The sequence below is a fragment of the Dendropsophus ebraccatus genome, chromosome 13, assembly GCF_027789765.1.
Source record: "Dendropsophus ebraccatus isolate aDenEbr1 chromosome 13, aDenEbr1.pat, whole genome shotgun sequence".
In the NCBI taxonomy this organism is placed as follows: Eukaryota; Metazoa; Chordata; class Amphibia; order Anura; family Hylidae; genus Dendropsophus; species Dendropsophus ebraccatus.
In genome coordinates this window covers 29,639,937-29,712,025 of record NC_091466.1, presented here as the reverse complement: position 1 = coordinate 29,712,025, position 72,089 = coordinate 29,639,937, and the positions used below count along the sequence as shown (strand labels likewise).

At 41.2% G+C, this 72,089-nt stretch overlaps 1 protein-coding gene across 1 annotated transcript; it reads right to left on the bottom strand.

Moving 5' to 3' along the window:
* Window positions 1-33,659: 33,659 nt before the first annotated feature.
* LOC138771150 (hepatocyte nuclear factor 6-like) lies at window positions 33,660-48,273 on the bottom strand. Its single transcript, XM_069950654.1, has 2 exons — window positions 47,331-48,273; window positions 33,660-33,976 (listed from the first exon to the last, which is right to left on the bottom strand). Exons 1-2 carry the CDS (start codon window positions 48,271-48,273, stop codon window positions 33,660-33,662), a joined length of 1,260 nt encoding a protein of 419 aa, XP_069806755.1.
* Window positions 48,274-72,089: the final 23,816 nt, after the last annotated feature.

Below are 72,089 nucleotides of genomic sequence, written 5' to 3'. Positions count from 1 at the left end.
CTCCCTAGGACGGTGCTCCCCAACCTGTGGCTGCTCAGCTGCTGCAAAGCTACAACTCCCATTATGCACTCTATCAAATTATGATGGGGAGTTGTAGTTCTGCAACAGGTTATACTCAAATCAGCTGCTGCAGAACCTCATAATGCACCTCAGCTGCAGCAGAACCTCATAATATACCTCAGCTGCTGCAGAACCTCATAATATACCTCAGCTGCTGCAGAACCTCATAATTTACCTCAGCTGCTGCAGAACCTCATAATGCACCTCAGCTGCTGCAGAACCTCATAATTTACCTCAGCTGCTGCAGAACCTCATAATACACCTCAGCTGCTGCAGAACCTCATAATACACCTCAGCTGCTGCAAAATCTTATAATACACCTCAGCTGCTGCAAAATCTTATAATACACCTCAACTGCTGCAGAACCTCATAATATACCTCAGCTGCTGCAGAACCTCCATAATACACCTCAGCTGCTGCAGAACCTCATAATACACCTCAGCTGCTGCAAAACCTCCATAATACACCTCAGCTGCTGCAGAACCTCATAATATACCTCAGCTGCTGCAAAACCTCAGTAATACACCTCAGCTGCTGCAGAACCTCATAATACACCTCAGCTGCTGCAGAACCTCATAATACTCCTCAGCTGCTGCAGAACCTCATAATACACCTCAGCTGCTGCAGAACCTCATAATACACCTCAGCTGCTGCAAAACCTTATACTACACCTCAGCTGCTGCAGAACCTCATAATATACCTCAGCTGCTGCCCAACCTCCATACTACACCTCAGCTGCTGCAGAACCTCCATACTACACCTCAGCTGCTGCAGAACCTCCATACTACACCTCAGCTGCTGCAAAACCTTATAATACACCTCAGCTGCTGCAGAACCTCATAATACACCTAAGCTGCTGCAGAACCTCATAATACACCTCAGCTGCTGCAGAACCTTATAATACACCTCAGCTGCTGCAGAACCTCCATAATACACCGCAGCTGCTGCAAAACATTATAATAAACCTCAGTTGCTGCAGAACCTCCATAATACACCCCAGCTGCTGCAGAACCTCATAATATACCTCAGCTACTGCAGAACCTTATAATATACCTCAGCTGCTGCAGAACCTCCATAATACACCCCAGCTGCTGCAGAACCTCATAATATACCTCAGCTGCTGCAAAACCTCCATAATACACCTCAGCTGCTGCAGAACCTCATAATATACCTCAGCTACTGCAGAACCTTATAATATACCTCAGCTGCTGCAGAACCTCCATAATACACCCCAGCTGCTGCAGAACCTCATAATATACCTCAGCTGCTGCAAAACCTCCATAATACACCTCAGCTGCTGCAGAACCTCCATAATACACCTCAGCTGCTACAGAACCTCATAATATACCTCAGCTGCTGCAAAACCTCCATAATACACCTCAGCTGCTGCAAAACCTCCATAATACACCCCAGCTGCTGCAGAACCTCCATAATACACCTCAGCTGCTGCAGAACCTCATAATACACCTCAGCTGCTGCAGAACCTCCATAATACACCTCAGCTGCTGCAGAACCTCATAATACACCTCAGCTGCTGCAAAACCTCCATAATACACCTCAGCTGCTGCAGAACCTCCATAATACACCTCAGCTGCTGCAGAACTTCATAATACACCTCAGCTGCTGCAGAACCTCCATAATACACCGCAGCTGCTGCAAAACCTCATAATATACCTCAGCTGCTGCAGAACCTTCATAATACACCTCAGCTGCTGCAAAACCTCATAATATACCTCAGCTGCTGCAAAACCTCCATAATACACCTCAGCTGCTGCAGAACCTCATAATACACCTCAGCTGCTGCAGAACCTCCATAATACACCTCAGCTGCTGCAGAACCTCATAATACACCTCAGCTGCTGCAAAACCTCATAATATACCTCAGCTGCTGCAAAACCTCCATAATACACCTCAGCTGCTGCAGAACCTCATAATACACCTCAGCTGCTGCAGAACCTCCATAATACACCTCAGCTGCTGCAGAACCTCATAATACACTTCAGCTGCTGCAGAACCTCATAATACACCTCAGCTGCTGCAGAACATCATAATATACCTCAGCTGCTGCAGAACCTCCATAATACACCTCAGCTGCTGCAGAACCTCATAATATACCTCAGCTGCTGCAGAACCTCCATAATACACCTCAGCTGCTGCAGAACCTCCATAATACACCTCAGCTGCTGTAGAACCTCATAATATACCTCAGCTGCTGCAAAACCTTATACTACACCTCAGCTGCTGCAGAACCTCCATACTACAACTCAGCTGCTGCAGAACCTCATAATATACCTCAGCTGCTGCAGAACCTCCATACTACACCTCAGCTGCTGCAGAACCTCCATACTACACCTCAGCTGCTGCAGAACCTCATAATATACCTCAGCTGCTGCAAAACCTTATAATACACCTCAGCTGCTGCAGAACCTCCATAATACACCCCAGCTGCTGCAGAACCTCCATAATACACCCCAGCTGCTGCAGAACCTCATAATATACCTCAGCTGCTGCAGAACCTTATAATACACCTCAGCTGCTGCAGAACCTCCATAATACACCCCAGCTGCTGCAGAACCTCATAATATACCTCAGCTGCTGCAGAACCTCATAATATACCTCAACTGCTGCAGAACCTCCATAATACACCCCAGCTGCTGCAGAACCTCCATAATACACCCCAGCTGCTGCAGAACCTCATAATGCACCTCAGCTGCTGCAAAACCTCATAATATACCTCATCTGCTGCAGAACCTCCATAATACACCACAGCTGCTGCAGAACCTCCATAATACACCACAGCTGCTGCAGAACCTCATAATATACCTCAGCTGCTGCAGAACCTTATAATACACCTCAGCTGCTGCAGAACCTCCATAATACACCCCAGCTGCTGCAGAACCTCATAATATACCTCAGCTGCTGCAGAACCTCATAATACACCTCAGCTGCTGCAGAACCTCCATAATACACCGCAGCTGCTGCAGAACCTCATAATACACCTCAGCTGCTGCAGAACCTCCATAATACACCCCAGCTGCTGCAGAACCTCATAATATACCTCAGCTGCGGCAGAACCTTATAATACACCTCAGCTGCTGCAAAACCTTATAATACACCTCAGCTGCTGCAGAACCTCCATAATACACCCCAGCTGCTGCAGAACCTCATAATATACCTCAGCTGCTGCAGAACCTTATAATACACCTCAGCTGCTGCAGAACCTCCATAATACACCGCAGCTGCTGCAAAACATTATAATAAACCTCAGTTGCTGCAGAACCTCCAAAATACACCCCAGCTGCTACAGAACCTCATAATATACCTAAGCTACTGCAGAACCTTATAATATACCTCAGCTGCTGCAGAACCTCCATAATGCACCCCAGCTGCTGCAGAACCTCATAATATACCTCAGCTGCTGCAAAACCTTATGATACACCTCAGCTGCTGCAGAACCTCCATAATACACCCCAGCTGCTGCAGAACCTCATAATATACCTCAGCTGCTGCAGAACCTTATAATACACCTCAGCTGCTGCAGAACCTCCATAATACACCGCAGCTGCTGCAGAACCTCATAATACACCTCAGCTGCTGCAGAACCTCCATAATACACCGCAGCTGCTGCAGAACCTCATAATACACCTCAGCCGTGAAGAACATCATAATACACCTCAGCTGCTGCAGAACCTCATAATATACCTCAGCTGCTGCAAAACCTCATAATACACCTCAGCTGCTGAAAAACCTCCATAATATACCTCAGCTGCTGCAGAACATCATAATATACCTCAGCTGCTGCAGAACCTCCATAATACACCTCAGCTGCTGCAGAACCTCATAATATACCTCAGCTGCTGCAGAACCTCATAATATACCTCAGCTGCTGCAAAACCTTATACTACACCTCAGCTGCTGCAAAACCTCCATAATACACCTCAGCTGCTGCAAAACCTTACACTACACCTCAGCTGCTGCAGAACCTCATAATATACCTCAGCTGCTGCCCAACCTCCATAATACACCTCAGCTGCTGCAGAACCTCATAATATACCTCAGCTGCTGCAGAACCTTATAATACACACCTCAGATGCTGCAGAACCTCATAATACACCTCAGCTGCTGCAGAACCTCATAATATACCTCAGCTGCTGCAAAACCTTATACTACACCTCAGCTGCTGCAGAACCTCCATACTACACCTCAGCTGCTGCAGAACCTCATAATATACCTCAGCTGCTGCAAAACCTTATACTACACCTCAGCTGCTGCAGAACCTCCATACTACAACTCAGCTGCTGCAGAACCTCATAATATACCTCAGCTGCTGCAGAACCTCCATACTACACCTCAGCTGCTGCAGAACCTCCATACTACACCTCAGCTGCTGCAGAACCTCATAATATACCTCAGCTGCTGCAAAACCTCATAATATACCTCATCTGCTGCAGAACCTCCATAATACACCCCAGCTAATGCAGAACCTCATAATATACCTCAGCTGCTGCAGAACCTTATAATACACCTCAGCTGCTGCAGAACCTCCATAATACACCCCAGCTGCTGCAGAACCTCATAATATACCTCAGCTGCTGCAGAACCTCATAATACACCTCAGCTGCTGCAGAACCTCCATAATACACCGCAGCTGCTGCAGAACCTCATAATACACCTCAGCTGCTGCAGAACCTCCATACTACACCTCAGCTGCTGCAGAACCTCCATACTACACCTCAGCTGCGGCAGAACCTTATAATACACCTCAGCTTCTGCAAAACCTTATAATACACCTCAGCTGCTGCAGAACCTCCATAATACACCCCAGCTGCTGCAGAACCTCATAATATACCTCAGCTGCTGCAGAACCTTATAATACACCTCAGCTGCTGCAGAACCTCCATAATACACCGCAGCTGCTGCAAAACATTATAATAAACCTCAGTTGCAGCAGAACCTCCATAATACACCCCAGCTGCTGCAGAACCTCACAATATACCTCAGCTACTGCAGAACCTTATAATATACCTCAGCTGCTGCAGAACCTCCATAATACACCCTAGCTGCTGCAGAACCTCATAATATACCTCAGCTGCTGCAAAACCTTATGATACACCTCAGCTGCTGCAGAACCTCATAATACACCCCAGCTGCTGCAGAACCTCATAATATACCTCAGCTGCTGCAGAACCTTATAATACACCTCAGCTGCTGCAGAACCTCCATAATACACCACAGCTGCTGCAGAACCTCATAATACACCTCAGCTGCTGCAGAACCTCCATAATACACCGCAGCTGCTGCAGAACCTCATAATACACCTCAGCCGCTGAAGAACATCATAATACACCTCAGCTGCTGCAGAACCTCCATACTACACCGCAGCTGCTGCAGAACCTCCATACTACACATCAGCTGCTGTAGAACCTCATAATACACCTCAGCTGCTGCAGAACCTCATAATACACATCAGCTGTTGCAGAACCTCATAATACACCTCAGCTGCAGAACCTCCATACTACACCTCAGCTGCTGCAGAACCTCATACTACACCTCAACTGCTGCAGAACCTCATAATACACTACAGCTGCTGCAGAACCTCATAATACACCTCAGCTACTGCAGAACCTCATAATGCACCTCAACTGCTGCAGAACCTCATAATGCACCTCAGCTGCTGCAGAACCTCAATATACCTCAGCTGCTGCAAAACCTCATAATGCACCTCAGCTGCTGCAGAACCTCATAGTACACCTCAGCTGCTGCAGAACCTCATAATACACTTCAGCTGCTGCAGAACCTCATAATTTACACCTCAGCTGCTGCAGAACCTCATACTACACCTCAGCTGCTGCAGAACCTCATACTACACCTCAGCTGCTGCAGAACCCCACAATACACCGCAGCTGCTGCAGAACTTCATAATACACCTCAACTGCTGCAGAACCTCATACTACACCTCAGCTGCTGCAGAACCCCACAATGCACCGCAGCTGCTGCAGAACTTCATAATACACCTCAGCTGCTGCAGAACCTCATAATACACTTCAGCTGCTGCAGAACCCCAAAATACACCGCAGCTGCTGCAGAACTTCATAATACACCTCAGCTGCTGCAGAACCTCCATAATACACCCCAGCTGCTGCAGAACCTCCATAATACACCCCAGCTGCTGCAGAACCTCATAATATACCTCAGCTGCTGCAGAACCTTATAATACACCTCAGCTGCTGCAGAACCTCCATAATACACCGCAGCTGCTGCAGAACCTCATAATACACCTCAGCTGCTGCAGAACCTCCATAATACACCGCAGCTGCTGCAAAACCTTATAATACACCTCAGCTGCTGCAGAACCTCCATAATACACCCCAGCTGCTGCAGAACCTCATAACATACCTCAGCTGCTGCAGAACCTTATAATACACCTCAGCTGCTGCAGAACCTCCATAATACACCCCAGCTGCTGCAGAACCTCATAATCTACCTCAGCTGCTGCAGAACCTTATAATACACCTCAGCTGCTGCAGAACCTCCATAATACACTGCAGCTGCCTCAAAACCTTATAATACACCTCAGCTGCTGCAGAACCTCCATAATACACCCCAGCTGCTGCAGAACCTCCATAATACACCCCAGCTGCTGCAGAACCTCATAATATACCTCAGCTGCTGCAAAACCTTATGATACACCTCAGCTGCTGCAGAACCTCCATAATACACCCCAGCTGCTGCAGAACCTCATAATATACCTCAGCTGCTGCAGAACCTCCATAATACACCGCAGCTGCTGCAGAACCTCATAATACACCTCAGCTGCTGCAGAACCTCATAATACACCCCAGCTGCTGCAGAACCTCATAATATACCTAAGCTGCTGCAGAACCTCATAATACACCTCAGCTGCTGCAGAACCTTATAATACACCTCAGCTGCTGCAGAACCTCCATAATACACCGCAGCTGCTGCAGAACCTCATAATACACCTCAGCTGCTGCAGAACCTCCATAGTACACCTCAGCTGCTGAAGAACATCATAATACACCTCAGCTGCTGCAGAACCTCCATACTACACCGCAGCTGCTGCAGAACCTCATAATGCACCTCAACTGCTGCAGATCTTCATAATGCACCTCAGCTGCTGCAGAACCTCATAATACACCTCAGCTGCTGCAGAACCTCATAATGCACCTCAGCTGCTGCAGAACCTCATAATACACCTCAGCTGCTGCAGAACCTCATAATGCACCTCAACTGCTGCAGAACCTCAAAATGCACCTCAGCTGCTGCAGAACCTCATAATACACCTCAGCTGCTGCAGAACCTCATAATGCACCTCAGCTGCTGCAGAACCTCATAATACACCTCAGCTGCTGCAGAACCTCATAATACACTTCAGCTGCTGCAGAACCTCATAATATACACCTCAGCTGCTGCAGAACCTCATAATACACCTCAGCTGCTGCAGAACCTCATAATACACCTCAGCTGCTGCAGAACCTCATACTAAACCTCAGCTGCTGCAGAACCCCACAATACACCGCAGCTGTTGCAGAACATCGTAATATACCTCAGCTGCTGCAGAACCTCATAATACACCTCAGCTGCTGCAGAACCCCAAAATACACCGCAGCTGCTGCAGAACTTCATAATACACCTCAGCTGCTGCAGAACCTCATACAACACCTCAGCTGTGGCAGAACCTCATAATACACCTCAGCTGCTGCAGAACCTCATAATACACCACAGCTGCTGCAGAACCCCAAAATACACCGCAGCTGCTGCAGAACTTCATAATACACCTCAGCTGCTGCAGAACCTCATACAACACCTCAGCTGTCGCAGAACATCGTAATATACCTCAGCTGCTGCAGAACCTCATAATACACCTCAGCTGCTGCAGAACATCGTAATATACCTCAGCTGCTGCAGAACCTCATAATACATCGCAGCTGCTGCAGAACCTCATAATGCACCTCAGCTGCTGCAGAACCTCATAATGCACCTCAGCTGCTGCAGAACCTCATACTACCTCAGCTGCTGCAGAACCTCATAATGCACCTCAGCTGCTGCAGAACATCATACTACACCTCAGCTGCTGCAGAACCTCATACTACACCTCAGCTGTGGCAGAACATCATAATATACCTCAGCTGCTGCAGAACCTCACACTACACCTCAGCTGCTGCTGAACCTCACACTACACCTCAGCTGCTGCAGAACCTCATAATACACCTCAGCTGCTGCAGAACCTCATAATACACCTCAGCTGCTGCAGAACATCGTAATATACCTCAGCTGCTGCAGAACCTCATAATACACCACAGCTGCTGCAAAACCTCATAATACACCTCAGCTGCTGCAGAACCTCATAATGCACCTCAGCTGCTGCAGAACCTCATTATGCACCTCAGCTGCTGCAGAACCTCATAATACACCTCAGCTGCTGCAGAACCTCATAATACACCTCAGCTGCTGCAGAACCTCCATACTACACATCAGCTGCTGCAGAACCTCATAATGCACCTCAGCTGCTGCAGAACCTCATAATACACCACAGCTGCTGCAGAACCTCATAATACACCTCAGCTGCTTCAGAACCTCATACTACACCTCAGCTGCTGCTGAACCCCATAATACACCGCAGCTGCTGCAGAACTTCATAATACACCTCAGCTGCTGCAGAACCTCATACTACCTCAGCTGCTGCAGAACCTCATAATGCACCTCAGCTGCTGCAGAACATCATACTACACCTCATCTGCTGCAGAACCTCATACTACACCTCAGCTGCTGCAGAACCTCATAATACACCACAGCTGCTGCAGAACCTCATAATACACCTCAGCTGCTGCAGCGCCTTATAATAAACAATTCGGCTGCTGCAGAACATTATAGTACACACCCTTATTCTTTGGAGAAAGAACAGACATGGCCGCACATCCATATACTTATGACTGATCTCTCTGCTTCTCAGCACTATATACTACTAACATCAGGAGTTTTGATCAAAGTACATAAGCCCACACGCCACGTCAAGGTTCTTATGTGTGGGCACCTAACTAAAAAATGGCGCAGCCCCACGTGGTGACCACCACCGCAACAACAACAGCTCCAGAGTGGGGAGTGACCCAGACCCAGCGGCTGCAGAACCTCATAATACACCCCAGCTGCTGCCGAACCTTATAAGACATCCCAGCTGCTGCAGAACCTTATAATACACCTCGGCTGCTGCAGAACATCATAATACACCTCTGCTACTGCAGAACCTCATAATACATCCCAGCTGCTGCAGAACCTCATAATACACCTCAGCTGCTGCAGAACCTCATAATACACCTCAGCTGCTGCAGAACCTCATAATACACCTCAGCTGCTGCAGAACCTCATAATACACTTCAGCGGCTGCAGAACATCATAATACACCTCTGCTACTGCAGAACCTCATTATACACCTCAGCTGCTGCAGAACCTCATAATATACCTCAGCTGCTGCAGAACATCATAATACACCTCTGCTACTGCAGAACCTCATAATACATCCCAGCTGCTGCAGAACCTCATAATACATCCCAGCTGCTGCAGAACCTCATAATACACCTCAGCTGCTGCAGAACCTCATAATACACTTCTGCTACTGCAGAACCTCATAATACATCCCAGCTGCTGCAGAACCTCATAATACACTTCAGCGGCTGCAGAACATCATAATACACCTCTGCTACTGCAGAACCTCATAATACATCCCAGCTGCTGCAGAACCTCATAATACATCCCAGCTGCTGCAGAACCTCATAATACACCTCAGCTGCTGCAGAACCTCATAATACACTTCTGCTACTGCAGAACCTCATAATACACCCCAGCTGCTGCAGAACCTCATAATACACCTCAGCTGCTGCAGAACCTCATAATACACCTCAGCTGCTGCAGAACCTAATAATACACATCAGTTGCTGCAGAACCTTATTATACACCGAAGCTGCTGCAGAACCTAATAATACACCTCAGCTGCTGCAGAACCTCATAATTTACTTCTCAGCTGCTGCAGAACCTCATAATACACCTCATCTGCTGCAGAACCTCATAATACACATCAGTTGCTGCAGAACTTCATTATTCACCTCAGCTGCGGCATAACCTCATAATACACCTCAGCTGCTGCAGAACCTCATAACACACAGCTTAGCTGCTGCAGCACACTATAATGCACACTATAGCTACTGCAGAACCTCATAAAACAACTCAGCTGCTGCAGAACATCATACTATACCTCAGCTGCTGCAGAACATCATAATACACTATATGGGGAAATATATCATTTGGTATTTTATCAAGTACCCCCAGCCCAAGGCCAGGATCACACTGTGTTTTTCCATCGGTTTCACTTGAGGTTCTGCATCAGCTGAGTTCTGTATTATAGGAAATAAGTTCTGGCTTGCACCAATCCTTTCCTTCCTGCCTGGACTAGCAAGCAAGGTTCTTCTGCTGTAAAGTGAATGTTGTTGCCACCTAGTGGCTACTTTATGTTAAGACCACTTAGATACCTGCACTGGAATGGAAAGCCCTGGACAGTTGGGGGGTCCTGGATCAACTGAATCTCCCTGGGCTGAGAGAGAATATTAGGTGTATAAGAAGTCTGGTGTGATGTAGTCTGGTGATGGCAGAGTTTAGAGAAGAAAAGCTTAAATCCTAGCCTTCTGAGACCACCCTGGGTGACATGGGACCGCACTTTACAAAGGAGCCCTTAAAGAAAGTGTCACTGTCGTTATAACCTTCAAAATGTAAATCAACAGTAGATGTGATATAAAATTTATATTCATTATCATTTTTCTTTAGTTATCATGGAAAACACAGCACTTCCTGTTTTTTGACTTTTTTTTCTCAAAAAAACAAGAAACAGTCGGAAATCAGAAAGTCCTGTGTTTCCCAGGCCATCTGAGCGCTCACAGAGAGAAGGCAGTCATGTGACTGATGGACACATTGAGCTGTGACTCTCTGTACTGACCGCAATTCCTGTGTTTAGTCTGTTTTTCTCAACCAGCACAAGTCAGGAAATCTTCCTTCAGGAGACTGGACCTGGATTTGTGGTAAGTTCAGCCTTGTTTTACAGCATAACAACAAAAAATAATGAATGTATATTGCAAACTTGCTTTTTTTCACATCTACTGTTGATTTAGATTTTGAAAGTTATAACGACAGTGACACTGTCACTAGGTTCAAGCTTCCTATGGGCTTCTTGGAAGTATACCTTCAGAGACAATAAGGGGATGGGTGCATATTGTCAGCATTGTGGGTAAGAAAGGAGGTAGAGATAAGCAAATTTCCTGAAATTTGGGGTTTGCAGAAACCCAATTCATCAGCATTTGAATTCCGCTGCCTGTAGAAGGTAGATGCAGCCCGAGGACTGCCTGGAAAGCATGGATACAGCGATTTCAGTAGGTTTGCTCATCTCTACTGAACACCAGGTCCCTATTTTTGAAATCTGAGTTATTATGTGGTAATAACTTTATTATATATATATCAGAGATTTTTGGAATACATTGTATTTGATGTTATTAAAAAAAAAAAAATTTTTACTCAAAATTTTAAAGGGGAACTATCAGCAAGTTAGACAAAGCTAACCTGCTGATAGCTCCCTATAGCACACAGGGCGCTGAGGAGGAAGGTATGTCTTTTACCTTAATCCTCAATGCCACTAAAGCTGATGAAGGTATGTATAACACAGTGTATATATGCTACACCAAGCAGTAGGTAAACCGTATCCCAGCAATTAGCAATAACACAATACAAATAGGATATGCTTATAACTAAAGGGTGTTTATTCAATATACAACCATCACCAATATATTCAGACAATTAATCCAAAATATTTATATTGATTAATTCAGTAGGAAATAATGCACCATGTCGTGCTCAAACTTTCCCTACGAAAATCAGTCTTGTCTGGTCCAGTCCGTTCCCTGATCCATTAGAGGGACCAGCCACCAAAGACAACAATACTGTTAGCAGTACACTGTACCAATAATAAAGTGTCAAAATTCAATAGTGTCAGTAAGTATATCAGGTGGAGCAATGACTATACCAACAGACCCATTCGCATATTAATCAACGTGGTCCCTATGTCGGCAACAGTTAGTCGTATTTAAACTCCAATCCTTGTCCACTACCACTGCAGAGTTACGGGACCCATAGCAGAAACAGAGCTCCGCGGGCACCTTCCGGACCTCCGGGCACTCACTTTTTTATAGGAGCTTGAAGGGATTTTTGGTCCATATCAGCCACTGCTACATGTGACCTACCCTCTAGCTGTACTCTGGACAGTGAGTAGCCATAACCCGCAGCTGTCCCTGATTTATGATATAGTATAATGGATTTACTGTATAAATCGATGTATTGAATACTATTGCATGCCTCGGCGACCCCTGATGAGGTCACCATCACAGGTGGCTGAAACGCGTTGGGTCGAGGTGTTGATTTCCAAGGATTGGAGTTTAAATACGACTAACTGTTGCCGACATAGGGACCACGTTGATTAATATGCGAATGGGTCTGTTGGTATAGTCATTGCTCCACCTGATATACTTACTGACACTATTGAATTTTGACACTTTATTATTGGTACAGTGTACTGCTAACAGTATTGTTGTCTTTGGTGGCTGGTCCCTCTAATGGATCAGGGAACGGACTGGACCAGACAAGACTGATTTTCGTAGGGAAAGTTTGAGCACGACATGGTGCATTATTTCCTACTGAATTAATCAATATAAATATTTTGGATTAATTGTCTGTATATATTGGTGATGGTTGTATATTGAATAAACACCCTTTAGTTATAAGCATATCCTATTTGTATTGTGTTAAAGCTGATGAAGGCCATGCTTGGCCGAAACACGTACTGCTGTAAATATTGATGCATTCCTGCCCTGAATACAATCACTGAACTCACTGGTGAGTGCTGTGTAACCTTTGCCTACATATTGCTGGAATCCTCCACCACAAGTACTACCACCCCAAGGAGTGCCGTCTTTCTATCTTCACTACAGCTACTTTATGTTGATCTCATTTATTAAACTTTATTTTAGAAAGTTAGAGATAGTTTGTAAACTTGTAATGAGGACATTTGTGGAAAAAATATTGAGCAGGGGCAAGACACTGGGCCTTTTCTTAAGCGGAGTTACTGTGATTTATCCATATGGAAGCTGAAGGTCCTAGAGAACTTAATGAGAAGGTCGAGCGTAACTTCTCACTGTAATTATGTATAGAAGTCTGTTGTTAATTGGTCTCATTGGTTTTTAACCTATTTTGTTTTACTTTGTATACATGTTTTATTATACCTAATTATGTTTCACCTGAGAAACATATCATCGCCTGACTGAATATTTAAGTAGCGCAGTGACGTGTGAAGTTGGTGGTCTGTGGAAGCGTGAAACAGCCTGTCACCACTCTCCTTTGGTGTCTGTTCACATTATGTCTGCACCTTGTCCGAATTGTTACTGTTTTAGGCCAGGTTCACACAAGTATAACACCGGCCGTTCTGTGACACGGCAATGTCACAGAACGGCCAGTGTCAGTGAAGTTCATCCGGATGAACTTCATTTCTTTTTAATTGGGATGCAGGCGCATTCGGGTGTGTCCACATTCTAATTACCCATAGCTGACAATGTAAAGTGCGTCCGGAGCCGCACTTTACATTGTCTGCACTGTCAGTTTTGTGTGGCCACTGTTCAATGAATAGTGTGAAATGTCAGAGTGGTTTAGTGACACTCCTGGACTATAGGAACCGCTACCCACAGAAAGGGGAAGTGTCCCAAGGCTGCGGTGTGTGCTGTGTCGGTGGATAGTGAGAAATCACAGAGTGTCTTCAACGTGAAGAAGTTTAGTTTACTTGAAGTTGCAAATGTGCAGCAGGTCATACAGAATCAACAGTATTAGGTTTCTCTGGATAAAGCACTGGATAACACACTTAACAATAGTTCCAAATAAATACTTGACAATACAGCAACCTGATCTGTAGTAAAAGTGCAATGTAGGATATAGTCGTGTTGACTGAGTAGTGTGCTGAATGATTTGAAGAAACAGAGTAGCAGAGAGCAGGATGCCGTGAGGGTCTCAACCCATGAAGTACGGTGCTCTGCCAGGATGTTGGAGGATGAGGTAGAATACTTAGAAGAAGAACACATGTGCCCGTGAATTGACCTTGAATTAGTCTTCACACCACTTTATGCCCACTAGACTCGGCTGAACCTTACTAGAGGGTGACACGGGCCCCAGACCTTGTTACCTGGGATGAGCGGAAAGCTGAGGGTTCCCTGCTGACATCCGCACTGCGAGATAGAGTTCATAGGCTTACTGCAACTTTGCTCTATCTAGATCAGTTCCTAGCTCTGTGGCTTTTGTGGATATTGTCCTGCTCCTTGTCCTCGGCGTGGGTTGAGGTTGTCTCTGGATTGTCCTCTAGCTAAGACTGACTCTAGCTAAGACTGACTCTTGAGGGTACGGGGACCTGCCAGAGGACCAGAGCCCAGATAGGACTATTGTGCAGAGCTGTCTAGCTTGCGTCCTTTCTCCACAATGCCTAACATGAAAGACCGTTGCTCCTCCTCCACCTATGTGACTTACTTCCTTAGCGTAACTAACGTGCGCCGTGAGTGGGTATAGAGTGCAACAGAAGAAATAAGGAGAGAGTTAATAGGAGAGAAGAAAACTGGTTCCTACTGGTCTGCAGATTCAGGTGACACATAAAGAAACAATAACCCTTTACATCCTTCAGCTGTGCAGCTTCCAAATACACACATATAATACAGTGACATCTAGTGGCGAATTTTAGTACTGTTTTCATCACCACACAAGTACAATAAGTACAGACTTTTTCTATTTCATGGTTTTACTTCCTGGTTGAGCAGTTGCTTAGTACTACAAATCCCAGGATAGTTTGCATTTAGCACAAGGCAACATGCTGTAATCACACCTCACTCTCCTTAAAGGGTAACTATCAGCAGGTTACACCAGTGCTTCTCAAACTGTGAGGCGGGCCCCACCAGTGAGGTGCCTCCTAGTTGTTGGTGAGGCCCAGCTGGGGAGCCAGTTTTCACAAAATTAACTATGATCTGCACAGTCCTTTTACTGTTAACAAAATTCTCCATTTTAGCAACATTATTAATTTATTTTGTACTTGCTTTATTAGTGTATAGAGCTTGGGAGATGGGTGAAAGGTAGCCCTAGCATTATTTTCAGCTTTTAAAGAGAACCTATCACCTAAAATTCACTATCCCTATTATCAAAGGTAATCTCTCCCCAAGTCTATCTATGAAGATACAGACTGCCTTTGCAGTCTGTATCTTATTCTTTACCTAATTCCTCTTCTTCGGTGCTGGAAGGCCGGGAACCACTATCTTGATGACGTCACGCTGGAACGCACTGCTGGAACGCAAGTGACGTTATCAAGATGGCGGTGGCCGGCCTTGCTGCAGCGGACAAGAGGATCAGGTAAAGTATAAGATACAGACTGCAAAGGCAGTCTGTATCTTCATGAAGTCTATTTATGAAGATACAGACTGCCTTTGCAGTCTGTATCTTATATTTTACCTGATCCTCTTGTCCGCTGCAGCAAGTCCGGGCACCGCCATCTTGATTTGGTCTCTTGCGTTCCAGCGGTGGAACGCAAGTGACGTCATCAAGATGGCGGCGCCTGGCTTTGCTGCTCTGCATGACAAGAGCTTCCTGTCTCGCGCCGGCTCTTTTGAAAAGAGCCGGCGCGAGACAGGAAAGTAAGAAGTAAATATTTCAAAAACGCAGCCAAAAAAATAATCAATTATATTTACAAATATTAATAAAATAATTATATACATCTAATTAGGGGGGAATAAAAATCGATTTTCATCCATGATTGGTTCTCTTTAAATAGACTTTTACCACAGATGGTGAGGCCCAGGCACCCTCTTGGTCAGTCTGGTGAGGCCCGGGCATTGCCTTGGTCTGTTGGGTGAGGCTCCAGTAGAAAAAGTTTGTGAAGCACTGGGTTAGACTAATCTAAATGGTTGATAGTCCCCTATTGTGCAGGATGAAGGCATGTCTCTTACCTTAATCCTCGACGCCGTTCCCGTGCAGTTGTAATGTAATCCTGTCCTGTGATTATCGGTGGAACGAGCCATCCAGATCGGTACTCTGGGGGCGAGGCAGTGCTCCAAACAGCCTTACCAGACACAGGATTATATTAACTGCACAGGAACGGCGCTGAGGATAAAAGTAAGGGTGCCCTCACACATAGGTATTATAGGTATTTAAAGGGGTTGTCCAGCAAAAATCTTTTTCTTTCAAATCAACTGATATCAGAAAGTTATATAGATTTGTAATTTACTTCTATTAAAAAATCTCAAGTCTTCCCATTCTTATTAGCTGCTGTATGTCATGTAGGAAGTGTTGTTTTATTTTCAGACTGACACAGTGCTCTCTGCTGACATCTCTGGCCGAGACAGGAACTGTCCAGACCAGGAGAGGTTTTCTATGGGGATTCATATAAAACCGAGACAAAGTTCCTGTCTCGGCCAGAGATGTCAGCAGAGAGCACTGACACTTGACATATAGCAGTAATAAGTATGGGAAGACTTGCGATTTTTTAATAGAAGTAAATTACAAATCTATATAACTTTCTGATATCAGTTGATTTGAAAGAAAAAGATTTTCGCTAGACAACCCCTTTAATTAATCCCCCCCAAAAAGCCACACAAAAAAACACTGCTGCAGCCACTAATTGGTGCTTAAGTGTCCCTGCTCAGCCTCTGATCAGAAGAAGACAGGGAGAAGACCAGAGGGTAAGTTACCCCCCACCACCCCCTGCACGGAGCACAGTCTGGTCCACAGGGGGTAATTAACCCATAGCTGCACCAGGACGTTATTGAACGTCCTCGTGCCGCTATGGGAGTTCAGAGGGGGGTCGCGCGGCGACCACCCTCTGAACTGCCGCGATCCCGGGTGCCGCGTGTAGCCCGGGCTCGCGGCTATTAGCGGGCACGGTCCGATCGCCGTGCCCGCTAATTAAGTACTTAGAAGCAGCTGTCAAAGTTGACAGCTGCTTCTAAATACTTGCTTTTATTCATACCTGGTGGTCTAGTGGGGGATCGCCCCCCTGCGGCGCGATTGCGGGGGGGCGATCCCTGCATCCATCCCGGGCCGGGGTCTGCTCCGTAATGGCGCTGATCCCGGCTCGGCATTCTATTGCTTTTGGCTGCAGCAGCCAAAAGTAATAGAACACCGATCTCATGGATTCATGCAGTATAACTATACTGCATGGATCTCTATGAGAGATCAGAGTACATATACTAGAAGTCCCCCAGGGGGGCTTCTAGTATATGTGTAAAGTAAAAGAAAAATGTATTTTTAATAACACAAAACCCCCTCCCCTAATAAAAGTCTGAATCACCCCCCTTTCCCCATTTTATAAATAAAAATAAATTAATTAATTAATAAACAAACATGTTTGCTATCGCCGCGTACGTAATCGCCCAAACTATTAATTAATCAGATTCCTGATCTCACACGGTAAACGGCGTCAGCGCAAAAAAATCCCAAAGTGCAAAATTGCGCAATTTCTGTCGCATCAAATCCAGAATAATTGTAATAAAAAGCGATCAAAAAGTCATATATGCGCAATCAAGGTACCGATAGAAAGATCACATCATGGCGCAAAAAATGACACCTCACACAGACCCATAGACCAAAGGATAAAAGCGCTATAAGCCTGGGAATGGAGCCATTTTAAGTGACGTATATTTGTTAACAACGGTTTGAATTTTTTACAGGCCATCAGATACAATATAAGTTATACATGTTACATATCGTTTTAATCGTAACAACTTGAGGAACATGCATAACAAGTCAGTTTTACCCCAGGGCGAATGGCGTAAAAACACATTTCCCCCAAATAAAAGAAATGCGTTTTTTTTTTCAATTTCACCACACTTTGAATTTTTTTCTGGTTTCCCGGCACATTTTAAGCAAAAATTACATCTGCCATAGCAAAGTACAATTAGTTGCGCAAAAAATAAGGGCTCACTTGGGTCTCTAGGTGGAAAAATGCAGGCGCTATGGCCTTATATACACGAGGAGGGAAAAACGAAAACGCAAAAATGAAAACTGGCTGTGTCCCCTAAGGGTTAAACCCCCTGTGGGCCAGAATGTCACTCTTTGGACAACAATAACCCCCTGGGGGCCAGACAGTGGTGTTTTCCTCTCTGAAAAGCACCACTAAAAAGTGCCATATGCAAAGGCTATGGCGTTTTTTAGTAGAGCTGAGGATTTCCATGGAAGTCTATGAAAGAAAAAAAAATACTAAGGTTTGCTGAAAAAACGCCAGAACCTCAGCATGCTGCGCTTTTCAAAAACTGTCATAGAGCCACAAAAACGCCAGAGAGGAGAGAAAAATGCCATAAAAACATGCCATGTGTGCAAGGCAAATCACAAACTTTCATTGACACCCAGCTAACATCTGGCTGCAGGTGTTTTTGCAAAAAAAAAAAAAAAACCCAAAAAAACAAAACGCCATGGCGTTTTTACTTAAGACAGAGGCAGTATGAAGGCAGCCTTAGAGACATACCTTCATCCTCAGTGTCCCATGCGCCATAGGGAGCATCAGCAGGTTAGATTAGTCTAACCTGCTGAGAGTTGTTGCGTTTTTGTTGAAAATACAAAATAACAAAAATACCACGTGTGAACACAGCCTTATGAAGAGCGCAATGTGCAACATGCTTCCCTCTGCGGAATGAAGCAGCAGGTGCTGCAACCTCACTGGGCTAAAGCCCACAATGAAATGAGATGGTCTGCCACAGCTTTGGGCGGGGAACTGAAAGGAGTGCTGTGGGAGTTTAGTAGGCAGGGTGGAAGGACCATAAACAGCTGAGGGAAAGCAATGAATCTTGGGCGCTCAGAGGATGATGTGTGGTCTATGCAGAGAAGGAAAGGCTGGCAATCTGTAGACAATACACATTTTGTAGCTCTACTGTTTTTCATTTTCATAAACCCCAAAGGCTGCTGAAGCCAGTACTATTAGTGATATTACACTTACTAGTAAGTTGTATGTCTTGGGGTGATTTGGGTCTCTCGTGAATATAATCTTGTTAAACCGGATAACCCCTTTAAGCTTGGACAAACCTATAGTCATGAGGTTGTTAAGTAAATCATTGACTCTTTGTATACTACTATCCCCCAGACCAAACAGTATCATTGCAGCAGCTACAATGTCCTTATCTGTATTTGAAGCTAATGCGTATGGATCTGTATTATGTGGAAAAGAAAAAAATTCAATGTGAACTTGAACTTTTTCCAGCTATGTATTACTGCAAAAAAATACAAAGTCAATAAAGACAATCCATAAAAAATTCAGTGTCTGCTATGGTAGCTAGAATACTATCATAGTTGGCGAACAGATTTTGAACCTGAAGTTCTTAAAATCTACCACAAGATGGCGACATGCAGTTATTATTTTTTTTTGTAAAAGACCATGCGTCACCTAGATTTCTTTCACTTGTTACAGCCAGATACTGAAAGGGGTAGTGCGGCGGTAAAAAATTATTCACAGAATAACACACATTACAAAGTTATACAATTTTGTAATGTATGTTATGTATGTGAATGGCCCCCTTCCCCATGTCCCACCACCCCCACCCGTGTACCCGGAAGTGTAGTGCTTTATACATACCTGATCTGTGCCGACACGCATCCGCCATCTTGTGCCAAACGTCATCTTCGGCCGGCCGGCCCGAACACCTTCGATCTTCCCGAGTGCCGGCCGCGTCATCAGCTGTTCAACCGCGATTGTCCCACCACCCGGGTGTGGGTGGTGGGACACGGGGAAGGGGGCCATTCACAGACATAACATACATTACAAAGTTGTATAACTTTGTAATGTGTGTTATTCTGTGAATAATTTTTTACCGCCACACTACCCCTTGAAACATTCTTCTCTTGCTTTGGTTTCTATTGTTATTTTTACTGTATATTATTTGTACATTATTTGGGAAGGGGCAGCCATATTACTTTAGGCTCTGCTCTGTTCCTTCTGGACCAGGCTAATTTTTGTTTTTGCGCTTTCTTTTTTTCCTTTTTGTGTTTAAAAGGCCATAGCGCTTGCATTTTTTCACCTACAGACCCACATGAGCTCTTATTTTTTATGATATTATTTGTACTTTGCATTGACAGACTTAGTTTTTCCATAAAATATGCAGTGAAACCAGAAAAAAAAATATTTGTACAGTGAAATAAAACTTATATAACTTTTATTTTAACTGACAGCTTTTAAAAAATTAAAACCTTAAAATTAAAACTAAACAAACTTAGGGGGAGATTTATCAAAGGGTGTAAAATTTAGACTGGTGCAAACTGCCCACAGCAACCAATCACAGCTCAGCTTCCAGCTCTGGTGAAAGTAAAGAGGAGCTGTGATTGGTTGCTGTGGGCAGTTTGCACCAGTCTAAATTTTACACCCTTTGATAAATCTCCCCCTTAATGTTAGAAATTGCTCCATTCCCATTATAGCGCTTTTATCCTTTGGTCTATGGGGCTGTGTGAGGTGTCATTTTTTGTGCCATGATCTGTATTTTCTATTAGTACCTTCCATCAGGTTTTTGCGCTTACGCCGTTTACCGCGCAAGATCAGGAATGTGATGATATAATAGTTCTGGTGATTCTACACGCCACAGTACCAAATATGTTTATTTATTTTTATTTATAAAATGGGAAAAGGGGTGATATAAACTTTTATTAGGGATGGGTTTGTTTTTTTTAATGAAAAAACTTTATTTTTTATACTTTAACTTTTAGTCCCTGCTGCAGCCCAGCCCACTATAGATTACTGAGCCGGGATCAACGTCAGTGCGACACTAAGGCCCAGATAGGTAAGAAGAAGGAGTCGCCCCTCCGCAACCACATCACGGGAAGGTGCATTTCCTCCATTAGACACCAGGGAAGGCTATTTAGAGCCATTTAAATGCAGCTGTCAGTTTAGACAGCTGCATTTAAATAGCTAATTAGTGGGCCTGCAGCCTGATGAGCAGAATGCAGATAGGAACCTACTGGTTCCTACTGTAAATTTTCTCATCTCTATCTATGGTATATACAGGTGGCACTATCTTGACTTGGGCACTATCCCAATGGACTGGGACACTATACTACAGGCTCCAGGGTTTGAGGCTCTGTACCACTGGACTCCAGTGACTGGGGCACTATATTACTTTACTCCAGGGACTAGGCACTACACCATTTTACTCCAGGGACTAGGGCACTATACATCTGGACTACAGGAACTGGGGCACTATACTACTGGGCTCCAGGAACTGGGGCATTATACTACTTGACTAGGGCACTGGGGCACTATACTACTTTACTCCAGGGACTAGGGCATTACACCATTTTATTCTAGGGACTGGGGCACTATACGCCTGGACTCCAGTAACTGGGGCACTATATCCTTGGACTCCAGGATATGGGGCATTATACAACTCGACTCCAGGGACTGGGGCATTATACTACTGGACTCCAGGGACTGGGGCACTGTACTACTAGACTCCAAAGACTGGGTCACTATACTACTTGATTCCAGGGAGTGGGGCATTATACTACTTGATTCCAGGGACTGGGGCTCTGTACTACTGGAATCTAGGGACTGGGGCACCATAACAATAGACCCCAGGAACTGGGGCATTTTACTACTGGACTCCAGGGACTGGGGCGTTATCCTACTGGACTCCAGGGACTGGGGTACTATACTACACGACTCCAGGAACTGGGGCATTATATTACTGTACTCCAGTAATATAATGAACATTAAGAGACTTAAGTTCTAAACTACTGGACTCCAAGAACTGGGGCATTATACTACTGACTTTAGGGACTGGGGCACTATAATACTTGATTCCAGGGATTGTGGCACTATACTATTTGATACTAGGGACTAGGACACTATACTGCTGGACTCTAGTCACTGGTGCGTATACTACTGGATTCCAGGGACTGGGGCACTATACTACTGGACTCCAGACATTGGTGCACTATATTACTTGATTCCAGGGACTGGGGCACTATATGCTTGGACTCCAGGGACTAGGCACTATACTACTGGTCTCCAGGGACTGGGGCATCATACTACTGGACTCCAGGGACTGGGGCACCATACTTCTGGACTCCTGGAACTGGATTACTAGATTACTGGACTTCAGGGAATAGGGCACTATACTGCTGGACTACAGGGACTGATCACTATACTAATGATTTTTAGAAATGGAAGCTCTAAACTACTGTACTGGGACACTATACTGCTGGACTCCAGGGACTGAGGCACTATACTTCTGGACTCCAGGGACTGGGACATTATACTACTGGACTCCAGAGACTGGGGCACTATACTACCGGACTCCACAGACTGGGGCATTATACTACTTGATTCCAGGGACTGAGGAACTATACTACAGTGCCTGGGACACTGTACAAATGGACTTCAGGGACTGGGGTGTTATGCTCCTGGACTTTATAGACTGGTGCACTATACTGCTGGACTCCAGGGACTAGGCACTATACTACTTGATTCCAGCGACTGGGGCGCTATACTACTTGATTCCAGGGACTAGGCACTATAATACTGGACTACAGAAACTGGGGCACTATACTACTTGATTCCAGGGACTTGGGCACTATACTAATGGATTCCAGAGTATATATTGTTTAGTATTACTATGCTGCCTTATCTAGGCCTCTAGCAGTAAAACAGAGCTGTCATTAAAGGGGTTATCCAGTGCTACAAAAACATGGCCACTTTTGCACCACTCTTGTCTCCAGATTGGGTGCGGTTTGAAAGTTAGTTCCATTAAAGTAAATGGAACTTATTTGCAAACCGCACCTGAACTGGAGACAAGAGTGGGGCAAAAGTGGCCATGTTTTTGTAGCACTGGATAACCCCTTTAACACGTACAACAACTAATGGTAATTAGGTTGCTTTGCTCATTTTGTCCTAGTCTACACAGCAAATCTGACTGTTTTGACAGGCAGTGTCCAATAATAACAATAACCATGTTGGATATTTAGTTGTGGTCATAAGGTCACTTGCAACTTTTTCCAATAGGCAAACATTGAAGTCATACTCTTGTGAAGCGTGAGGAACACTTTAGCGTGGTGGTTATGCCCTGAAGGGGTCACCTAGTTAGGACAACCCCTTTCTGACAGTCGATCGCCCTCCCCACCAAGGTCAATTTAATTACGAGGGCTTTTGGTGATGGAACGACCTATGACAAGATGTTTTCTAGGTGTTTTTTAAGAGCCAGAGATATTAAAAAGGGTCGCTGTCGTAGAATCTGATGTGTTGCTTTACAGGTAAGAAGATATTGAGTACGATGGTGACTATCAGGATGAATCCAATAAAGATGGTCCACATATTGTACAATACTGATGGCCCAATAACCTTGTCTGTTGAAGATTCATTACCAATTCCAAGCAGTTATTACAGAAGCTATTTCATCACCTTCCAACCATCAGTGAATCTATTAAAATTGGTTCTGTTAGGACAACTGGCCTGCAAATCTAATCTCCCAAGATTTATTCCGCTTTAATTGACGCCTGAGGCAAGGCAGGATATAATTTTTTTTTTTATTAATGTACTGGATCTATAGGGGCTTCCGTGATACTTAGGAATAACTACTGTTATGAACAATGTCGAAATAGGTGTATACACTTGTTTGTATAGCAACATTGAATCACACACCTTGGGGATTTATCACATCTTCACTGAGCCTTCCTGTACAGTTTGTAGTGCTGGCGAAGAAGGGGGATGGGTATTTGGGCCCCAGTAAAAGATGTATAACAGGGTCTATTAGCGACCATGAGCTGTGTGTGATACCGATGTATTCTTATGCTTCACATTGTCTCCATCAGGTACCGGTGACTGTTATCTATGCATGCACTATAGTTATGCCACTGTTCACCAATAAAAAAAATAGGGCATGAAGGACCCAGAGTCCCTATGTGTCTGTATTCTAATTCATTTTGTGAAAAGAAACCTCAGTCTGCCTTTGTATAACTATAAGGAGCAGGGGGTGCTCTATTGATCGACAGTAGAGATGAGTGAACCTGGAGCACCCTCGGATTGGTCCGATCATGAGCATTCTGGATGAGCAAAGTTGGATGCAGCCCTAGGGAATGCTGGAAAACATTGTATCCAGGTAGCCTTAGGGCTGTAACTAATGTCTTCAGTGATCAACTGCTGCACACTCAGGTTCGGACCAACCAGAACGTGCTCAAGGTTTACTCATCTGTAGTCTATAGTCTATAGTATTATAGATCCATTAAAAGCAGATCTGCAATACAGCCATGTGCATAATACTCTGGATTGTGCAAAGTCAGTATTCGTAAACTAGGTATGGGAACTGGGAGAAACTGGAAACACTAGACCCATCTGCTTGGGGTGGCAAAGCCCAAAGACGTTTTTATCCTTGCTCTATCCTCCTACATATGCAAGTGATCCAAGTCTATATGGCTAATGTGGCCAAAATTAAAACTAGTGCTACGTCTTATTACTATGAAAATCAATTGATTTAGGCCTCTGGGTCCTTGACATTGAGGGTACAATATATAGATTTCCTTAATTTGTCAAATTTTTTATACACCATTAGGCTATGTTCCGTTTACGGGAATGGGCCTTCATTTATGGGAAAGGCGGCTGTTTATCAACAATGAAGGCCGCAAATAATGATCCTGATCATTATTTGCAGCCGTCATTATCAATAGATGGACGTCTTTTCCCGATAAAAACCCGTAGAGGGAACATGGACTAAAAGTGTAAACATATGTTTAATCTTATTGGGCTGTGTGACAATAGAAATTGAGTATTTCATAACACTCGTCCTGTAAATGGCTCTTCTTATCTGGCCCCAGTCTATACAGCAAAGCTGACACATGACATACAGAAACCATGAAGTGTCAGCCTATTATGAACAGGATCACAGTAATAATGCCGTATTGACTGCAGTACTTTACACTGTATGTTATTGGTGGCAACTAATAGCCTAGAATTACCCGTGCACTAATGGTTAATATTAGAGATGAGCGAACCGAACCCGAACTTTCGGCATTTAATTAGCGGTGGCTGCTGAAGTCGGATAAAGCCCTAAGGCTATGTGGAAATCATGGATATAGTCATTGGCTGTATCCATGTTTTCCAGACAACCTTAGAGCTTTACCCGAGTTCAGCAGCCCCAGCTAATCAAATGCCTGAACGTTCGGGTTCGGATCGACTCGAACCCGAACCCGGTTCGTTCATCTCTAGTTAATATGTATTTAACAATAAATGTTATGAGAAATATTTTTTTTAAATGACCATATTTTTGCTTTAAATTTAGACCAAATATTTCAGAATATTCTGGAGGATATGAACATTTCTTCAAAGAGTGGAAAACCTTAAGAATCCAATAAGCCACGGGGGGTGTCCTTGTCTTTACGCCATAATGGAGACCTGCTCTGTTGGAGTCGAGCCATCCATGCATGTATAACAAGGACAATCATTAATATGAATGGCCGCCATATGATACTACATTCCCCCTGCAGTGGTCTTGGGTTGACTGTAGTCTCCCATACCATAAATGTCTGATAGATGCAGAACTACCTTTGGCGGTAACAAGCAGACTGGGGGTAGGGGCTGGAGGGTCTATGATCTCAAGAGAAGTATAGGTCCCACAGGTGAGACCCACATCTCACAGACATTTATGGTATATCCTGTGGATATGCCATTAAAGGGGTTATCTGGAGAGCGGTCCTACCTCTTCTCCACTTCGGCGCTCCACTTCCTCCTCTGCCCATGTGTGCTGATAACTTTCACAGAGGACAGGGTGCGAGAGCTTGTTGCAGGCTCTGCAGGCATTGCGTGCAGGCAAAGGTCCACCGCGTACACAATGTCCAATAGCTACACAATGTCACCACAACACTGGTAACATTGGACAGCTATTAAACACTGGCCTCAACCTGCTTCCACCCTTCTCTCGTCTGCAGAAGTATCAGCACGGCCTGGCAGAGGGAGGAAATGGAGTGCTGGAGAGCACATAAGGTAGGATCTTTCCTTCTCTCGGATATCCCCTTTAATGTCCCAGATGGGGTTACCCCTTTAAATGCATTACCAGACAAAACCCATGGACAAGAGTGATTCTGTTTTGGGGGTAAAAAATGCAAATGAACTTCAAGAACTATAGTAAAAAAAGATTCATCAAAGGGTGTAAAATATACACGGGTATAAACTGCCCCAGCAACCAATCACAGCTCAGCTTTCAGCTCTGGTAAAATGAAATAGGAGCTATGACTGGTTGCTGTGGGCAGTCTACACAAGTCTATATTTTAAACCTTTTGATACATCTGAGTCTATGGGGGAGATTTATCAATCTGTTGTAAAGTGAAACTGTCTCAGTTGCCCCTAGCAACCAATCAGATTCCACTTTTCTTTCCTCACAGACTCTTTGAAAAATGAAAGGTGGAATCTGATTGGTTGCTAGGGGCAACTGAGACAGTTTCACTTTACACCATGTTTGATAAATCTCCCCCTATGTCTTTAATTATTTAGTCTTTAGTGGTAAATGCTGTGACCAAGGACAGTACGTGTCCAAAACACATTTTATAGTATCAGCTGCTCTGTAACAAGTTTTAATGAATATACAATCAATCGTAAAGTGTGGGAATCCAGTTACTTTCTTTGATGTCCTTGTCGTACGTATCCGCCTTTCCAGCGGTTTGTTCTGTGCACTTCGAGACAACGGAACAACAACTGGCTTGGACATTTTGGACTTTTTCTTTTTTTTTTTTTTTTAATTCTATAATACCTGGAACTGGACTGGACTGGAAATCCACAGTATGGGTCGAATTACAAGGCCCAACATTTAAAGTAAGCCTATTAAACGGCTCCATGATCAAAGGCTGCATGGACATCATTAGCGATGCAACACTTGCTGACGAAAGTGTATTATAAAATAATAACCATTATACTTACCTCTCCAAGTTCCCCTGGTGTCCTCCTGTCTGTTCCAAGTTGTTCCTGCTCACCGCAGCTGCCACTGGCATTTCTGAAGCTGTCTCAGAAGTGACAGGCTTCTCGGCCAATCATTGTCAGTAATTGGCTAAGCGGCCTGTCACTTCACAGACGTCTTTGGAAGCCTCAGCGGTCAGCAGGGAATGCTCAGAACAGGCAAGGAGGACAGCGGTGAGCATGGACAGGTGAGTAAAATGTTTCACAGACACCTTCAGAAGCCTCAGCGGAAAGCAGGAAATGCTCAGAACAGGCAAGGAGGACAGCAGAGAGCGTAGACAGGTAAGTAAAATGTTTAATATTTTCCTTTACCCTGTCATCAACCATCAGCCGCACATCGCTATTACATGTACTGATCAGTGGCCGATGATTTTTAAACATGTTAAAAGACAATGATCAGCCTATGATCGTTTCTTCGGCTGATCTGTGTCTTTATTACACGGAGCGATAATCTGCCGAATCGGCCCGATTCATTAGATTATTGCTCCATGTAATAGGCCCCTGATCCCGAAGATTGGTGCGTGTTTGCGGAGCCTATAAATGGCTCAATTAATCCAGTAGCCATATTGGGTAATCAGTCCTTTTTTTAATGATCGTGTACCTATTTAAACTCATCATTATGGCCCACACATTTCCTGTTTACACATGGCGATGTGCGGCCGATAAGGATGATTTTATTTGCTGTACATAAGATTCAATCAGCCAACAAATGAGTTATCTGATTGCTGTCCCTTTTACATTGGCCAACTGTTGAGAATAAGTGTTCCTACGACCAATAATTGACCAGTGTAAATGGGCCTTAAAGGGTTACTCTGTCAAAAAAAAATACTTTCAAATCAACTGGTGCCAGAAAGTGTCAGATATTTGTAATTTACTTTTATTAAAAAATCTCAAGTCTTCCACTTCTTATCAGCTACAGTATGTCAAAGACATATACATAGATAGATATATAGGACATACAGCCGCTGGTAAGTACTGGAAGACTTGAGATTTTTTAATAGAAGTAAATTACAAATCTCCGGCTTTTTCTGACTCCAGTTGATTTGAAAGAAAAAAAATGTCACTGGTGTTGCCCTTAAACTGAACATCGACACCAGTATGTGATAACACTGCCCCCTATTGATAACATGGGCCATATTCCAGACCGAGAACATAAAACACACTCACAAGCCTTTAATCTTCCAAGAAAGAACATTTAATTTCTGCGTAACATCACCACGGACAAATCACACGATGAGGTATCAGAGAAAAAACTTTGGTATAAAATGTACGTGTTTTAAAATGTGTACAAGCAAAAAGACTTTGGTTAATCAGCACAAATAACAAAGTTTAAACATTCAAGTTTCCTCTCCCTTCTATAAGTGTAATATATATATTTATATAGATAGTAAAATGCACAGCTGGAACACTGCATGGATAAACGGGAAATAAATTAACAATACTGGACATGGTCAGTTTGGACGATATATGTGAGGACGCCTTATGGGATGTTTGGTGCTAACCAGAGAATGTACTGTTTCTTTTCCCAAGATTTCTAATCCTAAAACATATGACACAATTTATTCTAAGCTTATTTCTCTTTAAAATATAGCCATTGGTCGCTGACTAAACCTGTAGAAGCAATAGTGACTGCTATAGGCCATTTTAGATATTACAGCAGCCGATAGATTTCATACATAGACCATAGATGTCCTGTCAAACTTTATAAGAGAAGGTACATCAAAAGTAAACCTCACATAAATTTTAAAGGGAACCCATCACACTATTAAAAACCAGCCCATACTACAGACATATGTTATAGTATGGGACAGCTAAGTAAATTAGTATATAGTTTTGTGGGAATAGATTTAGTATAATTTATAATTTATTCATTGAAATCATTCAGATCACTCTAGTCTTAGGAGTCCAGTGGGTGGGGCTAATTAGTAATTGTCTGCAATTGTCTGATTAGCACCACCCTCTGGATGCTGAATCATCGAAAACACAGGGATTTGGTCTTACTCTTTTCCTACTAAAGCTCATGCTGCTGTATACCATGATGGTGGTGGAATGGACTGCAGTCCTGTGATAGGTGCTCTTTAAGTTGGTTAACAGTCATTGCTTCTATGGTAATGTTCCAATGCTATGAGGCCAATGGAGTAATGTAGCATCAGTCCAAACATTGGACCTTCTTAAAGGGACTGTTGAACTAGAAAAAAAAAATCTAGTTTAATATTATTATTTTTTAAAGAACTAGCACCACTTTTGTCTATGGGCCTACAGGTATCGCAGCTTAGATTTTGAAATAAATAGGCCAATCTGCAAAGCCATATGTAGCCACAGAGAATAGTGGAACTGTATTTCTAGTATTTAAACCAGATTATTTTAAATGCCCTACAACCCCTTTAACCTGTGCTTTTTTGTCCATTGTAATGAACTGTGTAAAAATGGGATTCACGAAAAGAAAATAACAAACCTTGCGTCTCACATGTAACCATGTCCGATAGCTAAACATGTAAATCATGAATTTGTGGCGGTAATAAATAAATAAATACATAAATACATTATTAACATTGTCGTCTTTGCAACATTGTAGCCTGCAGTTAATTTCGCATAGGATTGCACATTTTTGTAAGTTAATACTGTTTCAAAATACAAAAAAAACACCCCTTAAGATTGAATTGTCGCTCAGCGATCTTGATTGTTCCAATTATGATTTGTTCTTTTGCCCTCGTCTCTTAAAGTGTCGCCTAATAGCTAATTCGTCAAATACCCACACTTCATTGCTTGATTCCAACTTAACCAAACTGAGTTTCTGTGAGTCCATTGTACAATATTACAGCTCAATCCCTTGAATTTCAGATTCACTTGTTGCCCCCCGACCCTGTAATTTTGCACCAAAAGAATAATAATAATAATTACAAACTCACAAAAGCCATGGCAGCAATGATGTGGGTTACAAAACAATTGTCAAGCGCATACATTTGTTCTTTGGTATAAGTTCTATAACAAAAAAGGATTAAGAGTGATTTGGTGAGGATTTTCACTGTATGGAATCTGTAGAACAGTCATTTTGTGTGCATTGTGTGGCAGCCATTTTTACTGGGTGGTCATCGAAACATAAAGAGGTGGCTTCCCAGAAGCGCTGGACACTACAATGAATTAAAATATGATTAATAGATGCATCATAGTCCAAACCCACCCAGCATTTTAGAAGAATAATGAACATTGTGCCACATAGGACTTCACTTTAAGATGGCTGCTAAGCAATGGTGCCATAGTGAGGCTCCTGAGGCTGACAGGCCTATGGGCAAGAAGGGAAAAGTCCAACTTGAAAAGACCTTTCCTGTGGACCACACTACCCTTCTCTCCAACGAGAGTCCCAGCATTTCTACAGCAGTTCTATGTAGGCCCCTGCTGCTGAGAAAACCATGGTATAGAATGTATAGAATAACATCAGGGACAACCGATCATTCAGCCTGGACCTCACAGTTGGCCTATAGCTATATTACAAATACCCGTCAAGACTATTTTTTTTAACAACCCCCAAGTATGAGGTAGAACTATATTGATATGCCAGTTTAGCCATGCCAATGGAAAAAAAATAAGGAAAAAAATATAGCATAGATCTCATCTTTGATCTGTACACCGTCAACCATTGCTTTGCAAAATCTACTTTCTTCTACAAATGGTCTCATGCAAACTTTGAGTGGGAACCTTAATGGAGGTGAAGCATACAGAAAGTGGACCAGGTGGTCCTAATGTCTTTTGGGGCCATGTAGAGATTTACCCTTGACCCTATAACACTGTAGTACAGCCTAATGCAGTATACACCACTTACAACTGTCTTCGCATTACAACTGTACAAGCCTATTTTTACAAATACATATGTCTCATTGTATTGGGCTGCAGTGCATTGGTTGAGGCCGCCATTATTATGACGCTTAGCCTAGTATTAGCCGTGGATCCATAGTAGGTTCCAATTGAACAGCTGCCTTGTAAACATATATATTGACTATTTTAAAACGGGGTAATCGGAAATTCCCACTTTGGTGTAATGTTACTTTCCTGTACACAGACCGCCGTCCCATCTCCACCACCTGATAACATCATATAAAACAGGTCAATACTGACAATCAATACGCTGTTATATTTCCATCCATGATATCATGACAGGCAGACAGTAAAGATGTGAAAGGTAGGGGGAAGAAGGATGTTAACTTTGGGTGGAAATTGTAGTCCTAACATGCCTTTCTCATGTTTGTTTTATCTCAGCAGTAGACATCTATATTATAGAGTCCCTCAACTGAGACCTCCATCAAGTATGTCTCTACTAGACCTAGCTCCTCCATGCATTAATCGAACATACTATTGATTTTAATGGGCACCATGCAATACTTCATTTCTCCTGTTGTGGCGCTGGAGGTAAATCTAACACCATCACACCGTCACCATGATTACAGCTAGTGAATATTGCACCAACATTGTTCATCTGTAGCTTCTACTCATACTACTCAATGTGCCACTACTACATGTAGTCTCCATCAAACCATTTTTTTTTATATGCACCCAATGTAATTACCTTGAATGTATAGATTTTCCTGTGTACGATCTACTGCTAATGATAGCGCCTGATAATTGCTCCCATTTATTAAACATATGGTTGAACTAGACAGCTAAGTGTGAGAGCCAAGACAATGCATCGGAGGTGACTATGGAAGCCAAAGGGTTAGCGATTCTCCCGCAGAGGATGTGATCACTGGATGGAGACTGACTTGACCTTCCAACCCCTACCTCCTCTCATCTCCCACTGTTCCATTGAACTCACTAATTCCCCGTCAGCTGGTCAGGAGTAAAATGAAAAGAGCCTGGGGAGGGTCCGGCTGTACTTCCAGACTGCAGCCCTTAGCTTCTAAAGGCAAAAAGGTCAACACCTTTTCAAAGTTGCAACACAAAGCTTTGAATTTTTACCAGTGTGGATGGGGTCATCCCTACTCAAGCTGGTGACTGAGATAATAGAATCTCTTGCTGTTAGGATAAGGAATTATTTATCCTTACACAGTCCTTTCCTATAAACAGTCCACCATGGGTGGTTCTTGAAATATTTTAAGAATTTGTTTACTTGTGTCCTTTACAGCAGGATTCAGTATTGGTGATGTTTTTTCTGAGGCTAGATTTGGAAAAATTCAGCTTCAGTTGGTTTAAAAAAAATAGGGCCAAACGTGCATATGTACAATGGTTTAACGAAGACTAATCAAGTAAAGTACTTTATAAATATCTATGTGTAGTACAAACCTAAGGGAGGAGACCATTAACGATGAAGAAGGCTGAAGTGTTATATCAATTAAGGGATCTGTCCACAACATGGAAGAAGGGAAGCATGATATCCAAAAATAAATAATACAAAAATGCAATAGTGTTTTTTTGTAAACCAAAGTAAAGATTGGCATTTAAAGACATGGAGAACCTTCTTACTACCCTCTAAGTTTTGTTACTCCACAGTTCTTAAATGAAGCTTGCTTTTCATGTATTTAGTTCCTAAAAAGTTGAAGGTCAACATTTTTATTTTGGCTTAAAACGTGCACAGTTACTTCAACAATGACCTAGATGACGTGTTTAGTGGTCAGCAATGGGTCTGCAAGACCACCCTCCAAAAACAAGTAGGGCTGTTGTATCAAGCAAGGTTTAGGGTTGGGTTAGATCATTTTAGGCCAATAAAAGAGTAGTGTAGACAGGATATGAATGAAATATCATATGCCTCTCTGTGTGGTGCAAAATGTTATTTCTCTTCAAGGCACTGCCATAAAAAAAGCTGTCAAGATGACATGTAAGACCAACTGCAACCCTTTATAACTACCTCTCTTTCCTTAAAATGCAAAGCAGAGCCATATCTGAGGTTGACTGAGATGTAGACGCATGTAAATGCTAGTGTAAAGCATTTCTACAGCCCATCACTGACAATTAAGAGGTAGCTATTGAACAACATTTTACATGTAGTGTCTTAAATAAAATGCTCAGTAAGAGTTTGACATCAAATGTTGGGTATCGTAGAGAAGCAGGTGAGAAACAGTCTGCATGTCGTCTTGATGATCCACCCGCATATGTCAGGCTAGAAAACATGACTGTTCCTTCTTGTAAATAGCTAGGTCTAGTGCCAAACTGGTGCCTCAAAAACATCCTTACAGAAACGTCTATGCAGTAGCTTGTGAATGCCGACCATCATTGGTTAAGAACCACTCAAAAGACTTGCTGCCACCCAAACGTCATTGAAAGGGCAAAGAAATGTGATACCTGTATTATTTGTAGTGCGCTGTGTGTGCAGACAGTGTCATATAAAATAAATAATGAACATGACTAGTCTATACCCATAGAATTTGATTGAAGTATGTATCAGCCAAATGACTGCAATGAATGACGTTCAAGCCAGGAACAGTCTTCCCCCTCATAATAACTTTTATAAGTCACCTTTTCCTAGAACACCTCAAGGTCAATGTTCTTGGTGTCTAAGATGAAGAAGGGATGAAAATGAAGGCTGAGCTGATACTATCTTTGGTTGATAGAGCTATAGGCATCTCTTTCATGCTTTGGTGCAAGCAATGGCTGAGCCACCTTTGGACGATAAAGAACTGGAAGAGGATGGAGGACGCCCATGACCCTCATCCATCCACTTGTCCAAGCTTCTCCTGCGAGCATTCATGAAGAAGTTGCTGACAGTGGACAGCTCAAGGCCAAGCTGTTGGGCAATGGTAATCTGCAATTCTTTGGAGGGCCTCTGGTTCTCATGAAAAATGGCATGTAGCGTGCGTCGCTGGATGTCGGTGAAGACCAGGCGGTGCCTCTTAGGAACGTGATTTCTTTCGGCTTTGGTTTGCTCTTGCTCTTTCCTTTTGCAGGCTGTGGGTACAGGTAACACAGGAAGATTAATACACTTTACTATCATATTTTTAACCATTTCACGTTCACGAGTGTGTATCAATCATATACAATGTCCACTATGTAGGCTTATGAATAGGTTTCAAATTATCATGTACTCACATAGACATACAATGGTAAAATGAAATAGTCAGCCCTCTGGTACAGATATTATTTTAAGTCACTGGCAAGTTCATTTCCACATTCAACCGGCAAGAGCATTGTTAAATTTTTATACCAATAAATTGTGCACAGCAGAATGCAAATGGTCCACTTTTCACCTTTTTTTCTAGTAATGGTTTGACTTCTGTACAATCTGATGAAATAGCACGGCTATTACAAGCAGGAGGTTAGAGGTGAATATTTTGTAGGACAGTACCAAAAATTCCTATACAAGCCCATAAATCATAGGCGTAAGGTTACATACAAAAGTGTTGGTATTGTTCTGGCTTAAAGGGACCGTTTCCTTCTAAATTATAGAAACCATGCAAGATCCTTAGTTGCCTGCACTATGTGGTCTCTAGAAATGTTAAAGGGGTTATCCAGCGCTACAAAAACATGGCCACTTTCCCCCTACTGTTGCCTCCAGTTTGGGTGGGATTTGGAAACCTATTGAAGTAAATGGAGCTTAATTGCAAACCGCACCTAACCTGGAGACAACAGTAGGGGGAAAAGTGGCCATGTTTTTGTAGCGCTGGATAACACCCTTTAACAAAGGGTCAAGAAGAAGTAATCCTTCCCCTTGATAGATTTCAAGCCATCATGATGTTATGTTGTGTCATGATGTTATGTTGGGTCCTTCAACTTTGCTGAATAGCTGTGGGTTACTAGCAAAGATTTTCATTGAACAGTAACAGACCTTAAAGGGGTAAACCTAATTTCAGATACCCTATTCAGGACCTCTTTAGCTGAACTGAAGGGTGGCATTTCTTTCCCTGGAGAACACTACATGCCTGTGAATTACACGGATGACCCATTGATTTAATTCAGAATCATGTAATGCCTCGTTTCCCCTCAGGAGGCACTGCAGGAAAAATACATTGTGTCATTTCATTATTTCCATAACTCAGTCTGTGCTGGCCTTCCCAATATTTTAGCTGCTCTAATATGAGCCACCAGTGACAGCTTATACGTAATGATCTTCAAAGAGCTCCTTCTATTTAGAGTTATTGTGGCACTATGTCAATTTAAGCTGGTCATACACATAAGAAAGCTGACAGTAGTCTCTTCTGATTCCCCCTATGCGTGTGCATGGTTGTCTCAAAAAAAAATGTATGCATCCTCAATGTGCAAAGGGGAGGAAGCCACTGCTAGGCCCCTCTGGTTAAAGCATACCTCCCCAAGAACAAAGGGATGGAGCAGCTCTGGTTGAAGTGTATCTCCCCAAGAACAAAATAATGGGGCAGTTGAAATCCAACAATCCAACACTTCATCTGCCATCAGGGGAGAGTCAGGAGGTTGATATACACATAAGATGGTCGGCCAATATCAGTGGGTTTGACCAACGCTTATCTAATGTGTAAGGCCAGTTTTACTGCAGCAAAAAGGGTTAAATGTACTACCGCAAAGAGTACCTAAAAAACAATAAATGCGAGCAACCATAGCAGCAACAGTTTATTGCATCAAAAGTGATTACGTTATTGTAAAGGGTTGTATAAGATATCTAGAAATAGCGCCTCTTTTGTCTACTTGTCCAAGCTGAGATATTACAGCTCAACCACATTCAAGTGAGATGCAATACCAGACAATACCAATAGAAGAGGGGGACACACCAGTGACCAGACTTGTAGCTATGGTTTTCCTTTACCTTGCTCATGTGTCTATAATATATGGTCAATTTAGAGCTTGGGCCAAATGCCCTATCAGCCCCTTCCTGTCTCCAGGGTAATGTGTCTGTGCCGGCCATCACTAACAGGGACTTCATCAATAGCTGGTCTTGGGAGGGGCAATGACGGGGTGTAAGTATGCGTTGGTTTGGACCTCTCCCACAAATGTGCAGACCCCTATCCAGACCATTTGATTCCCTAGGGATTAGTGTAAAATGTTATTTATTTATTTTTTATTTTACATATTTCTTACACCTTCTAAGACCAAAACGCACGGTGCATGTGAATGTAAGAGTCTTTGCAGCCTCCATTATACCCAAAGGCATAAAAATAGTTTCAGTGTAAAATATTCTAAATCCTTGCTAAGAGGGGGGGGGGGGCTCGTGCCGACAATATTCAGGTTCATCCCTCGCACAATGATCATAATTTATTAATAATCTACAATCTCAATAAGCGTCACATCAATGCCGGCTTTCATATCCCGTAATTATATTAATGTTTATCAATACGCTATATCACAAGAATTGATTATGTTACAGGTTATGGCATATAACCCCCCCCCCTTACACACTCCTTGTTTTTCCTCCTGTCCCCATCTGGTCAGTTCTCCTTTCGTTCCCTTCCCCCGCTCTTGTCTGGGACACTGCACACTGATAGAAAAATATTGATCACAACCCAGCTGTGCGGAATACAGCACTGTATATATGCATGTTAACCCCTAAGGGGCCAGAGCGTTGCGTGCATCCAATTCACATCTCAGAGATGGTGAGGTGGGTGGGTGTGTGTGGGGGGGGGGGTCTTGGTGCAGTTCATTAGCTGTTAATGAAAAGGAAGAAAGGGGGGATGGTGGTGGTGGTGGTGGGGGCAATGATTTGTTAGGCTGTTCAGGAAAGGAAGAGTTAAGAATGATCTCGTAAAATCTATATCCTTGGGGTTTCATTCAGCCTTTTTTTTTTCTCCAAGTCATGCTACAGATTGACGTCTTTCTTCGCCATTAAGGGGTTAAGCAAAGCCTGTAATAACGATTCAGATAAAACAGAATACAACAGGCTGTAATGAAATAAGGCCAGTAATTGAATACAAAATGACAATAATTACTTGATATGTTTGGCGGAATGAAAGGCTCGGGCATCTATAAAGCACCTTCTTAATGAAAGATTTAATAGGAGATTTCTGAGGGCAGCTAGGGACAATTTACAGGGTAAACTTTCCATTATGAACCTATAAAGTAATGGCGGTTCCTGCATATGGAATGAGGGGAGGTGTCATAGTTCGGGCTGTGACACTGAAGGAGTCTTGCTGGGAGGAGGAATGTGACAATTTTATTGGAATAGTGATTTGTACGTAGTGGAGAAGCAATTAATGGACAGAGTCTGTAAGCTCAGCACATGATAGCACTATATAAAGGTTAATGTGATTGCAATCAAGATGGCTTAACTACACCGCGGTGCATGATAAGCTGCTCACCTGTCATGGAGACTCGCTCGTGTCACGTGGGCATGGGGTTAGAGGGGACTATTTATTAGCATAACTTGGATTTAAAGGAACCTGCTAGATGTTGGATCTTGTAGCTACAGGTTACACCTTATTTGCATTCATTATTTAGGAATGTCCCAAAAGAGGTTCGTATGTGGCCCTCAACATCGGGCATCTGATATATGGTTAAAGACATGGCCACAAGTTCCCCATCATAATAAAAGAGACCCCCTCCCCCCGTCTCCTTAATGCTAGAGGCCTTGGCCTTGTTTAGGTTATAATCCCTTGTAAGAGATGGAAGCATGCATTTTGAGTTTTGTCTCTACATGTTCCTTCGTCATTGAGGCCAACTTTGAGCTAAAATGCAGTTTTCTCAAAATGCATTGGCTTATATGTGGCCTACTTTGAATTATGACCAAATCACATGCCATCCCTCTCTTATTTCCTGAAAATCCTGTCTTGATCTTGGCAAAACAGCTGAAATATTGGCTTTCCATAAAGGGCCATGATATACTGTTTCCCCAAAAATAAAACACACTCCTAAAATAAGACACCCCAACTAATCTACCCTCTAGCCTAAAGTAAGACATCCCCCCGAAAAAAAAGCACACCCTACTTTAAACTAGGGCACCCCCCCCCCCCCCGAAAGTAAGGTGCCCTCCGAAAGTAAGGCTGTCTGTGGCCACCCAGGACTCACTTAATTCCCTCAAGGACCTCTGAAGCCGGCGTGCAGGCAGCCTGGTCCAAGGTCCCCAAGTCCTCCGCACGTCACGCTGTCACACGTTTGATGCACGTCCATGTCTAACTCACATCCCGCCTCTGATGCGATCTTGGTCCCGGGGTGAGTATTCCAGGGAGGTCTGGAAAGGATGTCTTATTTCTCTCCCCCTGGTCATATTTCTCTCCCCCCCGGCCATATCCCGAAAATAAGACATAGTGCCTGTTTATGAGGGCAAAAAAACATATAAGACACTGTCTTATTTTCGGGGAAACATGGTAGTAAGGAGTAGCCATGGCTTTGGTAGACTGGGCAAGGAACCAATGGTGGACATTGGGAGATATGTTTACCTAACTCATCTGTATGTAGTTTTGCCAATCACCTTTGCAGAGCTTTTCCAATGGCTTATGTTCACTTCTTGGTCTTTCAGGGTTTGTTGATTTAGGATTACCTCTGCATATCTTTTCCTCACCTTTTCATCCTTCAAGAATATAGCTCACCTCATCCAAGTCCATTTCCTTGTCCTTGTAAGCAGCTAAGGAACATGACAACTTCACCTGCTTCTTCTTCACCTGTTCTTGTGTTCTACTATAGTGCCGCTGCTTTAGACTTCAGCTGTTCTGAACAGCCGTATCAGGTTGCCAAGGCAACTGGCGGGCAAAAATGACGTCAAGCCTTGCAGCTAATATAATTTTTTTTATATTTGCCTTAATATATTTTCCTTGCATTTCTTGTTTTTTTGTAGCTCATATACTGCCATTTTCTTGTTCCTTGTGCTGTTGTTACTGGTTTTGACTCCTGATTGACACTGATCCTGAGCTCGGCCTTGTTAATGAATAGGCGGGTCATCGTCAGCCCTCAGCCCTTGAGAGTCCAGAGCACTATATGAGGTTGGAGGACATTAACGGCCTTGTAACGTTTTTCTACTGCTTCCTGTGCTTCGCCTTCATCATTGGATAACCAGTTTCTCAAGGTGAGGTCAGTCATGGTTTTTGCCAGGAAACAAAAAGAGATACTCCATCCCTTTAAATCTTCTTAAAGGTAATAACAGCTGTCAGGATTTAACTGTACCCTGTACCATGACAATGTCCGCCTACATAACGCAAAAAAAATGGAAAGAGGCTTTATGAGAAATCTTCTTCCCCTGCAAAGATGATAACAAAACTCAGGATTGGCTATGAATACCTTGTCTGCAACACATCTGCAGTCGACAGATTTGGCCTTCGGTGTAAGGTGTATGGGAGCCACCCGACTCTCCACCGACATCATAGGGGTCAGGCATGATGGATTTTTATTGCCTGACCTCCTTATTCTTGGAGGCGTAAGCCTGTACCAGAGAGATCACTACAATTAGAGACCCTAACCATAGGTATCACTTGACTGTTTGGCTGAACGTTCATGTGTATGGGGAGTAGGGGAGAGATAACTGGTCAAATCATTGTTCAGCCAACAGTTATTGAAGTTGTATCGGCGCCTTCAGACTGGAGAGTTTGGTTTGTCTCCAAGTTTGAGTGTTACAAGCAGAATGGACTTTTACTCCTCAAACTAAAAGACACAGGTCCTTCTACCCTTGAATTGTTGTGGAAATCATCTTTATCATTTCGATTGGCAAAGATGTGGTAAGAAAGAGGAAAGAATTAAGAAGTAAGATCTGCAAACTTCTTAGCTCATCAAGAAATTCCACTTAAAGTATACCCTCAAGCCTCATAAAATCCCCCAGCACTTCTAATAGGATGGGGGTACTATTAAAACACCAGTTTCAGGACCACATCTGGGTGAGCGGCCATGGTCCCTGCTGCCAGCCATGTCTGATTGCTAGGCACTTCCCCTTCTACTGCTCCGGCCCTTGGCACCTACCATGGTCTTGCTGCTTCAGACCTGCTCAGACTGCATTGGCCTCAGGTTCTGAAGATTTCTGGCGCATCATAAGGATTGGTATGGATGCAGCTATACCATTTTGTATATGTTATTATATTTTATTACTATTTCAAAAAATAAAGGATGCTGTGAGGAATATTGGTGACTTTCAATTTTTTTTATATTTTTTATTATTTGAAAAACTTTTTTTCCCCATTGAATTCCAGTCACTCATATAATACACAGTAATGCTTCTGCATTGCAGTATATTATGACCCTGGCATAGTTAAGCTCATGGCTGACGTAGCAAACCGTTGACATAAGAGGGACAATGGGTTGACAAAGGGGAATCTGTTTCCCTGGCAAACTTCTTAGATGCAATGGTCACAATTAACTGCTATATCTTGGTTATCTCCAATCCTGGCTATCAGCCAGCACTGACTATTAAGTTGTACCAGTTTACCATAATAGTGACCCAGTCAGACACAGGCAGAAAGGGTGCTGCTGTGCATTGCCTAATGATAGTGGTTCGTACCACGTTAACCCGGTACCTGCTTTCATACCCTTGACTGTAAACCCTGGCTCCATTCCTGACTATACTATAATCTTACCCTCTGCTTGTTACTATACTGCATATGGCCACCAATCTGTAACGGGCGCCATGACCTGAAGATCTTCCTGCAGTAAAGCTCATATTTTCTTGCAGGAGTGAAAGGTAAAGACCAAGTGATCCCTTAAAGGTGAAGACCAAGTGATCCCTTATACTAAAAGGGCAGACTACATGGACCAAGTGGTCTTTTTCTGCCGAAAATCTTCTATGTTTCTTAGACTCCTCACTATAATACATATCTCCTGTATGTGACCATAACAAAGACATACACTACATACAATGGCTCCTAAGCAATTTGCAAATACTGTATTGGCCAAACTAAGGATAATAAAAAGCCAGTGAAAAAAAATACAACAGGGAAGGACAGGCACGGTAGAGTATGGACCAAGATTTCCTGTAAAATAACAGGAAATTGAGTGTAAGAGTCTAGAAACAGAGAAGACATCAGGATTGATGTTTGTGTAAAAGCCCCAAGATGGCAGCCCAGTGTCTCAATTTATCCAAAAAAGAATTTTTTATTTTGGATATGTGGGCATCAGTCAACTAGAAGGAAGAGAAAAGACATTGTTATGTTTTCCATAACTATGATATGTGTCGTGCTCGGGCACTTCCTCAGTTTAATGTCATACTAAACAATGGGGAAGCTCCATGACACTTGTTGTAATTGTGATATACAATGGCAAGCACCGCAAGCCGTGAGCTTGTCCTCTGTGTAACTGTAAAATAATAACATGGCGGTGGATCAGAGAGCACAGACAACTGCATCCATCCATGGGTAGATACTATCGGAGTACAAGATCAAAGCTTCTATATAGTACTTCACTTGCTCATTGGATATACTGTCTAATAAGAACATTTTGTTTCCCAAAGTAGGAGCAAATCTGAGGATTAAAGTTGCTAAGGAAACCAAGGAATGGCAACACTTCAACTTCTATTAGGAAGCCTGCAATATAGCGCCAAGAAAGCGACCACCGTCTGCTCCGGTTTTCCACCATATACAGTATCTCTGCACTTCCGATGGATCTGCAAATACTACCTATCCCAAAGTCATCTCTGTGCTCTTTATAAGTATTGCAAGGAACAAACATGGAAAGCATCAATGGTTACGTCACCATCATAGAAGCTTTGGGGCCCATATAGTACAAGACCAAAACATTCAGAACCATCAGTAAAGTAAAAAATATATTTCAAAAATTTCATTATATAAGGACTGCGGTCAGTACTGATCACGTTGCGTAAAAAGAAATCTGCTTTGCCATACACTGCTGCCATAGCTGACTGCTAGATCCTGACAGTTCTGGGCCTAATAAAAGTCCAGCAGACAAACCTTAACAGACACTTGTAGATTACATTAACATACACACAAATGACAGTAGATTTTAGAAATAACCGTAGCAAGTTAACGGAAAAATCATCAGACGGGACTAAAACAAAAAATTAAATAAATCAATTTCATTATTGTATTATACCTTTTTTACATGCCAAAAATGTATATAAATTAAATGCTGCCATATACATACCCCAAAATGATGCCTGAAAAATATAATGTGTCCAAACCTCAAATGGCTATGTAGCCATAAAAAAATCTACAGCCAAGGTTATACAATTTTAAAGAAATAGAAAAAAATTATTATATGGTAAAACTATGATATATGAGAAATCTGACCTGAATTTAGAATAATCTGAAATTATTATTGGAAAAATAAGGGTCCTGGTTGGAAAGACGTCTACATAAAGCATGTTCAGCGCTTATATTGATGTATGAAGCTTACGCCTAAAATTACTGCCCTTTACCGTAACTCACAAGCCGCTCTGTGATATATTAGATAGAATGTAATATAGTTTAAACTTTTGTCTGCCCCCTGTTTTCTTGATGTGCCTTTATAATATATATCAAATTCTCTTTCATTTACACATCCTTTCCTGTTCCAATACAATTCTTACATGGTAGATGAAAAAAATGGTATCAAACAAACCTATGGCCTATTTACCCCAATAACTACTGTATTGTAATAGAGTCAATGCAAAACATAATAGAAGGAAGGCTAAATGCGTCACTTATATAGTAACGTAAAGCATGTTAGTCTGTGTGAAAGAAGGCGTAAAGGGGTTCAGCTTTTTTTTACAGCTACTGTGCAACCAACCAGGCCTCCTGCACAGGTACCGTCATAGGGAACACAGCAGCAGAGCTCTTTACATATTCTCTATAATTATTCATAAAGGTCTGCCTGTCCATAATGCATCCAGAGGAAGTCAAGTAGCTTCTCCCCAATGGTAGTAGTTAACCCCTTAAACACTTCAGGGGTGCTAGCTTAATATTTAAAAAAAAAAAATTGATTAAGGGTACGGCCAGCATTAGAAATGTTATCGGCAGCATATGGATGCAATTTTATAAATCTCCTCTGCTTTGCTGCTATTATAGATGTTGCGGATTTTCAGAAATTCCATGTGAAAAATCTGCCTGGAATTCTCCAAGTGTGGCCATACCCTGAAGCTGATAAAATAGTTCTGATTAGTCCTAATTTGCGATTCTAGAGGCTTCTTCCACGTTCTTGGACTATACTTTGCTTATGTTATAGCTATAGGTTATAGCATGACGTAGAAACATCTAGCACCTTCTCCTGCTCCTGTGATCTCCTTCATGGATGTCTCGCACCATCATTAATATCATAAAAATCCTAAACTTATATATCGGCTTGAAAATAAAAAAATGAAAATAAAAAGATTTGGAGGTGGGGGGGGGAAAGGGGCTAATTTCTGCAAAATCAAAAATCAATAGGACGCTCACAGAAAGCTCCCCTTGGGAATGAAGCGCAAGGGGTTGTGGGTAGTTTATGAGTGGATTGTGTGTGTGTCTCTGTGAGTGGCGCTGACTGAGTCCGCTGTAGAAATCAATGCTCTTTGCTGTAACCCTTCCTCTGCCAGGCCTTAGTGAAAGTCTCTAATGCTTGGGGTGGATTAAAAGGAGACCTAAACCTAAAGAAGCTCCTATGATCGGTCACGTGTATGGATGTCAATTTATGTGAAAATATAGAAGTTCATGGGGACAGACATTTTTTTTGGACTTCCTTTCAGTCATCAGATTGAAGAACTCTATAGTCAACCTGATACGGAGGCTTATAGAAAAAAATACACTGCTTTTATGAACATTAGGTGGCGATACTCAACATGGTGATTGCAAGCTCAGATGATCAGTTTTTGAGATGATCCTACCGAGCGCCATCTTGCCTTTATGGGTTGCGGTATCTGATCAAAATGCAACTCGACTAATGCTGGTTAATGTCCATTAACTTTCAGATATGCAGAGAGCATTGCAGAATTAAAACCCCCATGTTCCTATGTGTAGTGTGTACAAACAAGCACGGCTAAAATGCCTCACAGGGGTATGATTAAAAAACCATCAATCAATCATCCACTGTAGACTACAATTACTGTACCTAACCGCACGCCAGATAACAGTTTGCCTAAACTGCTTAAATAAGCATGGAATAAAATATTTAATATAGCAAAGTGTATATACTTACGTCTACACTATATATATGTATATATTTAAAAATACCAATTTTTTAAATTACTAAATAAAAAATGTAATTATATTTAAATCAGAACGAAAAAAAAAAAATCATACTAAAGTCTTCCTATTGGTAAATTCTACACGAAGGCCTCTCTCTTTTTTTGATTTATATAATCCAAATCTATACAATGCTGTCATTCCTTTACTCTGACTGCCTCCTCCTCTCCATACTGGACATTTCTCCTCTGTTATTCTCATGAATATGCATTGGGAGGGTAGCGGACTGGAGAATATCTTAAGATGCTAAAGTAAATTGTCCAAATGAAATAGCTGACAAGTTATTTAGAAATAATTAGGAGCGGGGTGATTTCCCTTTTGGCGAGGACAATATTTTATATCTACCCTCACTGTGTTAATTTCTAAGCTGGTTGATCGACCAGTATGTCACAGTCACTTTTCCTGCTAGGGGGCTGTAACAATTCACACTTTAATGCACTGACAATAGAAAGGTTAAAATGGACTTTGGGCCTTTGTTCATGTGCAAGCTTTGTAGATTTCCATTGAGGAAAAGAGCCACCTGGCTTGCAGTGATTTTTTTTTTATTTAGAGGGTTATCCCTTAGCTTTGAACATTTATTAGTAAGATTTTATTTTCTATAATATAAGGTATTTTAAGGAATTTTAAATATCAAGTATAATTTTTATTTGTTATAATTAACACTTTTCAATTAAATAAAAAAAACAAAAACTTTCTTTTTCGATGGGATTTTATTAGAGTGCTTGGTTAGAATAACTTCCTTTCTTGTCCTACATTTTTTTTGTACTTTTGTACATATATATATATATATATTTTTTTTTTTTTTTTTTTTGCTTTTAAAAATATATTACACGCTCCTATTAATCATAAAGATTAATCCAAATTTTTGTAGTTGTCAATACTATAGAAGTACAACATCGATAGAACAGATGGGTAATGCCTTGATGCCTTGTATTTTTGTAAACCATGGCTATATCAAAAGTAATGGAATAAAGAAAGAAAATTTTATGGGAAAAAAATAAATAAATAAAAATACTTAGACATTACCAGAATTACTGCAACCCTACAATTTGCATAGTCGTCTTTTATTCATATAAATGAAGTGAAACATTACGGGGGTTCAAACACTAAAGATTGTGGTTGAATTCCCAACCAGGACAATTATAGTATAAAGTTTATATACTCTTACTATCCTTGGGTTAGTACTGGGCCAGATGTACATGAATATAGGCCCTGGTCTGGAATTCTAATGCATTAGATTGAAAGCTCAATTGCAAATATGCGAATGCAATCTGTATGATCAATAGCGGAATGTGTTGGCGCCATCAAAATAATGGATAACAATTAGCAACTGGAATCATTAAAAAAAAAAATTTAACGGCGTCCTATATTGTGAATGAACATCCATTGGGCAGCTTGGCGTAAAACTGCTAATTTAATTTTAAAATTATATAGAGAAATCTAAAATAATTAATTAAAAAAATAGTAATTGTAGTTCTTATAGATTAGAGATAAAAGTATACATTACTAAAAAGTAATAATTACATAAGTAAAAATGTTATGTAGGTACAGTATATATTTGGTATATAGGAAGTGTATAAAAATTAAAAAAAAAAATTACAAAAAATTATATCAATAAAAATATATCAAAAGTAAAAAAAAAAAGAATTATATAAAAATAAAATACTTTCGTTTATCACCCAAAAAATGGAGACTCTTGCTGTTTGGCTGTTGCATTATGTCTATTGGAAATTGATTGCAGTATTATTGATTTCTAAAAATGGAACATTAATTCATTGCAGAAATAGAAAATGATTGGATTATAATTAAAGAGGAAAATATTATCGTATTTTAAGAAAGTATCTATAGGTTCAAGATATTTTAAGAAATGGCCCATCATCAGCAGATCACTGATTTTCTCCCATGACTTAGCTTTGCCGCCATTTTCTACGCAAAGAGTCGTAAACGCTGCTGTTGAAAAAAAACAACAAATAATTTCGCTTTCATCGGATCTTCTCTATGATCTCCCAGCTAATCAATGGATTTCTTGGTCAGAGCACAAGGCCAATACACATATAGTAGAAGTGAAATGATCCCTTTCCTTTTATCAATACAAGAAGCAAATTAATAAAAAAATCAATGTCGTCTACATTGTATCAAACACCAACTTCAAAGGATGGATAGATAGATAGATAGATAGATAGATAGATAGATATCCGTAGTACGACAACCTAAAAAAAATTGCAAAAATTTCCTACAATCAATCAGAATTATTAATACTGTTACAAGCATGTCTTTCAGGTTGACAGAGGAGGATAACAGGGTTGCTAGGCCCATCCGGTCTTACTTACCATTTATATACTTATTTATTCATTTACAGATGTATACATATATATTACTCCTACATTTTTCTAGGCACCCAATTAAACAATGAGTTCATCCACTCGTTTTTATTTTCCAATGTGTTCATGTGTTTCTAAAATATTTCTGAATATTCTTTTTCTTTTAATACTATACTCCACATATTAACCTGGCTATACTTTATTCTAAGGAATGAAAGATATTAATTTCAGATGTCAGGCAATCTTGCTGTTGTAATGGAACTTGAAATGCGTTGAAACACTTGTATGTATAAAATATAATGAGCAGCAGATATACATGCATGGGCATGAAAATATAGCCAGAGGTAGATAGATAGATAGATAGATAGATAGATAGAAGATAGATAGATAGATAGATAGATAGATAGATAGATAGATAGAAAGAAAGATAGAAGATAAAGACATAGCTTTTGCACTTTTCAACTAAATAGTTAATATGACATGATGGCTCTGTACACCTTGTACATGACTGACAACCAAGAAAAACACAGGGAATTATAAAGGATACATAGGCCAGCTATGAACGAACACAAGGGTATACGACCAGTAGTATTCAATATATATGTAATATAATGTGGATGGTAAAAGTTAGACCTTATGCAACCCTTGTGCCCCATCTGCTGTAATAAGGTAATGCAGGATTGCGCACATGGGCCCACCTAGACTGTGAGCGTTGGTACGTGTCCTGCACCAAGTAGTCAATTTTGGATATTTATTTGTGGCTTGACTGCTTACTACTATTCTCTCAATGCTAACCTGATTAAGGTGTCTTTGTTCATAGCTTAGAAGACATTTTAACTTACGCAGTTAATATTAAGACACTTGAGGTCATGAACAATCATATATCCCAAAGTCTGTTGGACCTTTCCCTGTATTGTCCGAGGTCACCACCAGCATGCTTGAAATAAAGTATCTTACCTTCTAACCTTAAAGCTGCCATTCTCTGGAATTCGGGCTCCTGAAGCCACCGCCACATCCTCTTGAAGGTCTCTCTCCCGGATTTTAGCTTGCTCCAGGGTTTGGGGTTTCTTAGAAGATCTGAGAGCGTCCCCTGTGACCTACACAGGACTCTCTCAGCAAAAATAGCTTGAGGGATACTGTATCTTTTCAGTTCTGCAATGATTCTTTGGGCAACATCTTTGGTATTAATCTCTTCCAGCTGGCTGGAAAGAGTAGTGCTTTGTGTTGGCATGGGTGGGTTTTGCCTGCAGTTTATCTCAGCTCTGTGGTGCACATAGTGATGTTGGTGCATATTGTTGGGTGACCCCACTCCAGAAGACGGAGGTGGGGACAACTCTCTGGAAAAGTGCTGGTCTATTCTGCTAAACATGCTATGATGGTGGGCATCAAAACCATTGCCAGATACCATCTTCTCATTAGACAAATGTCCAGAAGGATGGCCATACCCGTGCATGCTTGTCAGATTAGGACTTGGCAAGGAGGAAAGGCTCTGTCCCATGCTTATATCTTTGGGATAGTGACTATAAAAGTTACTAGGTGGGCCAAGGCCTCTGTCTTCCCTCATAAGTGTAAAACTTCCAATCACATTCCCAACTGGGACACATTGATGGTGCTGGTGATGATGGAACTTGTCATGAAGAGGTTGGAGTGGCGTCAAGGTGGTGTAACTATTAGCGGATGCCGGTGGTGAATCGCCCCCAAATCCCAATCCAGGATGCAGGGAGGTAGCCAGATGATGATCTGAGCGATGATAGTCACTTCCATCCAGAACAGAAGTCATACTGGAAACCAATGACGATCTGGGAACAGGTGGATGTAAAGTCCTATTCTGATTGTGCATAAGCTCTTGGCCTGAGCCGGAAATGTCTTCACTGGTCTCCAAACCCAACTGGACATTCATGTCTTCAGGCTACAACATCCTCCGCTTTATCTAGTCGTAGAGTCATTAATCTTTTACTCTAAATTGACTGGAGAGAACCACAGCTTTAGGACGGAGAGTCTACGTTACGTCTTAATTATACAAAAAATGACTTAATTCTGATCAGGTCACTCTTTTGTCTCATGGAACATCTCCCTTCACCCACCCGGGGAATATGATGGTCTAATACTAAGCATTCATCAAGAGTTAACCCATTAACACCAAAGCTATATTAAAACATTGAATCTATGGGGAAGATACACGGGTCAGTAGATAAATATATCCTTACCTATTCGAACACTATAAGTCAGGATAGGTAGGTCCTTCTTCGTGAAATCCTTGTAAGCAGACGGGAGGTGTTGAGAAAGCAAATCTCAGATTGTCTTAATGCAGGGATAGGAGAGTTTGTAGAGGCAGCAGGCTATGGAGATAGGCAGCCACAGAGTGGAGGGGTCTTCTTCTCTCAAAGCCTCAGTGCTCCTATTGTGATATTGTCTCCCTCTCAGGGCTCCTGCTTGCTTCTGCTTCCAGCCCACAGCTAAGTCTCATCGATTATAGTCCCAAACACTCCAGTTTCCTGCTACCACACGTCACCAGCCTAAAATCTGACAGATGTGCAATCAAACACCAACCAGGGGTAACTCTTTCACTGCTGGACCCTCCTCCTTCAACCAGCCTACAGACAATTAACATAAGCATCCCACCCAACAACATGTAAGGAATAAGTGAAAAAAAAAATTGAAAATAAAACACTAGTAAAATACATAGGCACGCACAAAGCAAGTACAGCGATGCTGCAATGCTTAGAGTTCAAGTCATGTAGAATTTCCAAGGCACGAGAGAATATCTAACATATAAAATAGTTTAACGTCGATAGAATACGTGAGGTCTAACATTATCCAGATGCATCTTGTAAGGTAATAAAAAAATACAGTTAAATAGTATAATTATAATAAGCAATGGAGCTGTAGGTGTAGTTTGTGCGAATAGAATAAAGGGAATTATTTTTTTTACTGAATTATTATAATAATTTACACATAGACATATAGGATAGATGGATAGATAGATAGATAGATATGATTTATATATAGAATCATAGAACTATATAGATATTAGGTAGGAAATATATATATATATATATATATATATATATATATATATATATATATGGAATTAGGTTGGTAAAATCAATAGATCACTATGAGAAATTAGTGATTGATTGAGAATTAGATCGAAATAGATAGATTGACAGTTAGGTATATTAAAGAGGTATTTTCACCTTAGATGTTTCTGGCATATTGCATATGCTTATATGTGTAATAAATTAGGGTCCTACCTTTGGGACTCACGCCTATCTCAAGATTCGGCGTTCCTAATCCCCATGTGTTAGCTGCAAGCCACTGCATCCATGTGAAAGAAAAAAGAGAGCGGTTTCTTCCTTTTCTGTGACTTTTATAGAAGTCACAGAAACAGTTGAGCATGTTTGACCCTATTCTAGAGATAGGTATAGGTGTCAGAGATGGGACATTTGTCTACCACATATTTATGGTATACATTGTAGATATGCCAAAAACGGTTTAAGGTGGGGATATCCCTTTAGGGTACATTCACATGTACTGTGGTATCATGCTGATTAGCATTAAAGTCTATGGCACTCTACTCTTGCAGGGGAATGTCCATAGCTTTAAAAAAAAACCTGTGCTGTGCTGCTGTTATATAAAAAATAATACAGAGACCATGCTTACCTGTTTGTGACTCATGATGTCCTCCTGCTTGTGTCTCCAGGTCCCAAGCTCAGTGAAAGCCCACACAGCCAATCACTGGCTGAGACAGGACAGTGCCGGCTGATTGGCTGAGCAGGCTGTCACTGAGCAGAGGACCTGGAGACGCAAGAAGGAGGGCTCGAGGGATCGTGAACAGGTAAGCATTGCCTCTTTTTTATTTTTAATATAACACCAGCTGCAGAGCTATATATTCACTTTTACAACGCCATGGACTCCATTCTCCGCTACAAGAATGGAGTGCCATAGACTTTAATGCTAGTCAGATTCGCTGCAGATTTCACTGTGTGAAATCTACTGTAATACGGTACCCCGTGAACATACCCTTACCCTTGCAATCCTTTTACGAAAGGATACGTTGCCTAATCTGCTATAGGATCCCGGCCTGAGCATATACACATGGTATACGCTCCGGCCGGGGTCCCTCGCGGCGCTGCAAAGAACTAACATGTCAGTTTTCTGCGGCCACTATTAAGCTTCATAGTGTGCTGTGGGGAGATCTGATGCGAACGCGCACGGATGCGCCCGCTTTAGAACTCTGCGGTTTGAAAGATCATCCGGCCGTTACTGCAGTAGCAGCCGGAATGATCTTTTCAGAGACCGGCCGCTCCGTGACCCGGAACATGGCCTTAGACTGTATTTTGTTCCCATTATATAAATTATAGCACTGTTAATGGAATGTATGCATTCATAATGGTGCTAGGTCCAATGGGATTAACAATTGTAGGCTATGTTCAATAGATGTACTCCCCTACATATACTTCCAATAGAGATGAGTGAACCCGGAGCATCAAACTTCTTCAGCCACCAGTATTCAAATGGCAGGCATTCGGGTTCGGACAAATCCAAGGGTGCTTGAGGTTCGCTCATCTCTTGCGGCTGCGATGCAATAAAAAACACTATAATGCATATTATACATCTTGTTATAGTAGCCCATCGTATAGGAAAGCGTAGACTGCTGGCATCTTTTGGATCAATGGGGAGGTCTAAGGCTACATTCAGCATATGTAACAGAAGCTTATTCACCTAAATGCCTTGTGAACATAGCCTTATTCCCGCATACAAAAACATCTTTGATACAAGCCTCCACTTACACGATTCATACACAATCAACCAATATGCAACACACAAATGCTGATCAGAGCTTCAGGCCATTAACATATACTATTATAGCGGTACAGCACCTATATGTGCTATAGACAACCCAATGTGACTACAGCCTCTACATCCCTTATAGCCTCCCCATTGGTAAAGGTTTAGGTGCAAAGCTTTATACTATAATAGTAAAGATGTCAGGAGAAGGATCTCTATATGGATTACAGATATGATACACAGGAACTTGATGACAGTACAATACTCAAGGGTGAGGCTTATGTATTTTTCAGCATTTTCATATATACGGTATAATCCCTCTAATGTAACAAGTAACAAAACCAACTACTCTGATCATATAGTGAGTGAGAATACACAAGGGAAGGGCGCTCTGCCCCAGATCCCACTCTATGTGTCCCCAGCTAAAGTCATTGCAATAAATGTTCCTACTTCTGGATTACATAAACAAGGAACAAGTCACTTACACTGTTATGGGGCACATGGATAGCACTGAAATGGGGGTTCTGTGGCTGCCACTGATATGGAGGCCCCTTACCATGTTCATATGGGGTCTGTGTGTGTGTGTGTGTGTGTGTGTTTGGGGGGTGGGGGGATATGGAAGTTTGTAACTAACACTGATATATTGGGATTGGGGTTGACTTGTTCTAATATGAGAGATCTTTGGCTATGGTTTGGGGCATGTTGCTGATTATGTCTGGGGCAGGTGGCTGGCATAGATATGAGGGTTTTGTAGCTGGTGCGGATATTGGGGCCCTGTGGGCAGCACTGATATAGGGTTCTGCAGGTGGATGGCATAGATATGAGGGTTCTGTAGCTGGCACATGACTGTCTCTGATATGGGAGCTATATGGTTGTTATAGGGCATGCTTCTAGCACAGTTTTGGGGTACTTAGCTAGGGGTACATAGTGCTGAAATAACAGCTGTGCGTCTGGCACTTTTCAAGGGGCATTTGGCTAAGGCTATGTTCCCACAACATTTTCTTGTCTGTTTATAATTTTTAAAGTGGCGTCTTTCATTTTGAGTCCAAAATGACGTCCGTTATTTTAAGGATTGGACACCTGTCAGTGCAATAACAGCTGCTGGTACATTATTCTAGTTTGGGTTAATAATTGGCCTTTGGGTGTTAATTTAATGGAAAAGTCCATTGAATTTAATAATAAAAACGAAGAAAGGACAGTGAAAGAAGAAAAACTGTGTGTGAACAACTAAATAATAACGTCCGCAGGGCAGCGCACTGATTGGCTGAGCGGGACAACCTCCAGCTGGGAAACACTGAAGCAAGCAGGTAATATATGCTCATATATGCTCTGGCTGGCAGGGGGTTAAGGCGGCTATCACTTACATACTCGCAGTGGGACATCAATCCCGCTGCGAGTATATAATCTGATTGAAAATGACTGGCAAGGGATCCGTGAAATCCGCTGCGGATCTGTTACGTGTAAAACTGGCCTAACCCTGACTTAGAGCACATGACTGGCCCTGATATGGGGATTCTGTGGCTGGCACTGATATAGGGGTTCTGCGGTTGGCTGTAACTGATACAGGGTTTCTGTAGTTGGTGCTGATATGGGGATTCTGTGGCTGGCACTGATATAGGGGTTCTGCGGTTGGCTGTTACTGATACAGGGTTTCTGTAGTTGGTGCTGATATGGGGATTCTGTGGCTGGCACTGATATAGGGGTTCTGCGGTTGGCTGTTACTGATACAGGGTTTCTGTAGTTGGTGCTGATATGGGGATTCTGTGGCTGGCACTGATATAGGGGTTCTGCGGTTGGCTGTAACTGATACAGGGTTTCTGTAGTTGGTGCTGATATGGGGATTCTGTGGCTGGCACTGATATAGGGGTTCTGCGGTTGGCTGTTACTGATACAGGGTTTCTGTAGTTGGTGCTGATATGGGGATTCTGTGGCTGGCACTGATATAGGGGTTCTGCGGTTGGCTGTTACTGATACAGGGTTTCTGTAGTTGGTGCTGATATGGGGATTCTGTGGCTGGCACTGATATAGGGGTTCTGCGGTTGGCTGTTACTGATACAGGGTTTCTGTAGTTGGTGCTGATATGGGGATTCTGTGGCTTGGACTGATATGGGAGTTTGTGGATGGCACAATATGGAGAGATGTGGCTGGCACTGTTTTGGTCCATGATTGGCTCTGTGGCTGACTGCTCACGCTGTACGCGCTCTTTTGGGGTATGTAACCAATGCTGAAATAAGGCTGGAACTGTTCTGTAAGCATGTAGCTGTTACATAGATATGGGGCTCTGTGGTTGTTATTGGACATGTTGCTGGCACTGTTTTGGGGCATTGTGTTGATATATGGGCTCCCCATTTTACTCTTTAATAGGTACATGTGTCTGACTCTCTAGCTCTCTAGCTGACACTCTTATAATAGTTTGTGACAATATTATGGACAATGTGGCAGGCACTGTTACAGGACCATATAACTGAGACATACAGGCTATATGGCTGACATTTATGGGACCATATTAGTTTGCAGCATGTGCCTGCCACTGTTATGAGGGACACATGGCTGACATTTTTTGAGGTGGTACTGATATTGGGGTTTATACTATTAAAGCAACTCTATACTGTTTATCTGACCCCCCCCCCCCCCCCCAAACCACTTGTACCATCAGATAGCTGCTTTTAATCCAAGATCTGTCCTGGGGTCCGTTTGGCAGGTGATGCAGTTATTGTTCTAAAAAACAACTTTTAAACTTGCAGCCCTGCATCACATTGGTGTGGCCTAGAGTACCCATGCCCTAGGATTGCGACGCCCATCCATCCCTCCTCCCCGCCCTCTTCACCATTTTTTCTATTCATCGCGAGTCAGAACACTGCACAGGTGCCTTAACGATCCAGCTCATGTGCCGTGTTCACACAGGTGATGAATAGGAGAAAATGTTCCAGGGGCATTCCAAATAATGAGGAGGGTGGGGAGGAGGGACGGAGGGGTGTCGCAATCCTAGGGCATGGGTACTCTAGGCCACCCCAATTTGACACAGGGCTGCAAGTTTAAAAGTTGTTTTTTAGGACAATAACTGCATCACCTGCCGAACGGACCCCAGGACAGATCTTGGATTAAAAGCAGCTAACCAAAGGTACAAGAGGTTTTTGGGGGGACAGATTGTGGGTACAGAGTTGCTTTAAGGCCATATTGGCACAGTAAAATAAAATAAAATCATTACAGTAAAATAGGCATAAAATGCGGCTGTATTTTGAATATAATAATGTGACACATTGAAAAAAATATATTTAATTTGCCTTAAGGGCAGATAATCACCCCAAAGACCAATTATCACTTAAGGCTTGTGACCACCATGTATCTTAGTATTAACTGTACAGCATTCTATAGATAGCTTTACATATACTGCTGCTTTTGGTTACTGTATTTTGGTGTTTTATGCACTATATGGTGGCATATACGTTAAGTGTCACTGCCACTAAAGCAAACAGGGCATCATCTTGTGTAAAATCGGCCGTGAATCTTGATTATTTTGGCAGAATCTTAGTATTCATGAGGAAGACTATTTCATGGTATTGAACCGTTGCGTCACCTGTTCATATGTGAGCCACAGACTGTCGCTGTGGCTTCTATGCATTAAGCTATTGATGTGCCCTGTACTGTATTGTCTGCCAGAGGACAAAGCCTTTCTCAGGAACACTCCTCAGCCCTAAAGCCCACCAATAAAACCCTGGGGGTCACTGCATTCTAACCAGATCACTTAATTGCTGCTAGTAATTTGTACTTTATTGCGGGTAGTAAACTGGCAGCTCTCTGGCACGGCACTGCCCATTACACAGGATACGAGGGCTGGAGGAGTGCGGCGCTGCCCATTACACAGGATACGAGGGCTGGAGGAGTGCGGCACTGCCCATTACACAGGATACGAGGACTGTCAGCTACTTGCATATAGATTATATTAGGACTCTATAGAGATTATAACGGTGCGTCAGCATCATGTAGTGATTAGGATGATATATTTGGGCTTTATGAATAAAAGGATTATATTGACAAGTTATATGGTATGATTTTACATTGACGCTGTTATATTGCTCCTGGAATTATATAATTGCTCTATATTTATTTAGTAATCTATAGGCTGGCTGTATAATGACTGGTTAGGCTGGGTTCACACTATGCTACGTTCAATGTATGCATTTTTATTTGGTTACTTTTAATGGACAGAAAAACGTAGTCAACACTACTTTTGTGTACGTTAAAAAAAATGCATCCGCTTCAATACGTTTTTTTTTTAAATGGAAGTCAAAGGAAAAAAGGATCCAAACGGCATACAATTGCATCCATTTTCACATCCGTTTTTTCCATAAAATGTATACATTAAACGGATAGGAAAAACGTTGTGTGGGCCCAGACTAAGGGTACTATGGAGATTATAATTATACAGTAACATTATAAGGATTGCTGTATTTATGTAGAGATTAGGGTTATATATAAGGATATGTTCACAAAAAAGCCTAAAAATGCCCCGAAAAACATGCAGTTTCCAGCTCCCTTTGACTTTAAGGGGGAATGCTGAAAACACTGTGAAAACAAACTGCACTGAAAAAAAAGCAGTGACGGTACTGGCTGGAAGATCACATTGAAACCAATCGGAACTTAAAAAACAGCCAGAAAAAAAGCTGTTTTACTAAACGGCTTATACACACATGGAGGGAGATTTATTGCGCTGTAAAATTCTCTTTGTTGCCTATAACAACCAATCACAGCTCAGCTCTCATTTCTCATATTGCCCTTGTAAAATGAAAGCTGAGCTGTGATTGGTTGCTATGGGCAACAAAGAAAACACATCTTGATGAAGCTCCCCTGGGGTTAAAATTACGTGTGTAAACATAAATTAGGGAGCAGTTGCCTGTAGCAACCAATCAGATTCTTGCTTTTGCCTTTTTTTTTAAATAAAAGAAACAATCTGATTGGTTGCTATGGGCAACTTCTCCATTGATCCATCGCACAAGGTTTGATAAATTTCCTTTGGATTTATAGTTATCGTTATTATATCAGGGTTATAAACTCGTCTGCTTTTTAAAAAAAATTTTTTAAATAATGTCTGTTGTTACTGAATTATAATTGAAGTCAATTTAACGATGGCCACCCAATTCACATAGTGTACTACATAACGGACGTTGTTTGCACGGACGTCAAATTAATGTTCATGACAATTATTTATGGATTTTTTTTGCCAAACAATGGACATTATTTTTTGTTGTTCACACACATTTTTTTTCACCGTCCTTTCACCATCTTTACTACTAAATTCAATGGACCTTCAAAAAAGTACTACACCCAAAAGGGCCTGAAATAGAATAATGTACCAACAGCTGTCATTGTAATGCCGGACGCACAAAACGCGAAATGATGGACCTCAAAATGACAGATATCATTTAAAAAATAAAAAAAGTCACATGAACATAGCCGTATAGTGAGAACTCTTTGAGAAGACCCATTTCATTGCTTTTAGAAGTTGCCTTCTATAGGGGTGGTCTTCTCAAGGGAAATGGCCACTATGCATAATGTCATGTGTGTGATGAAGAAAATACATATGGTTGTACGGCCACTAGTATTCTACATTGGTGTGATAAACTACGATTACATATTATAGAGATTATTTAATATATTATATAGAGATTATTCATTGTAAAGTGTGGTTATGCTTCCGAAACCACTGGGTAGGATTAATGTGGAATATAATTTTTCCATGTATTTGATAGTCCAGTAAGTCATGAGCAATAATTTACAACTAAGGCCTAGTACATGGGCCTAGTAAGGTGAATAGGCCAATATTGCCCTGTGTTATAAGACTAGTGGTCAACTGACAAACAAGCAATGGCAGATCAGCTGATCGGCCATTCTGATCTGCTATAAAATCATTGCTCATTGGCCACACGTCAGATGAGCAGCTGACAGCTGATAGTGGGAAAGGGCTGCACAAAAGATCCAGATATCATTCCTGTGGCCCAGGCCCAAAACTGATCTTTGTGATGGACTCTGTAATGGGACGCTGATCATAGAGATCCACTCTCATTCACAAACAGGGCTGGTTCGTCTAGTATGGCCCTTAGGCACACAAATATAGCATTCATAGATTTTCAGTAGACACTACAATCAATGGGTGAATATTTTTAGCGAAGCTGTTGTTTCAATGGCTGGCATTAGTGGGATGAGAGAGAATCCATTACCGTAACCCTTTCAGTGCAGAACAGGAGGAGGGGTAAATAATAAGTGTGTGTTCACACATTCAGTTTTAGAATTGCAGCCAATGAATACAAAGCCAGGAATGGATTTGTAATGAGAATTATTTCCCTAAGTTTAATCCATTTATGATCTTTTCCTGGCATTGAGTTCAATTATTGCAATTAAAAACCTGAATGTGTGAACACACCCTGTTAATTTATCACATTAATTTATGACCTTTACTATGAGCATAACATATGTTACTGTAAGCTGAGAAAACAATGGGTACTGTAACTACAATAGATCTCCCATGTGAGGGAGGGAAACCCTGCACAGCCGACGTCTCCTTAACTGTGTATCAGTGCCACATAGAGCCTTTGCCTAGTAGAAAAATATTAATGGGCATAGGAAAAGAGTCAGCTCAGTGGATTAGGTTAATAGTAAGCTGTGAGGATATGAAAGGGTTAAGGGAAAACTGATAGATAGCATATCTATCTATCTATCTATCTATTTATCTTCTGTCTATCTATCTATTTCCTATCTATCTATCTATCTATCTATCTATCTATCTATCTATCTTCTATCTATCTATCTATCTATCTATCTATCTATCTATCTCCTATCTATCTATCTATCTATCTCCTATCTATCTATCTATCTCCTATCTATCTATCTATCTATCTCCTATCTATCTATCTATCTATCTATCTATCTCCTATCTATCTATCTATGTATGTATCTATCTATCTATCTATCTATCTCCTATCTATCTATCTCCTATCTATCTATCTCCTATCGATCTATCTATCTATCTATCTATCTATCTATCTATCTATCTATGTGCTGTATCATCTATCTATCTATATATCTATCACATCATCTATTGTATCTCTCATCTATCTATTTCATATGTATTTATCTATCATTATATCCATTGCTGATTAGTAATAAAAGTGATCAGTAACCAGAACACGTACAACTTATATATGCTCCATACGGTACGGTTTACGATAAATTACAGCCTTATCAATACACAGCAGTGCACATTTCCATCAGCTCTGAGCCTCTTAACCTATAGACTATATGAGCATCTCCTTCCACAGTACAATGAGGCCTGAAGTCTTAGAAAGTGTATTTTGCCTCAGGCTGATTTTACGCCCCGCGATTCCACAATGCTCCGATTTGTGATCTGATCGTACAAGTTTCCACAAGGTGATTTTTCAATAGGACGCAAAGGATGCCTTTATAACATTGATCACAGTCTGACATTGCGAGGCCGAACATTCCTGGAAAATGCTGAATTGTTTATACAAGGGTCATCACAACTGGACCCAAGTGATAACGCAAGGTCACGTCAGATAAAGCTTGTACTGTGATGATAGCAATTATTATTTCAGTATCTCTTCAGGCCATTTATACACCTAGACTATAACTGGGAATAAAAATTGTACTTTATATATCTACACCGATGAGTGTCATACTACATATAGCCTAACAAGTCACTACTATAATTTTATGTTACTATTACACCATCTAATGGCTATTACACTATAGCCTGATCTCTGTATTACTAGCCCTCCTTCCCTTCATGTGCTACACAGGGGATCACTCAGGTCCAGCAGTGTGGTGCTGAAATCTCCGCTCTGCTATCTTCTCTCAAGAGAGTCAGCGCCCACGGTGCAGCATCTACTGCAGTCCTCTGTGTAATGTGTAATGGCAGTCATTACAGGTCAGAAGCTGTAATAATACTAAACACATGCACAAATATAATAAGATGATTAGATACACAGAGAATGATGCCAGAGAAATAAGAGAAAATTACAAAAATAAAACAGAAGATAGATAGATAGATAGATAGATAGATAGATAGATAGATAGATAGATAGATAGATAGATAGATAGATATTGTGTAGTTTCTACAATGATCTTTTTTGTTCCTGATCCTCCGCAGTAATATGTACTTGTACATAATACAGGACTTATTCTTAGATAAGATGGAGGGGGTCCTAAAATAATATTACTAGGAAAACAGCATCTCACAAGGAACATATAGTTGCTTGGTGTCAGCAGGAACAGACAATTCTTTACAAGCAGTGCATTAAAGTGTAGCTCTCACATGATAGCATTCATTAATTAGTGCAAAATGTGCATTACATCATTACAATGTTTATTGGAAAAATGTATGGTACATCACTCATATCACTTCAACATGCAAACATATATAGCAAGATGCCATTATATCATCATTCTTAGTCAATACCTAAAGGTATGCATGTTATGTATGTATAGATAAACAAATAGATATAAATGACATAGATAGATAGACAGACAGACAGACAGACAGACAGATAGATAGATAGATAGATAGATAGACAGATAGATAGAGATAGTCATGGAGTACATAGAAAGAAAATTTAGACACAGTGAAAGACATAAGCTAGATAGATTATCTACTAGATAGATAGGAATCAGGTAATCAGGGCTTGGTGTGTCAGCGGTCCCACCTCGATTCTCAGGTGTCTATGTAGATAAATAAAAAGCGACTGCAGCACTTCAGGCTTAGTGAAAAAAATTCTCAGATGGTGTTTATTCCATTCAAAAACACACGGTGAACAAACAGCGACGTTTCGAAGTCCCAATGACGTCTTTCTCAAGCCTGGCTTGAGATAGACAGATAGATTATAGATAGGTAGATATGAGGTAGATGGACGGATGGATAGCTAGATAGATATGAGATAAGTAGATAGATAGATAGATAGATAGATAGATAGATAGATAGATAAATATGAGGTTGATGGATGGATGGATGGATAGATAGCTAGACAGATATATATATATATATATATATATAGAGAGAGAGAGAGATAGATAGATAGATAGATAGATAGATAGATAGATAGATAGATAGGAGATACATGACAGACAGATAGATAGATGATAGATGGGTAGAATATATATATATATATATATATATATATATATATATACAGTGGTACCTTGGTTCTTGAACTTAATTGGTTCCGGAAGACAGTTTGAGAACCGAGCAGTGTCTTTCCATAGGAAATAATGTAAATATGTATAATTGGTTCCAGCCCCCACCAATAATTACCTACAGTACCCATATATTACATTGAAAAGTGCCCAGTATAATCACTACAGTCCAGTGCTAAGTGGTATTATACTGTACAGTACATTATATACAAGGAATGTTCAACAAAAACAGCAATTATAGTACAGCAGTCACTAACTCCTCACTCATCCTTTACTGTATAAAGTCCCCCCCCCCAATCCCAGCACTGTAAAGGGTGGGAGATGGTGGTGCACTGACTGTACCACTACTGTGCTGTATATGCACTCCAGTAGTCTTATACATTACAGGATGGGAGATGGTGCACTGGCTGTACTACTACTGTGCTGTATATGCACTCCAGCAGTCTTATACAGTACAGGATGGGAGATGGTGGTGCACTGACTGTACTACTACTGTGCTGTATATGTACTCCAGCAGTCTTATACAGTACAGGATGGGAGATGGTGGTGCACTGGCTGTACTACTACTGTACTGTATATGCACTCCAGCAGTCTTATACAGTACAGGATGGGAGATGGTGGTGCACTGGCTGTACTACTACTGTACTGTATATGCACACCAGCAATCTTATACATTACAGGATGGGAGATGGTGGTGCACTGACTGTACTACTACTGTACTGTATATGCACACCAGCAATCTTATACAGTACAGGATGGGAGATGGTGGTGCACTGACTGTACTACTACTGTACTGTATATGCATTCCAGCAATCTTATACATTACAGGATGGGATATGGTGGTGCACTGACTGTACTACTACTGTACTGTATATGTACTCCAGCAGTCTTATACATTACAGGATGGGATATGGTGGTGCACCGACTGTACTACTACTGTGCTGTATATGCACTCCAGCAGTCTTATACAGTACAGGATGGGAGATGGTGGTGCACTGGCTGTACTACTACAGTGGTGTATATGCACTCCAGCAGTCTTATACATTACAGGATGGGAGATGGTGGTGCACTGACTGTACTACTACTGTACTGTATATGCACTCCAGCAGTCTTATACAGTACATGATGGGAGATGGTGGTGCACTGGCTGTACTACTACTGTACTGTATATGCACTCCAGCAGTCTTATACAGTACAGGATGGGAGATGGTGGTGCACTGACTGTACTACTGCTGTACTGTATATGCACTCCAGCAGTCTTATACAGTACAGGATGGGAGATGGTGGTGCACTGACTGTACTACTACTGTAATGTATATGCACTCCAGCAGTCTTATACAGTGCTGTACTGTATGTAAAGCCTCACAAGTGCTAAACTTACCAGGTACAACCCACCATGCACGTCTGCAAATACGTTCAGATACCGAGTACTCCAAGACTGGGGGCCCGAAAAGTGTTTAAGAACAGAGCAAGAGTTTGAGAACCAAAGCAAACTTTCCTTGAAAATACAGTTTGAGTTCCAAGCAGTTTGAGAACCGAGGCACCACTGTATACAGTCCATCTCCTTCCCACAATACTTTGCTATTCTTGGTATATCCAGTAATATTTTTAATGGTCCAGAAACCTTGTTACCTCTGGGTTTTGCTGACGTCATTTTTCTTTTATTTAATCAGTAACAAGATCTAATCCGCATAAAGGAACACAGAAACAATTTTCTCCATTTTTCACCCCAAATTTCTCTTTCTCTGCATCTCTCTTATTGAATTTATTGCCGGGAGAAGTATGTCCACAGCCGAAGGAAAGTTTCAGAATAGCTCTATTTATGCCTAAACATGAAACCCTAAATTCATTACATCGGCCGACCATTTCTCTGATCGATTGAAATGATGTTTCTCGAATGCATTGACCTCAGCCCCTTTAAAGAGAGTGACTTCATGATAACGTTTGAAGGAAATATCTAGGTAATAGAAAACGTGATGGGAACTAATACAAGTTCTAAATACAACTAATATCCTCCGATCCCATCGCTCATCACTCATCGCACGGATCTGTTGACTTGTGCTGAATTACACTTGTTCCTCTCCAAATACTTAACACATTTTCCTCATCAATTAGAATTTTTTTCTTTCCCCTGAAAAGAGTTTAAAACACCATTTAGTTGATTAATTGCTGAGTATCGATCAATCGGCTGTTTGGCAGCGATGCAGGAATAGATTTAAATACATTTCTCTGCCATTAAAGAGACAGGATCCTCCCTGTAGTTTGCAGAAGTTCTGCAGTAGCATGGGGCAGGAGGCTGCTGCAGAGCATCTCACCCTTCCCACTCGCAAGAACACAACCTTCAGCACTGGGTAGAAATGGAAGGGGCGAGATGCAAGAAGACGATCTTATTGTTCAAGTTGCAGAAGGAGAGGCAGAAGTTCCCTAGGCTGACATGTGGAAAGAGAATAGGGCATGGGGAGGGGGGTGTTCTTAGATGACATATAAAGTACCGCAAGTATAAGAAAAGCAGATAGCAAGGAGCTGACGTTACATTGTTACACTCCTAACATATAATAATTTTTTTAAGATAGATAGGAGATAGATAGATAGATAGATAGATAGATTGATAGATAGATTGATAGATAGGAGATAGGAGATAGATAGATATGAGATAGATAGATAGATAGGAGATAGATAGATAGATAGGAGAGATAGATAGATAGAAGATAGATAGATAGATAGATAGATAGATAGATAGGAGATAGATAGATAGGAGATAGATAGATAGATAGATAGGAGATAGATAGATAGGAGAGATAGATAGATAGATAGATAGAAAGATAGATAGATAGATAGATAGATAGAAGATAGATAGATAGATAGATAGATAGATAGATAGAAGATAGATAGATAGATAGATAGATAGATAGATAAATAGATAGATAGGAGATAGATAGATAGATAGATAGATAGATAGATAGGAGATAGATAGATAGATAGGAGATAGATAGATAGATAGATAGATAGATAGATAGATAGATAGATAGATAGATAGATATGGATAGATAGATAGATAGATAGGAGATAGATAGATAGGAGATAGATAGATAGATAGATAGATAGATAGATAGATAGATAGAGAGATAGATAGGAGATAGATAGGAGATAGATAAATAGATAGATAGATAGATAGATAGATAGATAGATAGATAGATAGGAGATAGATTGAAAAGGCAGATAAGATGGCAAAGAGGAAGAGAAGATAAGGCAACAAAGAAATTCAAACAATTAGAGGATGAAATAGTGACAGAAACATATAATAGGTATAAGAAAAACTGGTAAATAGAGAGAACATTGAGAATATATTATATTGCTGCTTTTTGTATGATCTTGATAGGGAGATAGAAAGAAAAAAAGAGATGATTTGTATTATTGCCTTTGATAAATATTAATAATACTACTACTAGACAGATAATAGGTATTGATAAAGAGATTTTGACAAAAAGAGGGAGCAAGGATAGATAAAGAACAGAAAGGTAAGTATACATAGAGATAAAATAGGGGGATGACGCAGAAAAAAGGAGAGATAAAATTAAAAAGATAGCAAGGAGGGGAGAGGGTAGGAGAGACAGAGGGGAAAGAAGGTGGAAAGAAAAAGAGAGAGTAAGAGAGAGAGTAAAAGAGAGAGAGAGAGGGTGAGTGAGAGAGAGAAAGAAAGAGATAGATAGATAGATAGATAGATAGATAGATAGATAGATAGATAGATGTAAGAGAGATGGATAAATGTCAAAAAAGATATGAAACAACAATGTATTAATGGCTTCATATAATTATAATAAGATAGATAGATAGATAGATAGATAGATAGATAGAAGATAGATAGAAGATAGATAGATAGATAGATAGATAGATAGATAGAAGATAAATGTATGTGACACATAAAAAGAAATAAGCTAAATACTGATCTGTTAAACCATATGAGCTCTTCACACATATTATACAACTACAGCTAAAACAACTGAATTTATAAGAAGACAGAGCAGCTGTAAATGAATACACACCAAAACTATGCATCCAGCATATAAGGACCTTTTAGAGACTTTAGTAAACACATACAAATCTACAAATACACATATTTATATAACTTTTTACATGGATGATATATATATATATATATATTTATTTATTTTTTTAATGACTGCACCAGCTAGAAATCCAATGTGCTACCCATTGCGCCACAGAGCCACATCAGATAGATAATACACAGGTATAGGTGAGATAATAGATATAGATAGGTCATAGAAAAAAGATTATATACTAGATAAATAGATGATATAGAAGATAAATAGATAGGTAGATAGATAGATAGAATATATTATACCCATATTCTTTAATTTTATTTGTTCCTACAATATTCCCGCTATTCTTGGTATATCCAGTAATATTTCTAATGGTGCAGAAACTTAGTTATCTCTGGATTTTGCTGACGTCATTTTTCTTCTATTTCATCAATAACAAGATCTAATCCGCATAAAGAAAGATTGGAAAGATGTTTCCCGTCCCAAATTTCTCTTCCTTTGTGTATTTTGTTATTTAATTCGTCTTCACAGCCTAGTTTCAGAAGAACTTTGTTTATATCTAAACCGATTCCTACCATTGATGATATTTCTCGATTGCATTGACCTCAGTCCCTCAATGACTTAATAAAATTTGGGGGAAATATCAGTTGTAACTACAATTTCTATCATTTGATCCCATCACTCATCACATTTTCCTCATCAATTACAATTGTTTTCTTTCCCTTGAAAAGACTTTACTACTCTTGGACACCAGGCTGGAGAGGAATAGAAGGACGAGATGTAAGATGACGATATTCTTTTTCATGTTGCGGAAGGAGTAACGGGAGTTCTCTAGGTGACGTGGAGAAGGAGAATAGAGGGAGGGGGGAGGTTGTTTTTAAATGACTTATACAGTATAGCAAGTGTAAGTAAAGCAGATAAAGTACAGGCAGATGTAGGTGATGTTATATTGTTACACTCGTAGGGAAGAAAATAAATACCTGCAAAATTTTCTTGCAAAAGTTTGTTAAATACTGTGTGGAGTTTATGTATGTACTTCCACTGTGTGTATTCTGTTTGCACCATTCTTCTCTTTTATGCGAATTAGACTGTGGGGGTCATTGTGCAAAAGCTGTGCTACCTCCGAGCTCCCATAAAATGTATACACGAAGGGGAAGTGGAAGCATATCTACCAAGCCACAAACTCGCACAAGACCTAACATGCGACATGGGACATAAATGTAAAAATCCAGCTGTAAAAATTACACAAAAATGTACAAAAAACGCTGATATATTTCCCCTTTCTGTATAATCATAGATAGATATTAGAAGAGGTAGTTGCAGAAAAATATAGTAAATGTGAGAGACAGAGAAAGATTATATAGATGTCTTCATATGATCTTATTTAGACAGATAGATAGATAGATAGATAGATAATAGATAGATAGATAGATAGATAGATAGATAGAAGATAGATAGATAGATAGATAGATAGATAGATAGTAGATAGATAGATAGATAGATAGATAGATAGGAGATAGATAGATAGATAGATAGATAGATAGATAGATAGTAGATAGATAGATAGATAGATAGATAGTAGATAGATAGATAGATAGATAGATAGGAGATAGATTGAAAAGGCAGATAAGATGGCAAAGAGGAAGAGAAGATAAGGCAACAAAGAAATTCAAACAATTAGAGGATGAAATAGTGACAGAAACATATAATAGGTATAAGAAAAACTGGTAAATAGAGAGAACATTGAGAATATATTATATTGCTGCTTTTTGTATGATCTTGATAGGGAGATAGAAAGAAAAAAAGAGATGATTTGTATTATTGCCTTTGATAAATATTAATAATACTACTACTAGACAGATAATAGGTATTGATAAAGAGATTTTGACAAAAAGAGGGAGCAAGGATAGATAAAGAACAGAAAGGTAAGTATACATAGAGATAAAATAGGGGGATGACGCAGAAAAAAGGAGAGATAAAATTAAAAAGATAGCAAGGAGGGGAGAGGGTAGGAGAGACAGAGGGGAAAGAAGGTGGAAAGAAAAAGAGAGAGTAAGAGAGAGAGTAAAAGAGAGAGAGAGGGTGAGGGTGATTTTCACATTTTCTATTTTTTGACCATTCCTGATCTTGGTTAAAATACTTAGTTAAATGCAGAGTGTGAACATAGCCTCAATCCAGGTGAAAGAGATACGCTTTAGTACATGTAATAATTCTTGTTGCTCTCATACAGAATAATAAATCTAAATATTACATGTAAATATGCTGGTGATTCTTTGAATTGAGGTGTCCATTGAGGGATATGAGAAGATGATATATACAGGAAGAGAATAGATAGATAAAAAAGGTAATAGATAATAAATAAATGATGGATAGAGGGTAGAGCTATAATATAAGGAATAGATAGATAAATAGATACAGATAGATAGATAAATAAATAGAAGATATTTTATGTAGATCTGGCTCCAGTCTATGGGACCCAGGGAAGAAGAGCTGCCTCTCCGGCGTGCGCTTCCACCAGTGGATTAATTGAGAGATGTAATAAAATGGAAAATGAAATGGGGGGATTATAGAGAGCAGGAAATCTCCTGCAGAGATGTGAAATTGCTAACCTTTTGAGGGCCATAAAGGGCTTGTAAGTAATAGGAAGATTTAACTTAATTTAGCACAATAAACATTATTTAGAGCCTTCCTCCGACTCGTCCTCCATGTATTTTACCTTGCCTAGAAAGGAAATGACAACATGGTAATTGAATCATATGCCTATATTTACCAGGCTATGGACTCAGGCCCTGACAGTAAGGGGAGAAGATTTAGCTGGCAGTGGACTCTGTATATCATGTTTAAGAATAAAATAGGATTTCTGCACATCTGCAAAAATTATTGTCAGTGCTGTAGCAGAGCTGAATTTGTCAGTGTTAGCCATACCTAACCTGGGAGGTGTAGCAGAGTCATGTGGGTTAAGTCAGAGTATGTTACTCTATAGGACTGTAGGTACACCTAAGATACAAAGCACACACTCACATGACAAAGTCAGCTCTGCTACATCGACAAAGCTTTGTGCAGGGCACACCCTCTGTGGTGACAAAGGACATTTCTGGCCCCTTTGTAGGTGATCTCTTCTCTGTGCCTGCTCTCTCTGCAGATACACACATACATCTGTTGGAATAGGATTTTCTAAGCTGCATATTGATTCAGGGCCTGTATATTGATTGCACAGATCTATACATGCAAACACCCTGCAGTGGGATATTGGTGCAAGGAGATTTGACAATGTTTAATGGGGACGTGCAGAAGGCGTGAGAGGTGGTGTATAAGTATATATATATATATATATATATATATATATATATAGTCCCTGTCAAACCTCCGCCCCCTCGCCCACCCACCTAGGGGAGAAGGGGTTAATTAATGTGCACAAGGACAAAGAGATTTGCCTGGGTCTTGCAATACTGTTATTTAAGTGTAGTGAAAAGGAATGAGAATACTGAAGCTGAGTGTTAACACTACTACCACCACTACCATCGTCATCATCATTGTACATACAGTGGGAAATATGTGGCAAAGTAAGAATGCCTTCAGAAATAGAAGTGTATCCATGGTTTCCAGGACTTCCTATGGCTACATCCAACTTCTTTAGCCACTGGTATTCAAATGTTGCAGCTTCGGGTTTGGACGAACCCAAGCGTGCTCGAGGTTCACTCATTTATAGTGGTTGACCTTAAAACTGCATCAGTTCTTCTAGGTAACATGGACAAAGTCAGAGATTTTGTAGGTTAAAGTCAGGGTATGATCAACCAATTATACCAAATGAGTATCATGTTTATATATAGGTCTAAAGAGAAATAGCTGTGTAGGAGGTTTAAAACTGGGTGAGGAACAGCCAAACTCTGTCCCAGGTCATACATCATGTCAAGATTGAGCACAGCAACCAGACATAAGGTAATTCTACTGCATCAGCAAGGTCTATCCCAGGCAAATATCTCAAAGCAGCCTGGGGTTCTAAATGGTTTTCGAGAAAGATGTTCTGCTTAAGAGTAAGAGCTTTTGAAGAATCCCTCAAAAATGGGCAACATTGAAAACTATGGACACAGTAGTCAGCCAAGGAAACAGTACAGCAGATGAAGGACATCATGCTTACATCACTTTCCATTCAGTTGTATAATAGAGCCAGAACTGACCAATGGTACATCTTTTGTCAGGAGGAGAGGAGCAGAAATGGTCTTCATGGAAGAATTGCAGGCAAAAAGTCATACTCTAGACATGGAAACAAGGCCGAGTGACTCAACTCTACACAAAAACATAGGAACTGGGGGACAGAAAACAGCAGGTGCTCTGGACTGATGTGAGAGATCTGACTGCAACAGAAGGCCAATTGTTGACCGAAGGGCTGGAGAGCAGTACATGGATATCTCTAAGCATGTTGGAGGTCCTATGCAGATTTGCAGGTGCATTTCAATGGGGGGGGGGGGGGGATTTAATGTCCTCGATGTTGATAAATAAAGGTGGGTGCTTATTTATCAGGCACTACTATTAGGGAGAAGTCTGATGACCCCAACATCCAGCAGGTGCCATTAAGATTTATCTCTAACATAAAGAACAACCCCTTGATTAGTCCAGTAAGAGATTATATGGCCCCTTCAGAGCCCTGATCTCAACATCACCCAGTCAGACTGTGATTACATGAACAGACGAGAATGTGAGCCGTCTACGTCCACAGAATATCCATGGTTTTCTAAGATGTGCATCACTGTGGCCAATGGGCATTAACGTAATGAAATTTATCAACAACAAAAAAAAAAAATTAGACCTCTACGATGGGTTAAAACTTTTATGCTACATATAATGACATAGTACTACTAAAGAAGGAATAGTACTGATAAATAATAAATATATAGACCTAACTAGTGGTATCTAGTGTTCCTCTCCCTACCAACCTAAACCCATGCTCCTATATGGGAATCCCCAGATGAAGGGCACTGTACCTGTCTCATGTAGTGCCCTCGAATCACTAATGAGAAGATTGGGGTGGGTTTCTGGGATGCATCTATGACAAAAAGGTCACTTGTGAATAGTGATTACTTCTGTGCTTTATCAGTCCCCATTGTACATCTGTGTTATAACATATTCATCTTATATTCCTTTCATATTCCAACGTGTTTCTCCCATCAGTTCCATATGGGTTCATCAGGGTATATATAGTCCAGTGTCTTCTCTAAAGATATTATCGAAACATATCCAATAGTGACTCTTGTAGTGCTGGTGATCAGTTCTGGGATAGTGAAGAATTGTCTTGTGTCTCCTCAGATATACTTAGTCTTTCTGTGTGCAGAGTCCAAGATGCAAGAGCTAGGCAGGATAGTAATGGGTCAGATGAAGGATGGAGTACACGTGTGTTGTCGTGCCATTTTAAACCATGGGACAACCTCTTTACCGAGTTCACTATGTGCAGGTTGCCATTATACATGCATTGGAGAACTAAAACCAAGGGTATACATAGCTTTTATTATCTGTCTATAACTATTCCTTTTCTACATGGGTGAAGATTGTTCTGTACATTCTGATATGATGACCTGTATAATCCAAGACCACGCATGTACTATTACAGGACAAGTGGTAGTAGTGCTGTCACTACTGTCATTGCTGTATCATGGGGCTGCCGGCATTCATAATGCACACATGGTAATGTATCCTCCTGGTACAAAAGCCCTTTAGATATTTTTAATTAATACATGACTTTCCAATAAAACATTGCATCCACCATTAAGCAGCGGTGTAGATAATTAATGAGTTTATTATATTTAGATCTGGCCAGCCTCGCTCTTACTGCTGAGATCGATCCCGCTGTATGGAAATGTGCCGGAGCAGCTACAAAACACTACTGACCCATGTTGTTCTACACACCATGCAGTGTCTCCCCGAGATAATATGGATATTAGGGATGGGGGAGGTGATGTTATAAAATCCCCTCGTCTTAATGGGTCTGAATCTGGCCACTCTGGGAACTCAAGAACCTCAGCTGATCCCAGATTAAAGCTGTTCATGCACATGATATATTTATTTGTGGAGACAGACTGTATATTACTGGACCATGGCCACATCATGTGCTGCTGTATAATGCCTCCCATGTCAACATATTATGTATTCTCCCCTAAAAGCAATGAGGCATCTATCTTTCTGTTGCATTGTATATGATTCTGAAAGAGAAAAAAAACTGTATGCCTCTAAAATTGGAGGGTCATTGTCGTGTTCCATAAACCTCTACGGATGCCATATTGTGATAGTGCAGGTTCATGCTTGCGCTAGCAAGGCAAAACCAGGACATTTAAAGTGTACCTGTCATTATAACTTAAAATCTAAATCAACAGTAGATGTGATATAAAACAAGTTTGCAATTTACATTCATTATTTTTTTTGTTGCTGTCATGCTGTAAAATAAAGCTGAACTTACCAGAAATCCAGGTCCAGTCTCAGAATGCAGATTTTCTGACTAAACACAGGAATTCCAGCCAGTACAGAGAGTCACGGCTCAATGTGTCTATCAATCACGGCTCACGTGTCTATCAACTCTGTGAGCGCTCAGATGACCTGGGAAACACAGGACTTCCTGTTTTCTGACTCTTTGAGAAAAAAAGTCATAAAACAGGAAGCGCCGTGTTCTCCATGATAATTAGAAAAAAAAATAATGAATGTAAATGGCAAACTTGCTTTATATCGCATCTACTTTATATCACATCAACTGTTGATTTAGATTTTGAAAGTTATAATGACAGGAACACTTTAAGCCCAGTCCTTGGGCCGCCTAGAAACACCCCCAAAACACATGGGAATGCCCCTAAAACTCCCACTTTGGGATGGAGCTTGCATACATCTTGCCTTTTTAATAGTCCAGACCCCTAGACTGTCACCAAAATTGGGACCATATATTAATTTATATTTAATGCCAATTGCATACCATGTAAATATAAGTGTATGTCTTTAATAGCTGTTGCACCCTGGTATTTGGCAGTCCTGTCATACCCTATTATAGTAGCTGCCAATGAGAATGCCTTGTTTCTTGGCGGTCAGTGGGCTAGATGAGGGACTGGCATTACACTGACAGTGCACCATGGCACCAATGGGGGGAGCTGGGAGGATTCAATAAAAAGTTGAGGTTCGGCACCAAATGGCTGCGTGTGGATAGTCTTAGGGCCTGTCCAATGAGTGTCAGTATAGTGTAGGCCAGTGTAATATTGTTTAATGAAGTGGAGTTGGCATGCAGAGTAGCTTGTCTCTTGAAGAAGAGGCAGCGTGATGGAGGTCAAAGTCTGTGACACTGTGCCTGACAAAACACTGGGTTTCCTGGTATAACCGTTGGGAGGCCACACTAAAATCTCAGGTATGGCTTGTTTTGTTTAGTCTTGGGGTGAACTGGAATGAATGAAAGTGTGGTAAGTGTTTGGTGAGCGCCAAAGTGGAGGCGACCCCTTCCCTGTGTATGCCTGGAGTCATTGAGTCATTGGCCGGCTGTGTGAATGCTAAGGGGCAGTGTGAAGTTAACACCCTGTACATAGGTTAGTGTGAAGGACCAGCAGAGAGTTATGAAAGTTAAATTCTAAAGACTGTTTAGGAATGTTCTGGAATGTTCAAGAAGCCTCACCTATAGTATACTACGACCAACAAG

What these genes read in the sequence shown, in the direction of transcription:
- LOC138771150 (XM_069950654.1), bottom strand. Translation starts at nt 48,273, where the DNA reads ATGAATGTCCAGTTGGGTTTGGAGACCAGTGAAGACATTTCCGGCTCA. An exon ending in GGCAGCTTTAAGGTTAGAAG is followed by an intron (nt 33,977 to 47,330) that starts GTAAGATACTTT and finishes CTGTACCCACAG; the next exon opens with CCTGCAAAAGGAAAGAGCAA.